We start from the raw sequence: 64,435 nt of genomic DNA, 5'->3' as shown, positions 1-64,435 counted from the left end.
CGTAATTCACAGAGTGCAGCGAACCATAGCTGAAGTACTTACTAACAGTTTAGCAGCCCAAGTCCTAATCCTGGGCCTTTGTATTGATACAAGATCTGTAATGTGTTTCACCTTTGTCAGTCCAACTTTAATGACAGAAAGCTGGGCGCCTTTTCACAAACTGGTTGACTATATGATACAGGTGTGCCATGTGTTCCAATGGAAAACGATATACATTTCCTCACAAATGCAGTGGCGATCAAGACTCGGGTAGCAAGAGTAAGAACTGAAACATGCTGAAAACTATGCTAAAATCAATGATTCATGTCAATTTATGAAGTCGTACAAAGACATGTGGTTACTGCAAGCTTCATAACCTGATAGAAAAACTGCAATTCATTGAATCTGCTCACCACTAAGTCAAACAGTTGGACAAAATAATTATTTGATCCATTACACAAAGAAATTTTATACATCGAATAAAACAATACTATTGATAAAGCATTTATTTTTCTTGCAAGAGGTGTACCTTTCATGATGCACAATCTGTAATTCTGTATGCATGACATGCACATTCATGACTTCTTTTCCTTGACCCTTTTTCTTTGGACAATTGCGACTATCATGAAACCCTACTTGGTTGCACGTCTTGCACGAGCGTGCGACCTTGGCCTTGGCTTCTTCGTTCTTCTCTTTCAGTTCTTCCCCATTCATCTCCTTTCCTCTCCTTATTCTTTTACTTCTCCCTGCCGAACGAACATCATTTGGCGGGTGTATGTTAACTTGAGTAGGGATGTTGCAACCAATAAATGCCTCATATTCCTCTTGCCTAGTGTGCTTCACTGCAGGAACCCTCGCTGACTTGGAGAAGCCTGTATGTCTGACAGGTGTCTATGCTTGCTTTGTTACATGTGTAGAATGCATTCTTTGCACGCTCAATAACTCAGACGATTTGATCTGATCAAGTGACCATGATTGTAGTGCTCAACCCATGATTCTATCTTGTAGGTATCATTACCACACAACTTCATGTCCATAAAACTTATAGAACTTCTCAACAGCCTCTAATCCTTCAAATGTCATGCCTAAATTAGGCTTCAAATTCTCTTCACATTCCGGTGTAAAAGACGAACACTTAAACATAAACAATGAATTAGTAAGCACCATTGTGTATAAATTACTGAAGTGAATACAACCAGGAAGCAATTGACTCACGGGGAGAGGAACACTTGCTTTCTTTACAGGTGTGGTAAATCTTTCCTCCTCCAACTGCATTTGCAAGCTATTGGTAGATTGCATTGCTGCACAAGCCACAAACAGATACAGAATTAGCCTCTGAAACGAGAATCACTCATGTACAGTATATGAAATCCATATTTTGGCCACATCTCATACGCCACCAGCCAATCAAAATCTGGCTGCTCACCTTTTAATAAATTAATAATTTTCTATACTAGTTAGGCAAAGCTATAAGAGAATACGGTCTATTGATCTGGTCAACTCTGCACATGGCCATCCACACCAATTCTATTTCTGCATGTGTGTGTTTGCGTGTTGTGAGTTGTGGCGAGCTAGCTACCTGGTAGTCCCTAGGTGAGGCACCTTAGCTCCAGATCGCTCGGGCATCGGGAGAAAATCAAGTCACCCTGACATGCGTACCTCGCACCAAGAAGTACACGGCGGCCGCGTCAGGAGATCGAGATGAACCCAACTGCAATCGATCAGTATCCTGTGTCGTCGGTGTTTAGGGCGGACGGCGAGGTCTCCGTCTTTGGCCGCGGGTCGCCGCCGTAGTGATCGGATCTGCGACGTGGGGTGGGACAGGGGTGCCCGTGCAAATTCGCAGGCCTGACTTACAGAGGTTGCGGGCTTATTTTTGAAAAAATACACCGGAATCAGCTCTAACGCGACGATTTAGATCGGACGACTGAAACGATCCGGATGCAGGGATACATGAAACTTGAGGATACGACGCCCATCTAGATGCGTCTTAGACAGACCCTTTTTATATCACCATAGCCCTTTGGTTTTTTTTTCTTTGACTAGTTTCTTTAGTTGAAGATCGTCATGGGTAGCTTTATTAAACTCAAATCACAACCATATCCTCTGTAACAAACTTAGCGATAAACTTTGGGTAGCCCAAACACGCCCTAGATTCCCTATTACAAAACTCGACACAAGCCTTCCCGAACTCACTTAAATCTCATCCACGTTTTTCTTTTTTCTTTGACTAGTTAATTGTCTATGGATTGCAATAGGGACATAAATATTTCACTCGTTTAACAATAATAACATGTAGTATGTTTTTAAATATACGATTAGGATCCTTATGCACATCAAAAAGCATCATTGACTTATTTTTTACCTTAGAAACACTCTTTTTCTTCTTTCATCTATTATTTTTGTCTCTCGGATACATGCACCCCATCGTCATTGATAGTACATCCAAACTCACAATCCTACGACTCTCCCTCAAAACCAATGTATGTTAAGCAACAAATTAAGATGTTGTATTAAAAATTGGTATCGGAAAAAGTGTTAAAAAGACTTTTGGTGCATAGTTAGTATAAACACTAATGAAGAAATGATTACACACAATCATATTAATCACGCGCCACATTCAATCCATGCTACATGTATTTTTCGATATACCGATGGTGTGCAATATTTCGCACGTCACCAGTACAATGTTGTCAGTGGCGTGCGAGCATGCGACTACGCCAATGATGTGTAGGCCCAATAGTATGACCCCCTGCAAATGTTATTGGTGGCGTGCCCCAAACAGGAGGCGTGCCAAAGACATGACAAGCCACTAATTCTGTGGTTAGCTGTGGCCTGTGGCGTGGGTTTTCTCACGCTACTAGTTTGTTCTCGGGCCTAGTTTTTAAGTCATGTTTTCGGGCTCGAATTACTTGTGGCGTGGGTTGCGAATTACACGCCACAACTGGGTTGTTTTTACCTAGGTAGAAACCTAGCTGTCGCACACTTCCATCTATCTCCACTCATCCCCTCCCTCTCACGACTAGTCGCCGCACCAGATCTTGCCAAAGGCCGCCCCCTCGTCGCTACCGCCGGAGGTCGCCGCTCGTCACCGCGAAAGGTTTGATCCCAACATTTCCTTCCCCAAAAATGAACGCTTCGTTCGCTCTCTTGAAACTGCTCCAGAGAGGCGATCGGAGGCGACTTTCTGCCGTTCCTCTTGACAGCAGCGCCGTCGTGGGTCCTCGCCCTGTCCGTCTGCCGCTTCAGCGGCGGGAGCGGGCGGGGACCCTGGCAGTTTCTCTTCAGTAGGGGATAGGATAGGCTTAGTTTTGTGAGAGGTGCTACAACAATGATGGAGACGATGTTGCGTCAAAATAATCTGCTTATGCTCTTCCTCCATCTTGGTGACATTCTAATGGACAGCATAGAGGAGTAGGTGGCTCGGTCTTCTTGTTGGTCTTCATATCTCGGTGAGGTTGCAGTTGTATTTGGTGTCTTGCAGTGGGTGGCGTGGATGACAGCAAGCAGCAACGTTCCTCTTCTTCGACCACATCAGATGAAGTTGATGGCGCTGGGATCTAGCGGACATGGGGAAGAACCCCGGCCGACGTGCCACAAAGCCTCGGTCTCGTTGCTTGCAGCAGTCCGGTTCATCGGCTCAAAAAGCATCCTTGTATGTGAAGGTGCTCCTCCAGATGTGGGTATGACGGCAACTCTCCTATTTCTCCCATGTTGCCTCGGCGACTACGGAAGATGATGGTGGATGACGTTTCGGCATGGCACAAGATTCTCCTGAAGTGAAATTCTAGTTTTACTTCTTGTGGAGTCTTTGATGCAATATTGCAAGACATCTATGTATGCCTCTTGTGGTGACATAGTGTGTACTCTTTGTAATCCGTTTTCTAATGAAATATATGTGGTTACTTAAAAAAACATCTCCTTCCCCTCGCGCGTCACGCCATTGCATCCGGCCTCCCATTCGCGCCCATTTATTGCGTTCTTGGAATGGATGTATTGATATATAACTCTATGAATGCTAAGTTTTAGGATGAGCAATCCATGGATTGATATGCTTAGTGTGGATTGGTAATTTTGTAAATTTAGTTCTAGGATGTATGATATATAGTGGTATGCATGTCAGGTACTTGGTTCCCTCCCCCACCCCAATTGCTAGAAATTTAATTAGAAAATGTCAAGTGCTTTGGTACCTCTCAATTGCTTGTAAATATAGTTCTAGGATGATATATAGTGGCAGTATACACGTCTAAAATGGCAAGTGTTTGGTGCCCGCCAATTGCTAGTAAATATAGTTCTAGGATGCTATACAATGGTAGTATGCATGTCTAGTATATTGCTATTCTAGAATGTCAAGTGCTTGCCGCCTGAATGCCAATTTGTGAATGCAAATGTGTAGTCTATTTGTCTTATTAATATTTAGACATTGTACTTTCTTCTCTAGCAGGATATGGCATGCAAGTATGCATATCTAAGTGCGCAAGCAGCCTTTCAAGTGGCCCATTGTTCGATGTCTATCTTGTAGAGTGTTTCTTCCGTTTAGCGGTAACGAACTATTCATTTCATACAATATTAAGCATTTTTTCAGTGCTTTTATCATTAATGTAATATGTGTTTCTTTTGTTTTTGTTGTACATGTTGTCCCATGTAATGTAAAGGTTGCAATTTAATGAAAAACTTACAGGAGAGAGAGTGCTTTTTGAGGATCTTGAGGGCACTTGAGTTCGAGAAAGGACAATCAATGACCCGCGTAGAAGGCGAACTATGTGACCATTTCATCATTCATAATAGTCTCACCGGCAGTGGCGGAGCTTAGTGGAGAGCAACCTGGGCCATTGCCCCCCCCCCCCCCCCCCCCCCGCCCATGAGAAAGCTAGCATATATCCCCTAGTATTTAGCCCATATGCCCAGTTAAAATCAGCCTAAAGTCATGTTTCTTGCCCCTCCACAAAATCAGCCCAAGCTCCGCCACTGCTCACCGGGTAAGAAATGAACTATTTTTTCTTACGAGGACGAATGCCAGGATGTCTATTCTCTATGTTATGATGGCGATGATGACCCATTTGATGATACTGTCTTTGCCCAAAGAATGAAGCTCGGCAAAGATGATACTGGCAACCTCGTGGACATCCTATCGCCACGTGAGGACTACTTAAAGGTGTCATTTGTGACCCATTTCATAAGGACCAATCTTACCAAACATGTGATGGCATGTTATTTAAAGTCATTTATCTACTTTCCTTTTCTGTCCATCACGTGAGGTGGTCTGACATCGTTGCTCTTTTGTTTTTTCAGAAATTTCCTAAGAAGGTTGCTTTACTACTACACATTGGAACAAGGGACATCGTACACACCGCGGACACAGACGACCACATTGTCTTCCGCAAGGAGGGGTGAAAGGGGTTCTTCACTCGGAAGAATCTCCAGGTTCGACGGATCGTGCTACCCGCTATCAGGAACACCATGCACCCCATCTTGAGGATGATGATTGTTGGTAAGTTTTATCTTGTATATGTGTCGCTGCTATGTAGGATGTGCTGCCATGGTGCCATATTTTTCCCGCTGAGAACACATTGGTAGTGTGCCTAATATCGTAACATCACTAGTTCAGAAACTATATTGGTGGCGCTTTGACATTTGACGCGCCACCAGTATATATGTTACTAGTGGCGTGATGCCCCACACGCCATCAATATAGTTTATCAGTGGTGCCATATTGGTGTTGTGGAGGCACCACACAATCAAGGTGGCTTTTGGCATGTCCCCACTAATGTTTCCTGCAGTAGTGAAATGGGGGAAAAGATAGATCTTTGGAAATGTGATGTATGTGGTTTCCTTGTGGATACTATGACATGTCTAAATTTGTCAACGTAATGTGAGATCCATTATTGCATTACATGTAGCAAAATAAAGTTAAACGTATGACTAAATAGAAGCAAGGAGGTTAATTACGCGGTAGGATTGGTCGAGGGGTGCGTGAGAGCCTTTGTGTTTGCCCTATTGATGAGTGCCATGGCAGGGTGGCCTTCCTCATCCTTCATATTTATGATACAATGTCTTTTTCTGTGATTCATCTGCGATATGTGTGTAGTCCACTGGGGTTACAAATTGAAGTATAGCCTTGTAGGCCCATGCACTTGTGCACGGGGTTGTTGCTATTGACTTCAAGGCCAAACATATTTGTGTATCAAAGTGAATTTATCTATTATCTCTTTCTCGTTCTTAGGCCCCGTAGGTATCCAAGATCCTGAAGTTCGACCAAGGAGGAGGTTAAGTGCATGGATGAGTGCAAAGTTATGTTGAAAACCGGTGACATTGCATAAGCTGGCTGGGTAGCCTAAAAATTGACATTGCATAAGCTGGAATTGCTTGGACGGCTGGTTTTCGAGTCAAGCCTACACATGTGTAAAGCAGAAAGCAACATTTGGACCGAGCTTTCGGGCTTTGAGCTCGTTTCCCGACCGGCTCGAGGAAAGGATCATTTTCAGACTTCATGTTGGGCTTAAGTTTGCGATTTAGGGTTCATGCTTTTCAAACCCGCCCGACATATGATAAGGTCTACAGTGAACCAAAACAAAAATAAGTTCAAGTGTGTAACGTGAAATTTATAACAACGGATAAATCTGGCATCAGATTTTTAGGGCTAAAAATCTGACGCCCTCATCTACATCGGATCGTGATTGAATGCATGGCATTATTCGATACAACATGTTATTTATTTTTACTCTACATGACTAAGAACATGGCAAATCCTATACATAAATATGGCAATTTTATCTGTTTTTTGCATGGAAGTCTGGTCGTCGGACATCATATTTTTAACATTTCCCATAACAGAATTGTAAAATGAACTTGTCTATAGAAAAAACTAGGCGAGGCAGCAAATGATCCAAAACATCGCCTTCCTGCCGACAAACCTCCCCGGCCCCCCAAACCCCCAACCGCTCCAATCCGGACTCACCCCCGCCTCTCGAACTCGAAACCCCGATCACCTCCAAAGCATCCTCCGCTCTGCGCTTCCTCATCCATGGAGTCCCGGGTCTAAACCATCCCCGGATGGGTCTCGCCGACGCGGCGCGCTCGCGGCTGCTGGCCGCGCTCCGGCCGTGGCTGGCGGCTGACCCGGCGGAGCTGCGGGTGGAGCTAGGCCCGCTCCGCTCCCGCGTCGTCGCGCGTGGGCTCCAGCTCGGCGCCGCGGCGCTCTCCGCGCCGGACTCCTTCCCCGCCAGGGTCGACCGCGCGGCCGTCGCCGAGGTCGAGCTCGCCGTCTCGCCCTGGGGCGCCCCCGCGCTCGCCGCCGTCCTGCGCGGCGTCGACGTCTCGCTCACCCTCAGGTATCCCGCAGCTCCCGCGTGCAATCGTGGCAATGAATTAGCAGTGGCTGTAGTATCGGGGAGACAGTGGGTTCATATGGTGTCATTGTGTTCACTGCATATGGCATTGTGTTCGTCTGACGCCATTTTTTTTAATCCTGAAGGGAGCCTGCGCCGCGGAAGCAGCGGCCAGGCATGAAGGAATGGGTATCCAAGGAGAAGAAGAGAGTGATTGCATCAATTGACCCTCAGGTACAAAATTCATGCTTGCATTATGCCCGGCCATAAGTATTTTCGAGTCCTAATCTCTGTAGAATGTGAAACAACTGTTGATCACAAAGCACCTGCGTTTTGATCAGTATGCCAACCCCCGCATTTGCTTGAGACTCTTTGATCCTCTTCTTCTAGCGGTTGTATGCCAGCGCTTCTGTATTTCCTGTCAAGTCTCTGCAGTGGAGGTGATAATTCGACATGCCAAGGCTCTGTTTGGATGCAATCTTTTTAAAAACCTTAGTATTCCAATACTGCAGTTTTTTGTGCTGAGGACATCGAATACCTGGTTTATGAAAACATCAGTCTTTTAGCGCATCGTGAAAACAGTGATGTGTTTGACAATCAAAGTATTAAGGCGTACTATTTGGTTGTGTCCTTCTTTTCTCTTTCTCAGTTTTTAAAAAAGAGGTCCAGACCTCTTTTTTTAATACTGCAAAAATACCATGGTTTATAATACCACAGTTTTAACTAGCGCCAAACACCTCATAATATTTGAAACTACAGTTTCCTAAGATACTGTGGTATTATTGAAATACTTTAAAAATACTTTGCAACCAAACGGAGCCTAAAAATACTTTGCAACCAATCGGAGCCTTAGTGACAAGGACATGTTCCACACCTGCATTATGCTGGAACAAAAATGTAACTGCTGAAGCAAGAAGTTATAACACGTGTAGTACTTTCTGCCGATGGTACCCTGCTCGATGTATCTGTGCAATGCTAATACATATATGTTAAGTATATTATAGTTAGGTTACGTAACTGTGGGATTTCAAAAATGCTTTCTGTACTTGTAGGTTACACTAATCAGTCATTTAGATATACTGCTTCTGTACGCAAAGTTCCTTCTGTGTTCATCATCACTAGCACTCATATTTTTACTTACAAATTTGATCGAAAGCTGTGCCTTGTACTATTTGTTAGGGTGAAATATTGCATGAGATGATTGAAGGTCTAGTTAGCTCCCTGGAAGATAAGTTTACCTCTGGATTTGCCAGTGTACTTCTAAACTGTAGTCAGGTGCGGATTGATGATATCACAATACAAGTTCGGTATCTTGATGACTCCCATGTTGTGGTATTGAGGGCAACTGACTTACAGTTAGGTCCTGAGCTTGTTTCTCGCAGTTCTCTGTTCAGAGGATTAGTTGGCTCTTCTATATCATCAATAAAGAAGAATCACCTTCTTGTTAAATGTAATGATTTTGAGTTTGTGATGAAGGAGAATGATTGTACAGATTGCACTGCATCTTTTACAGGCTTATCTGCTTGTGCTAGACTGGATAATCTCCAACTTGCTGCTTTTAGCATCCATGTTCCCAGTGCATGCTGCAAAATTTCACCAAAAGCTATTCCTTCGTTGATGGTGATTTTGGATATTACAAGTCAAAAGGAACACTACAGGACTAGGAGTGGTAGGGAGCTCTGGCAAATTGCTATGCAAAAGCTTGACAGCCCAATAGTAGGCCGCAGATTTTCTTTAAGCAAGGCCTTAAGCTGTGCTACTTTTTGGCAGCACTATGTTCATGCTTATGTGTTGCTGTTATCATTAGTTGGATATCCCTCTGACAAGGTGATAAAGAAGAATTGTGGTAGGGTGTCAAGGAACAGGAAAATGTTGGGAGCTATCAGAGATCATTGGGTAATTGTTCTTGAGCTGGAGGAGAAAGTTCCTGTAGAAGCTATTGCTAGAGCACGACGTGCTGCCCGTTCAAAACTTGCCATATCACAGCAACAGAACAAGCAAGAATCATCAAAAACGTTTCTGGTTTCTTCCATAATGAAAATTCTCTCCCCTTTTTTATATTTATGGAGGCTTGTTGTATTCGCATTCTGGTCAGTGTTGAGAGCTAGGGATTCTGGAAACAAAACATGTAGATCCCGTGCACACATTTTTCCTGGTTTTTCTCATGATTCAGACATGGAGTTTCAGCTCGGAATTCACCTTGGAGAACTCTCTGTAATCCTGTTACCTATTGCTGATCACTCCATCGGCATGAAAAAGTTAAACAATGGAAGCAAGAGTTATCACAGCGGTTTACCTTCGATACATTTGGTGATAAAATCATCATGCTTACTTTACTCAGCTGGTTGCATCACACAATCGCTGTTTTTCGTAGCTGGAGAACTGAAGGTTTTTCTCGCTGGTGTCCCGAAGTTGTCACGAGCGGATAATAGCAACACACTTGCGAGGAATTCATCTTTTAAAACTGCAGAGTTTGCCGAAGACACTGATTCAAAGATGATCCTCTGGAGTGATTCTGCCAGTATGCACCCATTTTCCGAAAAACAATCTGATGAATTTCCCCACAGTGATGGTTCGTCCACTGCTGTTCTATGGAGTGGTATGGAGAAACTATGGAGGGAATGGATGTTAATCAGCAATTTATACAATGAATCAGGTGTGATACATCATGAAAAGCCTTCTGTTATTTTTGAAGTCAAATCATATGTTGTTGATCCTTACCAAAATATAAGTGGGTTTCAGCAATGCAGATTTACAGTCGGTAAACTAAACCTTGATTTGGATTATCAGTGTGCTTCATCGACCTATATGCTGCATAGACAGTTCATGCATTACAAACATCTGAAAGAGCTAAACAGAAATATACCAGACCTTCATATTCCTGCTGCCTCTATAACACCTGCAAGTGGAGTTCTTGATAAACTGAGATCATTCACTCAGATAATGAATATTGTGATGTCAGATGCTATTCCAGAAAATACCCTCCAGATTGAAGCACTGATTGCTGGTCCCAGTATCCGGTTATCCTTTGATAAAAACAATTTGTTGCAAAATTGCAAAAATAAGTATGTGCCCCTATTTTCTCGGATGAATAGCAGGACGTCCTGCATAGTTCTCAGTCTGGCATATGTTGAATGTGCCATGTGGCCAGCATCTCTATCTACTCCACCCAGATCTAATTCACATGTCAAAGAATCACATAGTACATTTTGCATGAAGGAGGTGCAAGAACCTGCTTATCCTGCAACGGAAAGTAGTGCAAGACATGTTTATCCAGAGAATGTTGTGTTGGATGCTTACTTCAAATTGGCTAATCTAACTCTTCTGATAGATAATTTAGAGACCAATCATCAGTGTCATGTATTTGGACCAATGTCGGCCAATTTCCAACTGTCAACAGGCAGGTATAATTTAATCTTCATTTTCATGGACTTATGAATCTGAAAATATTTTGATTTAGTACATTATCTGAACTGTTACTTTTGGGGTCTAGTATGAGGCATTGGGTTTAAATAGTTTTCTTAAGAGCTGTTTGAAATAGCGTCTATTCCAAGAAATTGCAATGAATATACTGTTAATTTCTTTTATATATTTTAAAATTGTTCCTCAAACACTTGAAGCTCAGCATTTTTACAATTAACTCTTAAATAAAAAAATTAGCTGCCATGGCCTGAATTATCATGAGTTGAGTGTGTTTCGTCAAAGATTTTTCTGTTGACAATCCTTTTATATGTACACCTTCCAGGAAGTATGTGCATTCCTTCTTCGCAGACAGAAACGTTCTGTCAATGAACTTAGGAGGAGGAATTGTTGGTTGCATAGCTTTGTTCTACATGGATGAATTGTTTACTGTTTGCCAGGTTTGTGCGTGCACAAGTTATAAGTTTTTCAACGTTATTGAATCTAAGGACATTTTGTAGAATTTTTTCAGTAAACATAGTGACCTATGATATTTTGTTACTTGTGGCAATTGTTAGATGTGTAGTCATACAAGAGCTGAATTGTGCATGACTTGGATGCAGAATCATGTCAGATTCCAGATTATAAACGACAAATAAATATCTTGTTCTATTCCCATTGCTGTTAATTTTTCTGTGCTTGGTATTCTATCCTATGCCCGTTGTTGTGGTCAGTAACAGTATGCCATCGTTACAGCTTATTGAAAGTATGCATCTGGTGGCATTGAATTCTGACTTGGTTAATGTTAAGTATTCCCAAGATTTTATTGGAAGGCTAGCATCGTTCTGCAATAAAAATGTGGTGGGGAGCACAAGAGATCTTGGCATTGATCGTATTGCCCAGGAAGAATCAATTGACTCTCATACAGAACTCATGGTTGAAGTGGAACTTGAATTGGAACCAACATACATCATCTTTAGTACTTCACGTGGTGGACTTTTTCCGAATCCTGCCGTCTTTGTCAACAACACCATAAACTACATCAGCAGCTCTCCTATATTTGAGGGGATAACAACACAGGAATTGCATGATATGTTAGCTTTGGGTGTTGGGTTCTGCATCAGAAGTTCTTCTTTGAAACTTCTGCTTGGTGGACAATGTACGGACATCCTTGTTAGTTTATCCGGAATTCAGTCTGTGGTATTCGAGAACCAAGTTGAATACACAACTATGCTTAGTAGTTTACCGTATAACAAGAACCAGTTCATTATAACAGAATGCACCTTCCATCTGCGTGCTGGGCCCACTAAAGGTAGCTTGACCATTGAGAAAATGGAAGATGAATCTAGTAGTGGTCGCGTTTCTGATTCTTTGGGAATTTGCTATTCTACTGAAATTGAATTCACAGAGGTTTATATTGGAGACTACAGGGTTCACAACTATTTAACCGAAGTCAATCAACCCAGTAGACAGAAAATCTCTCTGTTGATCGATGATAATCTTCAGATTTTCAAATGCAAAATCCAGGTTAGAGAAATCAATATTCTCTCTCAATTGTTCCCAAGTAACACCTTTTCTGTTTGGTTTAATACTAAAACATTCTCAATAACTTTGATTTGCAGGGTGGCTTGATCTTTCTTGAAACAATTTTCTTAGCTAAGCTTGTTTTCTGTTGCAAAATTTATTTTTGGTTGCTTATGGATCTCCCAGTGTGGGCAACTCCAAATTTAGCCAAAGATTCAGTAACTTCAGTCTCTGCAAAAAGTGACCCTAATGTGATCAACAGTTATACACAGGGGGAAGTATCACCGGTGTCTTTAGGTGTTCGTTCACAAAGTGAGGAATCCCATTTGAATGCTATCAAATGTGTAGATATTGATTTATCTCGGATTTCTATAACACTTTCTGTTGCGGATGAATCTGGTAACTGAGCTTATAAACTCATTCACTTTAGTGCACTGCCAAGGAGAGAACTTAACCTGTTTTTCAGATAATTTAATGTTCTTTCCATGCACTTAGGTACATATCAGGGATTAACTCTCGAAGTTGACGCAAGCTTTCAACTATTGAATTTTGGCATGAAGATTTTGTTTGAGGTGAAGTGTCTTTCAGTCTCAACTATTAGTAGTATGCCCAAGAGTGCCCATGAACAATTGAGAGATGTGCCAGCACCCCGTTTTCGGTCCAGAAAGTCTACTGTTCTTACATCTCAGTCTGAAATTCAAGAATATCCTCCATTTATAGAAGCAGATAATGGTGTTACCCATGATCGTGATGCTCCTGCAAGTTCAACTTCTACATTAGAAAGTTCAACAGGCAATACACTTGAATTTTCTTCACATAAGAGTTATATCCTCAGCCATTTCTCTACTTCTCTTAAGATAGAGAAAAAACAATTGGATAAAGATTCTAATTTGATGTGTTTAAGTGGTGATTGGTGTGGAAACGGTTTTGTTTCTGGTTTGGAGGTGACAATGTCATTATCAAGCATTGAGGTGATTTCTCAATCTTACCTGCCATCTTTTGGACAGTGGTTGGTAGTTTTTTTTATTACCAATACTAGCTAGATGTTCCTGCTCTTCTGTGCTTTCTCTACAATTTATAGGAATTGCTAGTGCTAAATTATGAGATAGCCCTTCAGCATCCTGTTTTAGATCCTAAAATGAATTTGGAAGTTCTGGTCAAATTTGTGTTTAACGCTGGAGCTCCATGCTTATACCTGCATATTGCCACTGTAGCTATCCTGTTGTTCCTTGAAGCATGTCATATGATAAGCTAGCACCTTATTTACAGCTATGCGCAGTTTGCTCCACTTAACCATGGTTACTTTTTTAATGGTTATTCTCATCAAATTTACTTCTTTTGCCAACATACACCATTTGTATCCACTTCTTTGACAAATACACTTTTGGATATAATATGTCCTGCCAGGAACATAAAAATTCATCCATTGCAGTACGAAATCTATGATCATCCTATCATTATATACTGGGATTTAAGGTTGTCTAGGGGTTTAACTTTCATACAATATACAACACATTTTCTTCTATGAATTAACTATCTGGATCTATGCAGATGATCTCATCATTACTTGCTCCTTTTCATGGAATGTTGAGTTCTACTGCAACTCAGAAGGAAATACAGATTGGTGACACCACTCAGCAAGAACAGCTGGATAATATAGATTGTACTATACCTGATGGTAGTTATGCTTAATGACATCAACTAGATTCTTGTCACTTAAATTCACTGTGCTAACCCATGTACTACTGTCACAACAGGAGCAATTGTGGCCATACGAGATCTTGATCAACAGATGTATGTATCAGTCAAAAATATTGGAATGAAGTATCAAGTGGTCGGTGCATACCATTATTCTCTTGCTGGTGAACATGCATTATTTAAGGTATTAGCTTTCTACCTATAATACAGTGATGAATTTCTCACCAATAATATTCAGCTGACCGGATGATGTAGGAAATGTGCATGGGTGTAAAATCATTTTGACCTATTTTCAGGTGAAACACCATAAGAGATGGAGGTCAGACACACCATATATTTCTCTTTTATCTTTATGTGCAAAAACTGATGAAGGCAAAGAGCTGGCCCTTAGTTTCTCCCAAGGATCAGATTTGGTTGAAATTTCTTCATTTGTTGACAAGCCTTGTTCACTGTGGAGCATGTTTCCTCTCGGGTTTGATAGTTTTGAGGATGACGAAGATGATGGTAATTCTTGCAAGGTTATTTCAAGTAGTTCTTACCATCTTGTGAACAAGAAAAACAATTATGGCATTGCATTTGTGGATGGTCTACTGGAGTTTGTGAAAAAGCCAGGAAATCCATTTAAGTTGAAGATTTTGGATGAATCTCTATTCTCTGATGTTGCAAGGCTCATTGTTCCCAATATGAACTTGGATGGTAACTCTTATTTGGATGTGGAAGATGAGTTGCCTTCTGCTGCAATGGATAGGTTGGAAACTGTTGCAAGTTCACAACATATAACCATCAGTATTGATAAGATTGTTTTTACCATTACGCATGAAGTGTTTGATACTGGTGATGTTTTTCCACTTGTCCAAAACTGCATAAATGATATCCGTGTTGTCACACAAATATACCCATCCAAGATCAGGATTCTAAGTTCATTCAAAGTTTCAGGGCAGTACTTCGATGCCCGCAAAAATATGTGGTATGTGTTGTGCTAAATTCTCAATAGTCATTGCTATGTTGACTAATGCTGTTTTCAGTTGTTTTTTCAATGTTGACTTGGAGATTGGAATCTGAGTTATTTGTATCTTACATACAGGGAGGACCTTATCTCACCTATCACTTCCTATGTGTTCTTACGATTTAGATTTTTCAACCAAGATCCAGTTACTAGACGTAGTGGGACCCCACTGCGTTTCTTCTTTCATTTAAAGCAGGTGCAATTCTTTATTAATATGCCTATTTTGAACTAGTCAAAATTATTTTTCTGTAACATGATTTTGCATCTCCTTCATTCTTGCAGGTGGATATTTTCATAAATGAGCTTTCAGTTGACACGCTGCTTTATTTGGTCGGGAAGTTAGGTTTGATGGGTCCATATGCTGTGAGAAACTCAGCTATTTTTCCTAACTGCTGCAAGGTTTGAACTTGAACTGTTCTATATAAATATTGTTACTGTCTTGGAAATGATATGTTTGATTGATGATTTTTGGGGCTTACCATATGCTAGACTTTGTTTCAGAGGTTATGTGTTGCATCATGCATCAATGCTTCTGATTTTAGTTTCATAGTGGATTCTAGTTTACTGTTGTATGAGCATATACCCATTACTTGTGCAGATAGAGAATAACTCAAGGCTGGCACTTGTATGTCATTTTCAAAATAATGGGGACGCAATAGTTCCTGGACAACAGTCAACTTCAGTTTTCTTGAGGTCTGTTCATTTTGTTGGTTATCTAAACAATATATTTTCTCAGCATCTTAGCAAGGTATACATTCTGTACATGTCACCAACAAATGGTGTATGACTAAAATAGTCCTGCAGGTGTTTAATCATAAAATGTGGTGTAGGTTTAGGAAGCCAGATGGAGTAACATTTATAGAGCATGCTTGCGATTTTAGTCTTTCGATTGTTAGAACCTCGTTTGTGCTAATTCTCAGAGTAGACATTCAGCTCTTGACCGAAGTGTTTGGTGCCTTTTAAATTGTCCTTCACTGTTTCCGCACTGATGAGTCTGGCTTTCACGCCCTTTTAAAGTATTGTAACAGTTTGATTCTTTTTCTATTATTGCAATGATCGTTTGTTATTTTCTCACGTTCTTCTTGTGTTGCCTCCTACTACAGGAATTTTGTATTTGATGATAATCGCACACATGATCAGAGCTTAGTTTCTATTTCTTTATTCAAGGAAGGGGCATTTTCAACTGCTCCAATCAATATTCCTCTCCATGAGTCTGGCATCTTCGCATGGAGAACCGTAGCATCGTCTCTCAAAGGTACTTCTTTCCACATATATTCATCAAAGTTCAACACCACAGGGTTGGATTTTAGATTTCTGTTCTGTAAGTCGTCTAGTTTCAAGGCGTATGTTGCTTGATTCAAAGACTCTTATCTTTGAACTCTTCTTGTAGAGGATTATGGTTATTTATTTCAGATAAGCAGTGTTAAAATTAACTATGTCTTGTTTACACACAACGTTATATTCCTGGTATAATCTTGTGGTATACCTCAGCTTAAAGAGTTAATACATGTATTTCCAAGGAAAGTTGCTCATGGACTTGTACACAAGGACACTCTTGTACCCTGATATACTCGTTCTGTTTGACAAAATCTGATATACATGATACCAATCCATTTTGAAGGCAATGGGTTCTCCATTTAAGAACTGGGAATGTATATGTTCTATTGTCTTGTCTTGTTAGACTCGGAAGTCTGACTGGCATGACATGTTCTAGGCTTCTAACAGTTACTTTCAGTTTTATTTGTGGAGTGATGACTGTATTTTACTGTGATGTTTTTGCTCCTCTGAGCACTGTAGATTCAAGACGCTTCTCTGGACCATTTGTTGTGGTCAAGGTGTCCCAGAATTCTGTGGTAGGAAAGCAAATGCTTCTGTATTTTATGTTAGCCACTGAATATTTCATGATCGTGTTTTCTCATTGTTAATTGTTGACTAATTGCAGGAAGGTTTATCGCTTTCAGTCCAACCTTTGTTGAGGATATATAATAAGAGTGACTTTCCCCTCGAACTTCGGTTTCAGAGGCCACAAAATGAGAATGAAGAAGCAGCGGTTGTCACAGTTCGAAGCGGTGACATGGTTGATGAATCTACTGGAGTACTTGATGCTATGAATTTATCTGGAGGATCCAAAAAGGCGCTGATGTCTCTAGCCCTTGGCAAGTAACTGTACCCTTCCTTGGCATAACATTATCATCTGCTATGCGTGATCTAATATCTCATGATTTACTGCATTGGTGTGTAAGAAAATATGTAGGAATGAGGTGATAAAATGTTCTTAATATCTATATAATTTGGTAAATTTCCTTTGTCCATACTATAACTACCGGGTCTGTTTCAGACATTAACTTCCTTTTTGTGCGAGTCTCCGTCTGCTTTCTTAATATGACTTGTGCAATGGTTTCTGTTGTGCATTCTAACAATAATACTGCCCTGGACAGTGGTCGTAACTTTCATTTATGACTTACATAGTAGTGTGATATGGATAATGCATGCCATTCGTAGTGAACTTCATACTTATCCCCACGAAATATGCCATCTTGTGTTACATGTAGTTCAATTCCTTACGGTTGCAACCTTTTATCGAACAACCAAATATGTTTTTTCTTTATTTCTGTAGCTCCGAGGGGCACTTCTCTAATGATTGTTCAATCGATTGTTCTCGAATTTCAGGAAATTTTATGCTGTCAATTAGACCTGAGATGTCCGAACACTCAAATCTGAGCCATGCAACTTTATTCCAATGGTCAGAAGACATAACCGGTGAAAAAGCAGTTCGCATATCTGGTGTTATAGAAAAACTTAATTACAACATAAGAAAAGCCTTCAGTATTGATTCCATGAAGTCTTCTTTCAGCTCTTTGAGTTGCCCTGTTTCCGTTGATGGTCAACATGTGACGGATCTTTATTTTTTGATTCATACTCTGGGTAGAGATGTGCCTTTGCAGCCTACGAATGGTACTCGTGTGTCTGGCAGGAGTGCATCAGTGGCATTACAGCTGCAAAGAGAAATTTTTATATACCCGACTGTTCAAGTGTACAATTTCTTGCAGACAGACATACATGTGCTTCTGACTGACTCCAAACCGGGTAAAGTCTTATTCTATTAGCATTTAACTGTTGAAGAAAGCAAACAAAAGAACTGCTATGTTAACTTAGTGTTTTGTACTATGATATTGTAGAGAATACCAGAGACGATAATTTTGGCCTCATTGGAAAGGAGGCAACAATTACAAGTGGTTCAAGCGCTTATTTCTATGTGAATCCTGCCATGTTTAATTTTTCAGTCACACTAATTTCATATGGTTCAAAGTCCAAGGCAGCTAATAGTGGTGATTGGGCCAAGAGAATGCAAAAGCAGACAGCTCGAGCTCAATTCCTTGATCTAGAATTAGAGTTTGTTCCTGGGAAGTTTCATTCTTCTTTAAGATTGTTGCGTCAGGAGAAAGGCTTGCTGGAGGTAGAATGAGGCGACGTTATGTTTTTTCACTTTCCGGTGATATCTGCTGATACTGCATGCTTTACAAAATTTGAAGATATCAAAATGATGTACCTGATGACTGATCTTTTGATCGTTCAGGTTGCTCTTTTCACAAGATATACACTACAAAATACAAGTGACTACCCCTTGCTGTGCACAGCTTCTGGTCAAAAACCACTACCCGCGTATGTGATGTTGAATGTAATGCTAAATAATTGGTAAGCATTCTTGCAGAGTTGCTCATATGGTGCTGATTTATTGCAGGTTTGAAATTGGAAAAGACAATATTAATCTTCCTCCACAGAATGGTTGTATTTTGCCCTCAATGTCAATGAGCTCCTGGTTTACAAAGTAAGCAAGCAATCACCCTGAGTTTTGTTCATTTGTTTGTTAATCGTTGATGTAATCCAGTAGCTCAGGCACAAAAGGCAATCCATTAGAGCTGGTATAACATTCATTAGTTCCGGGTTTATATTCATAGTGTTTATCCAAATTGTCAATAATTTCCGTACTGGATTGCTACCTGTTGTGCTGTCATAATGCTTGTTGAAGTGTATATGTGGATTGCCTAGCCCTTTCCATCAGTTTGGACTTTTGGTTGCGTTGGCTAGTGCATGAAGCTTAACATGATATCAGGGCCTAAGGTCTTGAGTTCAAGTCCTAGTTTTCACAATTTATCCAAAAAATGCTGTTGCCCCCTTTGTGTCCACGTAGCCCTCTTGAGCCATACCTCTGAGTCTATTCACGTGTTGACTTCCCGCCTCACACATGAGGGGCTGTTGAAGTGTATATGTGGATTGCCTAGCCCTTTCCATCAGTCTGGACTTTTGGTTGCATTGGCTAGTGCATGAAGCTTAACAATGGTAACTCAAGCAGTACTATTTTTGCAATAATTTCTTGGGATTGGTAAAACATCAGGGATATATATAGGAGCACTAAACTGTGCGTGAGCGCATTATAGCTTATCGTGCGCGCCGGTCTAACCACGGATCCCCACCCAGCCAACCAACCGACGCACGCATCCTCCACATTCTTAATTTGGTAGTAATATACATCTACTTTTGTAGTAAAAGCCCCTTGCTCTTTACTATGTGTTACTCGTACTAGTTATGATCGTAAATCACATGGAAAAAACAGTAAGCTAGTGTTCATCTTGTAAACACTTACGAGTTGTGGACATTATTAGGTGTGCATTTAGATAGTAAATTTTCCTATAGTTTTACTAGGAGATCCATCATATTTTTTTTGCGGGTAGAGATCCATCATAATTAGCAAAGGGTATGTGGTAATAGGAAGATATACTTTTACTAGGACAAAGTCATGCAGTTAGCCTAACCCAACCAGTACATTATAATCTGAAAATGACATCTGGTAATCAAAGTATGTATTAGTACGACGACGCACAACAGTACTAATTTAAGATTACATAGTAGTAACACTGGCATGCAGCCAGTAACCATCTTAATGTTGTTGCTATGTTTAGTAAGAATTTTACTAGCAGAACTGGATGGAGCAGGGAAGGGTGCAGCCACTTGGTAACCATTTTAATATTATTACCATGTTTATCCAAGTATTTTACTCGTAGAATCAGGCGAGGCAGGGCATAGGTGCATAATGATGGTAACCATTTTCATTTTGTTACTATGTTTAGTTCAAACAACCTGTGCATTCTATGTAAAACAGTAAAGAATAATTACTGTAGTTCCTGCAACTGACAGAGAAAATCGGAACCAGCTGGTTCCAGCCATAGGACTTCATAACAGCTTTAGTGGACCTATGCAGATGTGTCAATTCAAATGAATATTTTCTTCATTTTGTATTTTTTTTATTTAGAAAGATCGCCACATTGCTCTATGTCTTGATGATATTTGGTTATGTAAATGCAAGTATGGGAAAGCCAGGATTGTGTTCATTTCGTTTATCTGTAGTGCCTATATAGAGCAGTTTGTGATTATCTATGCCTTCTCTGGCACCAAGTCTGCAAACATGTTTAACTATGTAAATTGACAATCTGACACATGACAGGTCAAATAAACTGCGAATAAGCCTGCATGACGAGAAAGGATCAGAAGCATTTATTGATTTAGAAGCATTATCTGGTTTCACTGAATTTTTTCTTGAGATCCACGATGATATATTTCCCCATCGGATGGCAGCTTTCGGCATGTCTTTACAACCTGTTATTTATGGCTTGCATGTGTCATCACAAGTTGTATTAATTGTGCCAAGATATGTGATCTCAAATGAGTCTGCTACTGCAGTTGCTGTTCGCCAATGTCTTGTCCAGGTGTTTCATTTTTGCTCTGACAAATATTTACTGGTTTGTGATTGCAGTCTCATTTGGTACTCATGATTTTGGTTATCATTTGACTAGGATGACATAGATGGATTGACAATTGAAGCTAAACAGAGGGGTACCTTACAGACATGGAAACCTGGAAAAAAGCGAGAAGGAAACTACTTTGATTTGTTTCTTAAGAAGCACAAAAATGTATCCGAGGATTCACTCATTTTTATCCAGTTTTGTCCAAAAGAAACAGGATATGGTTGGTCTGGACCAATTTGTGTTTCATCAATCGGCCGTTTTTTCATGAAGTTTAGAAGATCAGAAGATATGGTAATAGATGGGATTAACAAAGACACTTTACAAGATGGGAAGCTGAAACAGTTTGCTTCTGTTGATGTTGTTCAAGAGAATACATCTTTTGTTCTACACTTCACCAAGCCACCAAAGGTTGCACTACCATATCGGGTAGAGAATTGCTTGAATAAAGCATCTATCATGTATTTCCAGAAGGTATGAGTATATTTCTAAATTCTATGATATAATCTTATCAGCAGAACTACAATGTATTGTGATATTATTGATAAAATTTTGAATTTCGCTGGACTTTCTAGGATTCAGACGAATCAGATATGTTAGGCCCTCAAGAATCAGAACAGTATGCATGGGATGACTCGAGTTTACCCCGGAAGTTGGTTGTCCGCATTGTTGGCAAGTTCTTATATCCTAATTCCCAAGAGTTACCTCTATTGATAAATGTGTTATGTTGCCGGTTATAGTAATTATGAAACCGATTACCGTCCCCAAAGGGCTGCACTACTCCACCACTGAAATATTGCATACCTCTGCAAAGCACGAATTCGAAATATCAATGTTCTATAGAGCACCGAGCTAGCAGTTACTCCACCAGTTAGTGTTTGAATGGTAAACAGATGTTTGTAAACCTTACTTTATGGAAAGTGAATATTATATCTATAAGAGTGGAAAACGTTAGCAATCTATCGTATCGCATTGTGTGCGAATATATCACAATTTACAATATTGATGCCTACCAAGTAATCTATGCTTTGGTTTACTTAAGCTAGTACTGGAGACAAATGAACCCCATATGTAAGAATGGTGTGCAACACAATTATTCATTGTTAAGAAAACATTGTTGGTGATATGTGTCTGGTTATTCTCATGAATTCTCGTCTTAAGAGGCCTTTCACTATTTGGTGAGATATTTCTCTTAACTCTAGTACATACTAGTGCTTAGGTTTTTGCACGTGCTTGGCTCAGCTCATCTAGTCTAGAGTTTATCCATGCCCATTTTTCGTTTTCTCAAGGGGAAAATTGTATATAAGGCCCTGGCAGTATATTTACGAGAAGGGGACTATACAGAGAATAATCGCAGAAGAGCACAAGTGATCGAACAACAGACTAGGGAGCCTTAGTTTACCCATGCGGGCATCAACTTTTTTTCAGTAATAGAACTTCTCCCTTCTTGAGTTCATCATTGTACCGGAGCATGGGTGAAAACCCGATACACTGTTGGAGGCCCTATCAACTTTCATACACTGTTTTTTAGTGCTCACAATGTTCTTTAATTGTATTTCTAACCTGCTGATTGATTTTCCACAGATACACCAGCACTCCGTGAAATTAAAATTGATAAGATCAGTCCATGGAAGCCATTCTTGAAGATGCGAAGCAGGCTCAATCTGGATTTCTCATTTAGTAATGGACTCAGTTCAGAAAAACAAGGATTTGATGATTCATTTGAACTGAGGGTGTTTAAGATTGGCTATGAAGTATATGCCGATGGTTTAACCAGAGTTCTACGGATTTGTGAACAGGCAGAGAATCCCAAAGCTGAGAAAATTCAACGGCCTATAGCACATGCACAGTTCAGAATATCTTATATGTGTATTCATCTTCTTGATAAGGGCCAGGTTTGTTCTCTTCTAAGTTCACTCAGCCTGAGCATGATGATATCATTTCTAACGTTTGCAGTTCTATTTTGATTTATTTTATCTTGTAATTTTCTCCTTGTTGAAGAGCGACGAAATGCTTCAGTCACCCTCTACAATCTTAATGGCAACATTTCAGCGTGTATCTGCTGATTCAGTTATCACAGATAGACACAAGAATATGGATGTTGCAGTTTATGTAAGTATAGATCCTTTGCATATGGATGTTGCATGATGATATCATTTCTGGATGCTGATCGCCACATTTGACTTGATTGTATATGGGTGGAAACAAAACTTAGTCTATTTTCTGAAAACATGAAATCCTTGCAGTCGGTAAATGTGGATGAAAAGTGGGATGGAGCTTCCTTTGGATCAGTTTTCAGGATGAACAAGCTTCAGGGTGATGCTCTCAATGAAAATATTCTTCGTATAGTTTGTGTACTCAATTCATCGAATTCCAGTGTCAAACAAGTCCACTACTGTTCCATAATTCTGCAGGTATGAAAGCGGTGTGCTTACATCTTGTTAATACCTGGAAGATTCTAGTCTTAGAGTACTTCTTTTGTTTCTATAGTCGGTTCCTTTGTTGTTCACTACAAAATGCCATAATCATAAGCCGTCTAACGAAAAAAAGGATGTCACAGCCGATTGATCTGAAGGTTGATGAGGAAACGCTAATGAAGCTTGTACCATTCTGGAGAACATCCCTTGCTCCTGCTGGTACACCGAGCACACAATTTTATTTTAGACAATTCGAAGTACATCCAATTAAGGTGCCCGGCTTTTCCTTTTGTTTATCTTCTTTGACTGTGACATTATAGTTTTAATATTGAGTTACTTATTTGGTTTTGTTTATGAATGTGATGTCTAAAGATCATCGCAAGCTTTCGTCCTGGAAGATCACAGACATCTTACAGCTCTTCTCAAGAGGCTCTGAGAGCGCTATTGCACAGTGTTATAAAGGTACTTCTAAAGCAGCTCTCAAGTTACTATTCCTTGGTGCTCAATTCATATTTAGTAATTTAAAATCGTCTTGTTCTACCTATTCCTTTTCCCAGGTTCCCGAGATAAGTAATTCAGTGGTGGAGCTCAATGGTGTTCTCCTAAATCATGCTTTGGTTACATTCCGTGAGCTATTTTTAAAATGTGCCCAGCATTATTCATGGTACATCAAGATTATTTGTTCAAAAGTTATGGCTGTACTGTTTTTTCCCATTTCTTATGGGTTATCTGTTCAGTTTTGGTTATCCAAACACAAGACTAATCTGGAGTGATTGATAATAGGTATGTCCTGAGGGCAATCTATGTAACAAAGGGAAGCTCGTTGCTTCCTCCATCTTTCGCCTCGATGTTTGACGACTCGGCCTCATCTGTTCTTGATGTTTTCTTTGACCCTTCTGATGGCTCACTCAACCTCCCTGGGCTTACCATAGGTAAAATGTGTTATGTGTTCTTTGGAGAAAGATTCGTGATAATTGTATTATCATCGGATTATTCTTTCAAACTAGATCAACGTTCTTTTTAAGAAGATACTTTTACTGATCTATAGGGTCCTGTCCTATTTTGAATGATGTCTGCTGCCAAAACTTTAACTGTGATGTTTATTTGAGGTTCTTTCCGTCGTGACTTTGCATGTTCTTCTGAGGCATGAACTATGTTGGAACATTGACCATCTTAGGCAACCACCATCATAATATCTGTCTTTTTCATCTAAAAATTAGACTATTTTATACTTCGATATAGACATAAATTTATGGCTTTATTTTCTGATTCTTCTAGAATACTCTGTGACTTTCCTCATTTGTGGCTTGTGCAGGCATGTTTAAGTTTATAAGCAAAAATATGAAATCAGGTGGAACAAAGCGGTACCTTGGTGATCTTGGGAAAACTGTGAGCTTCTGAAACTTGCTGGATCCACAATGACCTCCAATGGATTAATCTAATGTTGGGTCTTCTGTAGGTTAAAACTGCAAGTTCAAATGCTCTCTTTGCTGCTATCACGGAAGTTTCAGATAGCGTTGTGAAAGGAGCAGAAACAAATGGTTTAAATGGAATGGTACAGGCGTACATCCCTCCTCTCTCCTGCCAAGTCCACCTTTTTCTGAAAAGAATCATGTGACTACACAGGACATTGGACTTCTGCCTTGCAGTCATAAAAAGTATAAAGCAATTTTCCTGTTTCGTAGGTTACCGGCTTCCATAGAGGTATGTTGAGGTTGGCAATGGAGCCATCTGTGTTAGGGCAGGCTATAATGGAGGGTGGTCCAGACAGAAAGATCAAACTTGATCATAGCCCTGGACTTGATGAGGTTCTGCCTAATTAGTATTATTATTACTTTCGAAGCTTATTATGGCTTATGTTCACAACTTACTGCGACATGACACTATTTTTTCTAAACATGCCCTCTGTCGCTGCTCAGCTATACATCGAAGGGTACCTACAAGCTATGCTGGATGTCATGTATAAACAAGAGTACCTTCGTGTGAGGGTGATTGATGACCTGGTAACTTCCTTGTGTCTGTTTGCCTTTGCTCTCTATACACTGCATCTTCTCATCATCGTCCGGGGACTTTGCCTTTCCAGGTTTTCCTAAAGAATCTACCACCGAATAGCGCTCTCATAAATGAAATTGTGGAAAACGTGAAGGGATTTCTCGTGAGCAAGGCATTGTTGAAAGGAGACGCCTCTACGGTTCGGTCTTGGCGCCGTCTGCGAAATGAGCCTGTAAGTTTCTTCTCTTGACACTAAACCGCTAATGTCGAGGCAGAGAGGGCTCTCTTATTCTATATCTCAGATAAGGAACATGACATGAAAACAAATCTGTACCTGTTACTGCCTGCAGGAGTGGAAGATTGCGCCGACGGTGCTCACCCTGTGCGAGCACCTGTTTGTGAGCTTCGCGGTGCGCCTGCTGCACCGTGAGGCCACCAAGGCCATAGCGGAGGTCACGACCAAAGTGAAGGGACAACTCACTGGAGGCGAAGACGAAGGTAAATCGTCGTCCGGCGGAGGAGCCCTGGTTAAGCGAAGCAGGCTGTGGACGGTTGGCAGGTTCGCGGCTTCAGGCGTCGTCGCCTACGTGGACGGTCGGCTGTGCCGCCACATACCGAACCCAATCGCCAGGAGAATAGTGAGTGGGTTCCTGCTGAGCTTCATCGACAGGAGGGACGACGAATAGGCAGAGGCAGGCTGGTGATCACCGCCTGCAATGCGATGCGATCGCTGGCCGCCATGTGTAGTCAGCTTTGTACATCAATTTTGGCCCCGGCCCCGGCATGTGCATACTTTGCGCACGGAACATTTTATCCGGGTTTTCTCGTCGAGCTTTAAGTTTGGCCTGAAATTTGGAATTTTCCTTCTTTCTATACTCGATCACAGGTAGAACGCATACACTCACATCTACTACATGTATAAAGTACTACACCGGAATTGACGGGGATAAATGGTAAATCCTCCAACCTATATACTTTTGAAAGCATGAGTTGAGTTTCTATCTTGAACTCGAGAAGAAAGAGAAGAAGCGTCAGAGCTGCTCTGTTCAACAACGCCTGGATAAACGACCTTGCCCATGGAGACACTACTGTTCTCCTGGCAGAATTTCTTGCCCTGCGAAGATGGCTCAACGAGCAGAACATCGACCTGCAGACTGACGGAGAGGAAGAAATCAAGTGGCGCCTCAGCGCTGACGGAAACTACTCCACCTCATCGGCATACCAGATGCAGTTTCAAGGCACGACCATGACAAGCAACAACGCGATCATCTGAAGCCTGGGCGCTGGGTCAGCTGATTTTTTTTTACCTGGCTCCTCTTCCAAAAGAGACTTTGGTGCAACGATCATCTGCAGCGTAGGGGATGGCCGAACGGATACTTCTGCCAGTTTTGCTTAAGGAACTTAGAATCCTCCATGCATTTGTTTTGGAAGTGTGGCTCGACCCAGACTGCGTGGAACAAGAACAGCCGTCTGGCAAACACATGGGATCAGTGGTGGAGCTTAGTAGAAATTGTTGGGTCCCAAGGTAAAAACATGAGTATTTAGAGGTGTAAACTGCTAAAAATAATCTCATCTAAGCCCTCCCCAAAAAATTTCCTTCAGAGTTTGGTCCAAGGGTGCAGCGGCCCCCCTCAGCCTCAACATAGCTCCGCCGGTGCATGGGACTCAAAGTCAAAATCAGAAGACATTGTCGCCACAATCATCAGCAAAGCCCGACCAGTTTCAGGAAGGCAACCTGATCGCTCACCATGATCATCCTATGGAGAATTTGGATGGAAAGAAACGAGTGCTCCTTCAGAGCCAAGGTGGCGTCAACTAAGGATATCATCGAAGCCGTAAGAAGAGACATTGAGCTCTGGCGACGCCAGGGCCAAGGATCTAGCAAACCCTTTTGGGAAACCTCCTTTCTGTCTTCTTCTTATTTTATCCTTGATCCTAGGATCACACTCCAACTTTGTTGTTTTTCTGCCTGCTCCCTGCTTATGATCAATATATGCCGGCCATCAGTTGGATCTTTCAAACAAAAAAAGTTTCTATCTTGGACTTCGTCGCCGCCCTTTGTTGGATTTCATCGACCGCACGGTCGGTGGATTTTCCCTTGCATCCTCTAAAACAAAATGGAATGGAAGGGAGGGTGATAAATCACATGCCCGCGGCGCCCCTATCACTTTCACAGAAATTACGTACGGCCGTTTGGATTGCTTCTGCGGTCGTCCTGCCAATCAATGGCACACCAACATTTGACGGAGGAAATGGCCGCCCACGCCTTGCCAAATAATTGGCCGTATAATAGAAGGGAAGGGCAGACCGGACTGGGGCGAGCCAATTTATCAGATCTCAACCAAACGCACACCGTCACTTTGGTCAACGACCAAATATTTGGTCGGGCGCATCTAGGGCTGCAAACGAGTCGAGTTTGAGCGAGTTGGCCTAGGCTCAACTCAACTCATACTAAAATTTGAGCGAGCTCAAAATGTGTGAAGCTCAAGGTCGAGCTGTAGAAAGTGGCTCATGCTCAGCTTGTAACGATCTCGAGTTGATCTCGAGCTAGTTTCGAGCTACATAAGATGATTTTTGAAATCATTTTAAGGCAAATTTTAGAGCTAGATAGGCCACAACAGAACATAAAAATTACTATAAATTCGACTTATTCTTTCTCAAATGAAGATTAGTATTTAATAACAAGCGATCATGGATAGAAGGCGACGAAGGTGCTCTAGCTCTCAAGCTTTGGCCAAAATAACAAGATATTGAACACACGGTTGGCCACGTGATGAAAATAAATTTTCTCCATTCTTAATTTCCATGTTTGCTAGTAGGTAAAGTGAAGAAAAAAATCACATATAACATATATGGAAATGAATGATCCTAATTCTTGGAGATTGGTATGAAGGTTATTTAATATACTTATACGATATCGAGCTATCGAGCTAAAATCGAGCGAGCCAATGCTGGATCAAGATTGGCTCGTTTCTCGATCGAGCTACATAAAGTGTTCATACTCAGCTTATTTTTTTGAGTCGATCTCGAGTCAAGCTAAAATACGAGTCAGTCTCGAGCGGCTCACGAGCCTCGAGCTTTTCTTGCCATAGCTGTGATCCAAACAGACCGTAAACCTGCGTGACGTTGGTTTTCTCTCTCTTGAAGAATAGTGTCACATAGGCATATATATCACCTCGGGAGGATACGTGCATCAAGTCAGCAGCGACGTCCGCTCATTCCCGGCGGCCATCTCTGATATGACATTCGAGACGCGGGTTTATACACCTGCTTAGTGCGACTAATAGGCGTACATCGATTTTCTACTTTCGCATATAGTGATTACTTCATGTTTAGTTATATGTGCGTACCAAGATCATTCTAGATCAGCAAATATGAGAAACTGAAAAAACAAAATCAGTACAGCTGGAGTGGAAGTGTGGAACGGCACATGCGGCACGCGAGATCGACGTGTTCCGACTTCAGTGTCACCTGTCTCCGCTGGTTTGGTCGGCAGGAGATCTAGCAGAGATTTGAAAATGCCAGGTCAAAAGGAAGGAGGACGGAGGCCGCACATGCCACTCTGCCGGCCATGGCAGAATTGACAAATTTGATCTCAAAGCGAAAGTATTTCACAGACTAAACTGTTTTTAAAAATATTTCACACCGCTGACCCTTTTGTGCAGCTCTCAACAGTAAGGCGCTGCACTCTACCGTGCAACTCCTTACAGCTAGGCGCTGCACAGTGTAGTGCAACTCCTTACAGCTAGGCGCTGCACAGTGTAGTGCAACTCCTTACAGTTAGGCGCTGCACAGTGTGGCGCCTATGTGTTAGGCGCTGCACAATAGAGTGTAGCGCCTTGCTGTTAGGCGCTGCACATTAGGGGTCAGCTGGATGAAATACTTTCAAATATAATTTAGTTTGTGAAATAGTTTCGCCCTGAGATCAAATTTATGTCTTTTGCCGCCGGCCATGGCCTCGTGCCACTGTTGCTGCCATGGGACTTTTCGCTTATCCCAAAGGTATGGGCATTTTCAACACCGAACTCAAACTAGACACCGCATCTGTCGGTGGACTATTGAGGCCGGTCCGCGGACACTATGCCTAAACGGACTATTCAAAAGTAGGCGCCTACATTTCAAAACGAATTTCATTAAACCGGATAAATTTCATTAAACACAAGGTTTTCACTAAAGATTGGGCATAATTTACATAAACAACCGATATTTTGACCATTTAGCTAAAAACTAGAAAAAATATCCTAAAGCTTGTAGCGGACGACGACCTCGTTCACGTGGCCGCCCTACCCGGTCGCACCGACGTCGCTGTTCGTGCCGTCGTCCTTGTCCCTCTAGCGGCGGAAGGGCGCGGGGTCGGCGCCGCCTGGCGCTCGTGAAGGGCCGCCCTGTTTCCTCCTGCACGGTGCAGAGGGCCGCCGCGGCCAATGCTGATGGCGCACACGGAGCCCTGGCGATGGCCTTGCCCTTCCCAGCATTGGCAGAGGTGCCGCTAAACAACCACTCCTCACTAATCTTGGCGAGCTCGCCGTCAAGGCGGTGGCGGCGCCTCGCTGCCGTCTCCGCGGTGGTGACGGAGCGGCCGAGGGCCCAGGCGGCCGCCAGGTCGGGGTCATTGAGGACCCAGTCCGATGCCACACCCGACTTGGCGAGCGTGAAGCGGCGGGCTGCGTTGCGCCGCTCATACCGCGCTGCCTGCCTCGCCGTCCTTTCCTCGGCGGACATGACGGCCCGCGAGCTCGAGGGACCACCACCGCCGCCGCCACCGAGGTAGTGGAGGATGCGGCTGCGTGCCTTGGCGATCGCAGCCGACAGTTCCTCCTTGACGAACTGGCCGCACCAGTTGCGGCGGGCCGGCGATGACGACCCGTCAATCCGGGCATATGTGTTGTGCGGCGGCGGCGACGCCGACTCCTCCTTCATGTGGCGGCCCTTGATTTGGACATCGTAGTTGTGCGCAGGTGACGCCCGCTCCTGCTTGATGTAGTGTCCGAATTGGACGCTACAATGGTTGCATGGGGGACTCAGGCTCCTCCTTCATGCGGCGAAGAGGTGATGTCGGCTCCTCCTTGACACGGTAGTGCAACGGGGAGTGCATCTCCTCCTTGATGGGATGCGGTGGCATGGGCGGCGCCGGGCCATGCTCCCATACACTAGTAGAAAACTGGGCTTTGGTCACAGGGCAATATTCACATTAGTCCCGGTTCAGTCACGAACCGGGACTAATGCGAGCATTGGTCCCGGTTCGTGCGGCCAGGGGCCTGCCGAGCCTCGTGGGGGCATTGGTCCCTGTTCGTCTGGCCCCTTTGGTCCCGGTTGGTGGGACAAACCGGGACCAATGGGCCACGCTCCTGGCCTACCACCCTTTAGTCCCGGTTCATACCACAAACCGGGACTAAAGGGCTGGTCCTAGTTGCGGCCAGTGTTTAGTCCCACCTTGCCAACCGATGGGCGCTCACACCAGTTTATAAGCCCGTCCCTCTCTGCCTTGTTGAGCTCCTCTCAAAGTGAAAATAGATGCCCTTATACAGGGAATTTGACCTAAATTCACAGTAAATTTCTTTGAATTTCATAGAAATTTATTATCAATTTAGGTTGAATTTTCTCTATAGGCGCATCTATGTTCATTTTTTTATAGTAAATAAAATAAATAAACCTTAATAAAATAAATAAAAATAAATAAACCTTAATAAAATAAAATAAACTATAGTAACTAAAATAAATAAACCTTAATAAATTAAATAAAAATAGCAGCAGTAAAATAAATAAAAATAGCAGCAGTAAAATAAATAAAAATAAAATAATTAAAGTAAAATACATAAGTAATTAGAAATAAAATAAATAAGTTTTTTGTTGTAAGTAGAAACAAAACAAAACAAATAAAGCAAAAGAGAAAACAAAAAATAGAGAAAAAAAATTATGCCACCTACTGGGCCACCACGGCCTGAATACGACTTGAAACCCATCCGTGGGCCAGGATTCAGGCCCGCTGAAGGCCCAGTAGGCCCCACAGGCAAAGAGAACGGTTAGGCCCGAAAGCCTGCAGTTGAGAGGAGCTCGAGAGGGTGGGCGCAGCAGCGCTTATAAACCACTCTCGAGCCCTCTCAACTAGCGAGGTGGGACTAAACTTTTGACGCAGGGCAGCACAAGGCCTTTGGTCCCGGTTGGTGCCACCAACCGGGACTAAAGGGGGCATTGGTCCCGGTTCATGGCACCAACCGGGACCAAAGGTCTTTAGTCCTGGTTGGTGCCACGAACCGGGACCAATGAGTTCCCTATATATACCCCATCGCCACAGCAGAGCACTCCATAGTGCTCTGTTTTTTCTGGCCGGCGAGGGGAGGGCATTTGGGTGCTCTAGCTCACCACCTATGCACATGAGGTGTTCGATGAAATGTCTGAGCCACACTAGTTAATGTTTCTCCTCTCGAAACTCGACCTCCGAGCTCCATTTCCCCCGAGATTTGTCTAGGTTTAGCGGTCCGTCACGTCCCGTCCCCGTCTTCACCGCCGTCGATCGCCCGCGCCGATCTCGTCGCCAGCACCACCGTGGTGAGCCTCTTGTTCTTATCTTCTTTCTGAAAGGAAAAAATTCTTACTTTAGATAGTTACTTGTCTAATTTTGTTACTTTTATTATTCCTTCTTATTACATAGTGCGATGGTTTTGGTATCCGCCCCCGTCGGCCCTCGTCCTGTCTATGATTCGAATGTGGTATATATTATCTTTTTATAACTATTTGGTTCATTTATTGTTTATGACAAATATACCGACCAACGTGACATAGATTTTATTTATCTAGGAGGTGGTTGAACCGGAAATTCTAACCGACCCTATTGTCGAGAGGTTAAATTTAGTTGAAGAAGAAAACAATTACTTGAAGGAAAAAATAAAAAAAATTGAGGAGGAGAAGATGATATTGGAGTTGCATGTTGCGGATGTCGTCGATGATCACAAGATCAAGATGGATGCAATGCGCTTGAAGATTAGAAAGATTAGAAAATATGCCATTCATACCGAGGCTTGGTATCATTATGCCGTTGGATCAATTGTTACCTTGGTTGCGATTATGATCGCATTTGTTTTCGCATTGAAATGTTTTACGTAGTTTCAATGTATGGTTTAATTAATTAGATGCTCTGGAGAGCTATATATATGTTGTTAGATGAGAACTATGTATGTACTTTGGTTTTAATGTGATGATGAACTTCTATTAATTTGGTCACTTAATTATCTATTCATGATGTTCTGTAATGGTTTTTGACACACTTAATTATATATAATGCACGCAGATGAACCGGCAATGGATGTACGGTGACAGACACACCTCCGAGTACATTAAGGGCGTGCATGATTTTCTCGAAGTGGCTGAGGCAAACAAGCATAATGGTTTTATGTGTTGTCCATGCCCTATATGTGGGAATACGAAGTCTTACTCTGACCGGAAAATCCTTCACACCCACCTGCTTTACAAGGGTTTCATGCCACACTATAATGTTTGGACGAGGCACGGAGAAATAGGGGTTATGATGGAAGACGGCAAAGAAGAAGAGGACGATGACAACTATGTGCCCCCTAAATACGGTGATGCTGCAACCGGGAAGCTGCTAAAGATCAAGAGGAACCAGACGATGTGCCCAATGATGCTGCAAGGGGGGAAGCTGCTGAAGATCAAGAGGAACCAGTGCCCGATGATGATGATCTCCGCCGGGTCATTGTCGATGCAAGGACGCAATGCGAAAGTCAAAAGGAGAAGCTGAAGTTCGATCGCATGTTAGAGGATCACAAAAAAGGGTTGTACCCCAATTGCAAAGATGGCAACACAAAGCTCGGTACCGTACTGGAATTGCTGCAGTGGAAGGCAGAGAATGCTGTGCCTGACAAAGGATTTGAGAAGCTATTGAAAATATTGAAGAAGAAGCTTCCAAAGGATAACGAATTGCCCGACAGTACATACGCAGCAAAGAAGGTCGTATGCCCTCTAGGATTGGAGGTGCAGAAGATACATGCATGCCCTAATGACTGCATCCTCTACCGCGGTGCGTACAAGGATTTGAACGCATGCCCGGTATATGGTGCATTGCGGTATAAGATCAGACGAGATGACCCTGGTGATGTTGACGGCCAGCCCCCCAGGAAGAGGGTTCCTGCGAAGGTGATGTGGTATGCTCCTATAATACCACGGTTGAAACGTCTGTTCAGAAACGAAGAGCATGCCAAGTTGATGCGATGGCACAGTGAGGACCGTAAGAAAGACGGGAAGTTGAGAGCACCCGCTGACGGGTCGCAGTGGAGAAAAATCGAGAGAAAGTACTGGGCTGAGTTTGCAGCTGACCCAAGGAACGTATGGTTTGGTTTAAGCGCGGATGGCATTAATCTTTCGGGGAGCAGAGCAGCAATCACAGCACCTGGCCTGTGACTCTATGTATGTATAACCTTCCTCCTTGGATGTGCATGAAGCGGAAGTTCATTATGATGCCAATTCCCATCCAAGGCCCTAAGCAACCCGGCAACGACATTGATGTGTACCTAAGGCCATTAGTTGAAGAATTTTTACAGCTGTGGAATGGAAACGGTGTACGTACGTGGGATGAGCACATACAGGAGGAATTTAACCTGCACGCGTTGCTGTTTGTAACCATCAACGATTGGCCCACTCTCAGTAACCTTTCAGGACAGACAAACAAGGGATACCACGCATGCACGCACTGTTTAGATGACACTGAAAGTATATACCTGGACAAATGCAGGAAGAATGTGTACCTGGGCCATCGTCGATTTCTTCCGACCAACCATCAATGTCGAAAGAAAGGCAAGCATTTCAAAGGCGAGGCAGATCACCGGAAGAAGCCCGCCATGCGTACCGGTGATCACGTACTTGCTATGGTCAATGATTTACACGTAATCTTTGGAAAGGGTCCCGGCGGACTAGCTGTTCCGAATGACGCTGAGGGACACGCACCCATGTGGAAGAAGAAATCTATATTTTGGGACCTACCCTACTGGAAAGAGCTAGAGGTCCGCTCTTCAGTCGACGTGATGCACGTGACGAAGAACCTTTGCGTGAACCTGCTAGGCTTCTTGGGCATGTATGGGAAGACAAAAGATACACCTGAGGCACGGGAGGACCTGCAACGTTTGCACGAAAAAGACGGCATGCCTCCGAAGCAGTATGAAGGTCCTGCCAGCTACGCTCTTACGAAAGAAGAGAAAGAAATCTTCTTTGAATGCCTGCTCAGTATGAAGGTCCTGATTGGCTTCTCGTCGAATATAAAGGGAATAATAATATGCCAGAGAAAAAGTTCCAGAACCTAAAGTCTCATGACTGCCACGTGATTATGACGCAACTGCTTCCGGTTGCATTGAGGGGGCTTCTACCGGAAAATGTCCGATTAGCCATTGTGAAGCTATGTGCATTCCTCAATGCAATCTCTCAGAAGGTGATCGATCCATAAATCATACCAAGGCTAAGGAGTGATGTGGCGCAATGTCTTGTCAGTTTCGAGCCGGTGTTCTCACCATCCTTCTTCAATATCATGACGCACGTCCTAGTTCATCTAGTCGACGAGATTGTCATTCTAGGGACCGTATTTCTACACAATATGTTCCCCTTTGAGAGGTTCATGGGAGTCCTAAAGAAATATGTCCGTAACCGCGCTAGGCCAGAAGGAAGCATCTCCATGGGCCATCAAACAGAGGATGTCATTGGGTTTTGTGTTGACTTCATTCCTGGCCTTAAGAAGATAGGCCTCCCTAAATCGCGGTATGAGGGGAGACTGACTGGAAAAGGCACGCTTGGAGGGGACTCAATAATATGCAGGGACGGATATTCTTGGTCTCAAGCACACTACACAGTTCTACAGAACTCTACCTTGGTGACCCCGTATGTCGATGAACACAAGAACAGTCTGCGCTCCAAACACCCGGAGCAGTGTGACGACTGGATTACATGTGAACACATCAGGACTTTCAGCAGTTGGTTGGAAACACGTCTCAGAGGTGACACCACTATTTGTGATGAGTTGTACTCGTTGTCCAGGGGACCATCTTCGACTGTATTGACTTACAAAGGATACGAGATAAATGGGAATACATTTTACACGATCGCCCAAGATCAAAAGAGCACCAACCAAAACAGCGGTGTCCGCTTTGATGCAGCAACCGAGAGGGGAAAGGACACATATTATGGTTACTGTCGTGGAATTGTCACGGCAGATGTCCTCGAACTAGGACTTAGTCGTGGAGCCATCGCAACTAGGAAGCTTGAAGGGGTTAAGTGGGACAAGGAACACGAGGGTTTATACTGGTTCGGCCCCTTACGGTGAAGGTAAAAGCCTACGTCCAGTTTGAGGTGGTATTGATTAGGGTTTCAATGACCAGGGAGCTAAACTGCTATGCCTGGCTCTCGATGAGATCTTGCTTCTCGTCCTCAAACCGCTGCCGGGTCGTCCCTTTATATAGGGAGGCTGACGCCCTGCAGCTCTCAGAGTCCCGGCCGGCTCATAAGAGTGTCCGGCTCGGACTCTCAACTATTCTTGCCTTACACTACAAGTTCTACCAGGATAATGATTGTAACTACGGGCCTTAAGCCATATCCGGGTCTTAAGCCCATCTTTGGCCCACCATCTTCAAGCTTGGCGCCGGGCTTCTGGCAATGACCATATGAGTAACCCGGCCCCTCCTGGCGGGTGACTCTAAGGTCTATATCCTCAACATTAGGCCCCAGATTGATTTTAGCCGGCTCATGTCAATCTTCAATCCTTTCGACAGAAAATCTCCGGCTTACAATTGTGTGAAGGCCATAACCCGGCGTGACGTCATCCTCTGGACTCCGGGTAATCCGCCGTGACGTCATCTTCCATTAAGCCCGTTTTTTACTCCGCCAGATCCGCAATGGATCTTATTTTTACTGTCATCCCGGAAATCGAGGCGTTTCGTGGGGAGATAACCACGCCGTGGTCTCCTTGATTCTCGCGCCCATGAGCTCGCCCTTATAAATAGGCCGGCCCGACGGGCCTTCAGCCACTCTTCTTCCTCCTCGCGCCACTGTTCCTCTGCTCGAGCTCGAACTCCACCGCCGCCGCCGCGCCCCCGGTCTTCGTCAACCTTGGCTGCTGCATCACCCTGACTCGGTCCAGACAAACGGCGGCGACCCCCGCACCTCTTCAGCACCGGTAAGTCCTCACTACCCCGTAGAACAGATCTGCAGTAGGGTTCATCCGTGTTTGTCCGTGTTCGTCGCCGTCGCCCACAAGCTCCGGTAGTTCTCATAGTTACTGCCCCTGTTTGATCTTAGCCTTGTATAGAACTAGTGCGGCGGTTGTTTAGTACTCATTTCAAATGCCAGTAGGTCTCTTTTCACTGCATAAAGGCCTCGTTCGATTTTTTAGAACATCCGCGCGTCTGTTTCTAGGTCTAGAAACTTTTCTTTTACCCGACCATTTTGATCCAAAATTTTTACTGCGATGTGTGAAACCTGTTTTACCACACTTAGTAAAAAACTGCAATCATTGAATCTCGGCGGTTTACAGTTCCGGTTTAAAGAAACCACGCGCCGTAGAACCTTCCGGCTTAAAGAAAACCATGCGCCATAAAATTGCCGGCTTAGCTGTGATAAGGCCTGTAGACAATCAAATTATTCTCAATCCCTCGGCGGCTTAAATAGCCCGATGCACTTAAATGTATACCATTAGTCCCCTTCATAAGCCGCCACCTTGACATTGAACTGTAGATTTCTTCTGGCTCATAATTAACCCGGACGTTTTTCCTTTTATCATAGACTGCCGACTGTCACCATGCCTCCCAAAGCTCCCAAAGCCTCCATTACTTGCAACTGGATGAGGTCCAATGTCACCAATGAGACCCTAGCAGATTTTTTCAAGTCTGCATATCTGCCCAAGAAGGACGTCATGTCCTACTGTGCCCCTGACCCGTCAGAAGAGAGACCACAGCCAAAGGACGGGGAGGTAGTGATTTTTGCGGATCATATGAGCCGGGGATTCGCTCCGCCCGGTTCAAAGTTTTTCAGAGACGTTCTGAATTTCTTCGATCTGCGGCCCCAGGACATAGGACCCAACTCAGTGTCCAATATCTGCAACTTCCAAGTGTTCTGCGAGGTTTACCTTGGAGAAGAACCTAGTCTGCTGCTCTTCAGAGAGCTTTTTTACTTGAACCGTCAGAATGAGTGCGCCAATGGGCCAAGTCTAGAGCTAGGTGGCATCTCCATTCAGCGGCGAAGGGACTGCCTTTTCCCTTACGCAGAGCCGCCGAGTCACCCAAAGGACTGGAACATGACTTGGTTCTATTGCCAAGACACGTCACCGGCTGATGAAAGTCCGCTGCCCGGCTTTCGCCCATCGCGTCTGGAGTCAACACACCCACTGTCAGACAAACTGACTCCGGCGGAGCGCCAGCCTCTGCTCCCCACTATCAACAAGATCAAGGCTCTCCTGGGCAATGGTTTGAATGGAATCGATATGGTCCGGGTCTGGATCTCGTGGCGGGTGATCCCATTGAGCCGCCGCCCTGGCTTAATGTGTGAGTACACGGGCCAAAAGGACGACCCTCAGAGACACAGCCGCAATGATCTTCCTGAAGACGTTGCAGAGGAGATGACCAAGGCTCTTTTAAACGAGAGCCTGGCAGACTGCGGAAGGACCGGGTTAGCCCCCTTCTGCAAGACCAACCCAGCCCCAGCGGTAAGCCGCCAATCTGATCATCCTATCTTCTTCTGTATATAACTTTCATCTGAATTGTTTGAAGAAATCATCATTGCATGTTTCAGGCTGACGACAAGTTCTGGCGGGTCAAATATGACCATGAGGCGGCCAAGAAGGCCAGAAAGGTGAAGAAAGCCGCCAAAAAAGCCGCTCCCCGTAAGAAGGGAAGTAGGCCAACTGCTTCGGAGCTGATGCAACTAAGCGACAGCTTCGAGTAAGAGGTAACCCCTGAACCTGTAAGCTCTTTGCTATGTTTAATTATGTATCTCTGTCCGCCTTACCAACACTTGTTCATCAACAGGATGACACCGGAGCCAGTAACCCGGTGGTTGAAGAGGTAATGTCACTTTCCTCCGACTCGGAGCCCTTGCCAAGGCTGAAAGTCCGAAGGGTAACCTAGAAAGTAAGCTTTTCACATCCTTTAGCTTATCAAGATCCTCAATTTATTTTGAAGCGACAGGTTCATGAGAGCCGGCGTCACACCCGGACCAACAAGGACACCGACCTCTCCTCCGGGTTACCTGACGCATCAAGGAAGCGCCGAACCGAGGTTATTTCCCACTTGTACCCTTTTCATCCGTTGGAGGGTGTTATACGTCAGCCACTCAATTCTTCTGACTCAAATTATCAGGAGACCTCCCCCTCTTCCGGCGACTCTATGCAGTCAAGTCTGCCGGCTTTCAAGACCGTGCCCGGGTAATGATAACCATCTCATGTTGTACTTTTGCCTTCACTTACCATATTGTGTTTAATCTTTTTGTCCTTTCAGTGCCCAGGCCAAGATCACCAAGAGGGCGAAGAAGTCCAAGCCGGTCGATGAGCCGGACTTGCCTGAGCCAGAGGCAGCCGCTCAAGAGCCGCCAGCCGCCTCTGCACCTGAGACCGCTGCCCCAACTACCAAGGCAACTACAGAAGCTTCTGTTAACCCGGAGGCCTCCAGCTCAGCTCCACCAGCAGACGACCCGGAAGTGGTAATCACCCAGACGGAGTTCGTTGAGCCGGGGAGACCTACCGTGCTGGCCAAGTGCTCCGCTAAGGGGGAGTTGCTGCAGCCCCACCGGGTGAACCTGGACCTCTCCGACTACACCAACCTGAGCATTGGAGAGCTCGTCTCTGGCTACATCAGCCAAGTGCACAAGAGCCGGGACGCAGAGGTTGCCATGGTGAACCAAATCCAACAGAAATCTGAGGTATCATTCTGCTGTCCTCTTACTTACCGCATAGTTACCTTTACCATGCTAGCCCCCAAGTCGACGACTTATGATTGAATATGTTGTAGACTTAGGTTCCGGCTTACTCAATTGAGCCGGCAGTTTGTAGATAGATACGTTCAATATGCATTAGCCCCCAAGTGCCAAGTGTCTTTGCTTGGAAAACGCTTGGGACTTATATAGTAACTGTTCATGTCATAACCCGGAAATGTATGCAGGCTGCTGGCAAGAAACTAGAGGCCGACATGGCTGATCTCAAGAACCGGCTGAAGATGCAAGAGATGGAGACCCGGAAGGCAAACGCCAAGTTTGTATCCAGCATCGCCGCGCACAAGAAGCTGAAGACAGAGTTTGACGCTGAGCGGAAGGCGTGGGCCGAAGAAAAGGCCGCATTGGTGAACCGGGCTGAACAGGCGGAGAAGACTCTCTCCGAGAAGACCGCCGAGCTCTCCGGCCTAAAGCGCCAAGTGTCCCAGATGGTGGCCGCCATCTTCGGTAAGTCGCCTCACCGGCTTTCATCAAGTTTAGAATTTTTATATCTCATAATTCATCCTTGTCGGCGGCTTATCTGATTCTGTTAAACAGGTCCCAGAAGTGCCAACCTCAACCAGAGCGTGGTAACCAAGCTGAAGGCCGTGTATACCCTGGTGGAGCAGCTCTACACCGGGTCACAGCGTGCCTTAGCTGTGGTGGCCCTATCCAACGAGGTACCGACTCACCTGGCAGAAGTCCTTCGCCGGCTCGCTGTACTGCCTCAACGGATCCAAGAGCTGCGACGGGCCTCTGCAAGAGCCGGAGCAATCGCCACGCTGAGCCGGGCCAAGGCGTTCCTGCCGGAGTTAGACCCGGCGGACATCGCCCTTGGCTATCCAAGCCTGAAGGAAGACGGCTCCGCTTTCGACCAGAAGGACTTCGCAGCTTGCGTGAAGGCCGTACGCCCGGTGGCCACTCTGATTGGCAATGATACAGATCTGACTAAGTATCAGCCGGGTTACGATGCAGAAAATCAGAGGATCCCTACTCCACGCTATGAAGCCCTCAACTTGATCCCGCCGGCTCGTCAGCACACCTTCGCCCCGGAAATTGACCCGGCCGGGTTAATTGACGAGGAAGCCAATTCGAAGCTCTCAGCGGCATCGACTGGAAGTCATCAACTTTCCAGGTCTTGGGATCAGCCGGAGGAGAAGATAGGAACGAGCCGGAGACTTCAACTCAGCAAGCGTCGTAACTCGGCTGGCGGTTTACCAAACAATGCCTCACCCTTTTGGACTTAATGAGTCTTGTAATAGAGTAGGATCAATACTTTATCTTTGTCATGCCATCGTGCACGCCTTGAATTCTGAAGTCTGTTGAAATTGTCTCCTTTATGTTTCTCCGGGTCATAATTAATCATTTGCTTTCCTTACTCTCAAAATAGTTGCCTGTAACTATCCTGGAGAGAAAGACAAATCACAAGCCTCGAGGAGGCTGACCGCCCTGAGAATCATAGGTTTTAGATAACCCGGAATATAAATCAAAAAGGACTGGTCTTCAATAATATTCTGAATACAGCCGTAATAACATACTTAGCGGCTTGCAAGCATACTTCCGGCTTAGATAACCCGGAAAGGAAGGTTGGTACCGAAATTCCGGCTTACCTGTCTTAATAACACCCATTGTGTTCAGCTAATACTATAAACCAAAGTTAAGCCGGCAAAGTGAGACCCGGCCGTATACACTTGGAAAGAAACAGACGGAACTTGCTATAAACCAGAGGAACTTAGGGGCTTCCGGTTCGAATATGACCAGAGACCCGGCCCAAAGGGGTTATGCTAAGATTCGAATGCGATCATATAGCCCCCAGTGGGTGTGGCGATGCCAATCAAGAGGGTATCGATAGCTATGTTCTCTTTGGTTCGAATACGACCCATGTTTGAACAGGAAGCCCCCAAGTGATTTTAAGAATTGTTTAACGACGCTGATTCGAATACGATCCACGTCGGTTCTCAAAGGGGTTAAACTAAGATTCAAATATGATCAAAGAAAACTCCCTAATGAGCTCGGCACTTTGCCAATCAAATGGGTATCGACAGCTGTGTTCTCTTTGGTTCGAATACGACCTATGTTTGAACAGGAAGCCCCCAAGTGACTTTATCGCCTACGGCTAGATTCGAATACGATCATAAGCCGGGTCCTCCTCCAAGCTATCATGTAATCTGGTAATGAAAACAACACGTGCACATTTGGAGGAGAAAAAAGGACAGAGGTCCTGCTTTATTACTTATCATAATATATACACGGTTTAGAGAAGTATGTACATCATGAGAGCCGGTAGCTCAAGTGTAGTAAGGCCGAAGCGAGCTATGTTCCACGGCCTTCGGGTCTCTTCCTCCGACTTACGCGAATCTTTGTGCTCCCGAATGTCAATGAGGTAATATGATTCGGTCCTTCTCTGAAGACTCCAGAGAAGTTACCATACGAGAGGACCGAGGAGGAAACCAGGAAGATCGTGCGAGCCGAAGTGACAAACTTCTTTGAAGGGGTGAAAGCAAAGAAACATCCACCTCCGGAGGAGAAGGTAGATCCGGTGAAAGCAAAGCGCACTCTGGCTGCCCTGACAAAACCACCAAAGTCTCCGCCGAGAGGCAACTATGAGCGCATTCTTGCAAAGACATATGCCGAAGCAGAGCGGTCGGGAAGTACTGTCAGTGATCAAAGGTTAAAAGAACGACGAGCTGGGAAAAAATTGCCCAGCTCGGCGAACAAGCGAACCAATCGTGCCCCCCGCTCAAGGTGTCAAAAGACATCGTCGCTAATGATCCGAGGATGGTGGCCGGTTATAGCAATCTTGGAGATTACCTGCCCGACGATGTACATTATGAAATCATGGAGGTGGACGAACACAATTACCATTACGGGAAGCCTATTATCAAAGATGAAAGATCTCTAACAACGATGATGCGAAGATTACATGATTGGTACATGAAAACCTGCAGAGAGTCTGATGGGATGAGTACTTTGACGCTGAGAGTTAAACCGGAGCATGACCTCGTTGGAATTGAACTGCTGAATGTTCCATTTGAGGATTTCTTCCAGTTTTACAATCAAAAGGCCCTCGATAAAACAACGATCACTTGCTACTGTCTGTAAGTAGTACTACTTCTGTCATTAAGTCTCTCTATATAGGTCAGCTCTTTCATTGCATGTATTTATAATTATCCTCACTATATTATGCAGATTGAAGATCGCCGAATTGAAGAAAAGACAAATCGGTGATATTGGGTTCATTAACACAAATCTCACAGATGCATATACGGTTGAAAAACATGCCAAAGAAGCCGAGGCCAACTTGCTACGATCGTTGGTATTAAATCAAAACAAAGATATAATACTCTTTCCTTACAACTTCAAGTGAGTGTTACTGTCTTGTGCATATTCGGTTTCCCTTATTAGTCCAGGTTATGGTAATGTAATTGATGACTTATGCATGCATGCGCAGCTTCCATTATATTCTCCTAGAGATTAAGCTTGAGCAGGGAGTAGTAACTATCTTAGACTCGAGATGAAAAGATCCCCAGGACTATGCGAACATGACTCAAATGCTCGAGAAGTAAGTTAAATCGATCATTATCCACCATATCAGCAACTTTGTTCATTTCCTGATATCAAGTAATTGTTTTCTTTGTCTGGCAGGGTTTGGAGATAATTCACCACAAAAGCTCCGGGACTGCCGAAGAAGCTGCAATTTAAACACCCGAAAGTAAGTACTATAGTAGCATGTTCCGCGCATCTCCTAGTGATTCAAGCGCTAGTTTCATCAATACCATTTAGCATGCTTGCTTATCAGTTTGATTGACCTCTATTTCTTGTAAAGTGGTTGTGGCAGGAACCCGGGAATAATTACTGTGGATACTACGTTTGCGAGTCCATCCGCTACATGACCTGTGAGCGGGGCTACTCTGACGAACAATATGAAGTGCGTAAGCAATAATATTCACAATTTTATTTTATTACCATCATTTGTGTTGAGTTTCATTTATTAATATATATATATGTATTGACCCCCTTCTTCAAATTAGATGTTTCGGAAGCGGGATGAACTCCTAGCACCAGATCGTATGCGAGCAATTCAAAAGGAATTGGCGGCATTCTTCCTTGACCACGTGATTGCTGAAAACGGAGAATACTATGTGGACCTTGTGTTCTTACAATTTAATTAGGAGATTGTATTGTAAGAGATAATTATTGTATATATGTAGCCGGTAGTGTCGGATAGATATACGAGAACTTGTTGTTCGACCAATCTCTCGGAGAAGGAGAGGTGGTCGATATCACTTCTCTCTGTATGCATATGTTCATGACGATCTTCTGTTTCCTTCATTTGATTACTAGCTAGCGTGTCTAGTCCTCTCCATACGTATATAGTACGTAGCGTCGACCAAGCACGGAGATAAGAGAGGACACTTCTCTCTATTAATTAGCTAGCTAACACAATATATGAAACACCTAAATTAACCCCCCACCCCACCCCTTTCAAAAAAAAAACCCCAGCCCCTGAAATGCTGACGCGTGGATGCCTATTGGTCCCGGTTGGTGACACCAACCGGGACAAAAGGCCCTGCCTATTGGTCCCGGTTGGTGGCACCAACCGGGACAAAAGGCCCTGCCTATTGGTCCCGGTTGGTGGCACCAACCGGGACCAAAGGCCCCCCTGACTGGGCTGGCAGCAGCGGCCACGTGGAGGACCTTCTGTCCCGGTTCGTGTAAGAACCGGGACTAAAGGGTTAGGGCTTTAGTAACGACCCTTTAGTCCCGGTTCGAAAACCGGGACAAAAGACCCTTACAAACCGGGGTAAAAGCCCCTTTTCCTACTAGTGATAGCGATCTCTCTGTCATCAACTCCCTTTGATGGACGAACTCCTCATCCGTCAAAGCGGCCTCCATGAGGAGGCGTGGCTGCTTAGGTGGCGGTGCCCGATCCTCTCCGCCGACGGAGGAGATGACGATATCCTCCTTGACGGAGGAGCCAGCAACGTGGATCTAGAGCGCCCTATAGAGCGAGGGCGGCGACGCTAAGAGACGGACGAATATCAGCTTGCGCCGCCGCCTACCGGCACGGAGAACCATGACTTCGTCATCGCCGGAGGAGGAGGAGGGGTACGAAGAGGAAGAGAGGCTCAGAGAGGAGGAGGAGATCCGAAGGTGTGGATGTGCATTGTCAGAGCATGGTTTAAATAGCCGTGACTAGTCTAAGAGAACGGATTGTCAGCCCGCTTCAACAGCGCAGCGGCCGAAGTAGGTTTCTCGGGACGCGACGTCCACATTGAAGTGGCGTTTCCCAAGAGGTCGCGTCGTTCAGTGCCGCCCTTCCATCCAGTCACAATCAATGCCGGCCGCTGCATGCTCTGGGCCGGCATGAATGTGGTGCAGGAAGCGACGTGCACATTGGATGGAAAGCGCTAGAGAAGTCAGAGGGTTTTTTGGGTGGGACAAGATTGTCGGATGCATGCGTGCCAGTAGTCCGGACGCCCATGGACAAATAGCAGGATAAGAATGTCTTTTTTTCAAAAGGGCCTAGGACCATGTATTAAGAATCACGCGACCTTACAAACACACTCACACAAAAAAGTCTATCGTCTATTAAAAAACCATCAAATTAAAACATTGTTGAACTTAGGATCATATTGATAGTCCACATGCAATAAAGATAGTTCACATTCCACATAACATAAACATACTAAGCACATAGTTCAATATCTACAAACATACTACTAAAATGATATTAACGACTAAACATAAGACAAACATAGCACTATTCTAGTCCATATTTGATGATGAGTGCATATTTTGCATCATTTTTAGCTTGTATTTTTGCATCTTGGTCGTAGGATTTTTCTTATTTTACCATGTCCATGTGCCTTTTTTTGCTTGATTTCGCTAGGATTCCAAAGATGCAGAAGATGTTGAGCATTGATTGAAAACACCTATATTTTTGTGTAAAATGTGCTAGTTGGACATCATAAAAGCCTTCCAAATAAAGAGAAGATACCAGGTTGCGGTTGACTATACAGAAGAGAAGATGGTGCATTGTTCAATCACACCCACTCATACCAGCAGTCGTACAGTACGGTGACACCCCCTCCCCCTGGTTGAATATTTCAACCCTGTGTGGTTGGATCTCGGATGTGACGAACAGAGATTCCCAAGACACAAAATAGAAGTAGAAAGCCTTACCTCCAGAAGGTATACGGAGGGGAATCAGCACAAAGAAACCGCCACACCAAAGCCCCTATCACATAGACTACACCATTAACCATCATCATCGTTGTCATCATCCACATCCTCGACATCGACTTACCCATCCATCTCATGTAATCCCAAACTCTAGTGTGAATTCACATGTTTGTTACATTATTCATTCATCTTCCATTGCCATGAATACCTCAATGATGTCTTGTGTCTCCATGTTCGGGTAGTTCCCTAGTTCTAGGAGATATGCTCGATCCCTAGTATTTACATGAATGGCACACCGATAAGATATTCGATCCATGTTATATGATTGTGTTAATGTGCTTCATGTTGGAAATATGACCTAGAGGCAATAATATTGTACTATTATATTTCCATGTTCATAATTAAAAGTTTATATTTCGTGCTATAACTGCTATGATCCTGGAATATGCGATTTAATATTCCATTGCCATGAATACCTCAATGATGTCTTGCGTCTCCATGTTCGAGTAGTTCCCTAGTTATAGGAGATATGCGGGAACCCTAGTATTTACATGAATGGAACACCGATAAGATATTCGATCCATGTTATATGATTGTGTTAATGTTCTTCATGTTGGAAATATGACCTAGATGCAATAATATTATATTATTATATTTCCGTGTTCATAATTAAGAGTTTATATTTCATGTTATAACTGATGGGAAACATAGTATTTCAAAATTTTTGCCTACGATCACGCAAGATCTATCTAGGAGAAGCATAGCAACGAGCGGGAAGAGTGTGTCTACGTACCCTCGTAGACCAAAAGCGGAAGCGTTTAGTAACGCGGTTGATGTAGTCGAACTTCTTCGCGATCCAACGGATCCAAGTACCGAACATACGGCACCTCCGCGTTCAGCACACGTTCAGCTCGATGACGTCCCTCGTACTCTTGATCCAGTTGAGGCCGAGGGAGAGTTCCGTCAGCACGACGGCGTGGCGACGATGTTGATGATGTTACCGGCGCAGGGCTTCGCTTAAGCACTACGGCGATATGATCGAGGTGTGTAACTGTGGAGGGGGGCACCGCACATGGCTAAAAGATCAACTTGTGTGTTCTAGGGTGCCCCCTGCCCCCGTATATAAAGGAGGGAGAGGGAGAGGCAGCCGGCCCTAGGGGGGGCGCGCCAAGGTGTGGAGTCCTACTAGGACTCCCTAGTCCTAGTAGGATTCCACCTCCCATACGGAGTAGGAAAGGGGGGAGGGAGAAGGAGAAGGAAAGGGGGGAGGGAGAAGGAGAAGGAAAGGGGGGAGGGGGCGGCCCCCTTCTCCTAGTCCTAATCGGCCTCCTTCCCAAGGGGGGCGCACCAGCCCCTTGTGGGCTGGTGTGCTTCCCTCTTATGGACCATAAGGCCCATAACTTCTCCCGGGGGGTTCTGGTAACCTCCCGGTACTCCGGAAAAATGCCCGGACCATTCGGAACCATTCAGATGTCCAAATGCAACCTTCGAATATATGAATCTTTACCTCTCAACCATTTCGAGACTCCTCGTCATGTACGTGATCTCATCCGGGACTCCGAACAAGCTTCGGTCATCAAATCACATAACTCATAATACAAATCGTCATCGAACGTTAAGCGTGCGGACCCTACGGGTTCGAGAACTATGTAGACATGACCGAGACACATCTCCGGTCAATAACCAATAGCGGAACCTGGATGCTCATATTGGCTCCTACATATTCTACGAAGACCTTTATTGGTCAAACCGCATAACAACATACGTTGTTCCCTTTGTCATCGGTATGTTACTTGCCCGAGATTCGATCGTCGGTATCATCATACCTAGTTCAATCTCGTTACCGGCAAGTCTCTTTACTCGTTCCGTAATACTTCATCCTGCAACTAACTCATTAGTCACATTGCTTGCAAGGCTTATAGTGATGAGCATTACCGAGAGGGCCCAGAGATCTATGCCAACCCAACAAATACCTTCGGAGACACCTGTAGAGCATCTTCATAATCACCCATTTACGTTGTGACGTTTGATAGCACACAAAGTGTTCCTCCGGTATTCGGGAGTTGCATAATCTCATAGTCTGAGGAACATGTATAAGTCATGAAGAAAGCAGTAGCAATGAAATTGTAACGATCATAATGCTAAGCTAACGAATGGGTCTTGTCCATTACATCATTCTCCTAATGATGTGATCCCGTTCATCAAATGACAACACATGTCTATGGTTAGGAAACATAACCATCTTTGACAAACGATCTAGTCAAATAGAGGCATACCAGGGACACTTTGTTTTGTCTATGTATTCACACATGTATCTAAGTTTCCGGTTAATACAATTCTAGCATGAATAATAAACATTTATCATGATATAAGGAAATATAAATAACAACTTTATTATTGCCTCTAGGGCATATTTCCTTCAGTCTCCCACTTGCACTAGAGTCAATAAGCTAGTTCACATCGTCATGTGATTTAACATCAATAGTTCATATCTTTATGTGATTAGTTCACATCTCCATGTGACTAACACCTAAAAGGTTTACTAGAGTCAATAATATAGTTCACATTGCTATGCGATTTAATACCCAAAAAGTACTAAGGTGTGATCATGTTTTGCTTGTGAGAGAAGTTTAGTCAACGGGTCTGCCACATTAAGATCTGTATGTATTTTGCAAATTTTCTATGTCTACAATGCTCTGCACGGAGCTACTTTAGCTAATTGCTCCCACTTTCAATATGTATCCAGATTGAGACTTAGAGTCATCCGGATCAGTGTCAAAGCTTGCATTGACGTAACCCGTTACGACGAACTTTTTGTCACCTCCATAACCGAGAAATATGTCCTTACTCCACTAAGGATAATTTTGACCGCTATCCAGTGATCCACTCCTGGATCACTATTGTACCCTCTTGCCAAACTCATGGTGACTAGGTCTGGTACACAGCATAGCGTACTTTATAGAACCTATGACTGAGGCATAGGGAATGACTTTTCATTCTCTTTCTATTTTCCGCCGTGGTCGGGTTTTGAGTCTTTACTCAACTTCACACCTTGCAACACAGGCAAGAACTCCTTCTTTGACTGTTCCATTTTGAACTACTTCAAAAACTTGTCAAGGTATGTACTCATTGAAAAAACTTATCAAGCGTCTTGATCTATATCTATAGATCTTGATGCTCAATATGTAAGTAGCTTCACCGATGTCTTTCTTTGAAAAACTCTTTTCAAATACTCCATTATGCTTTCCAGAAAATTCTACATCATTTCCGATCAACAATATGTCATTCACATATACTTATCAGAAAGGCTGTAGTGCTCCCACTCACTTTCTTGTAAATACAAGCTTCACCGCAAGTCTGTATAAAACTATATACTTTGATCAACTCATCAAAGCGTATATTCCAACTCCGAGATGCTTGCACCAGTCCATAGATGGATCGCTGGAGCTTGCACATTTTGTTAACACTTTTAGGATCGACAAAACCTTCTAGTTGCATCATATACAACTCTTCTTTAATAAGTCCATTAAGGAAGGCAGTTTTGACATCCATTTGCCAGATATCTTAAAATGTGGCAATTGCTAACATGATTCGGACAGACTTAAGCATCGCTACGAGTGAGAAAATCTCATCGTAGTCAACACTTTGAACTTGTCGAAAACCTTTTTGTGTCAAGTCGAGCTTTGTAGATAGTAACTCTACCATCAGCGTCTGTCTTCCTCTTGAAGATCCATTTATTCTCTATGGCTTGCCGATCATCGGGCAAGTCAACCAAAGTCCATACTCTGTTCTCATATATGGATCCCATCTCAGATTTCATGGCCTTAAGCCATTTCGCGGAATCTGGGCTCATCATCGCTTCCTCATAGTTCATAGGTTTGTCATGGTCAAGTAACATGACCTCCAGAATAGGATTGCCGTACCACTCTGGCGCAGACCTTACTCCGGTTGACCTACGAGGTTCGGTAGCAACTTGATCTGAAGTTTCATGATCATCATCATTAGCTTCCTCACTAATTGGTGTAGGCATCATCGGAACTGATTTCTGTGATGAACTACTTTCCAACTCGAGAGAAGGTACAATTACCTCATCAAGTTCTACTTTCCTCCCACTCACTTGTTTCGAGAGAAACTCCTTCTCTAGAAAGGATCTATTCTAAGCAACGAATATCTTGCTTTCGGATCTGTGATAGAAGGTGTACCCAACAGTCTCCTTTGGGTATCCTATGAAGACGCATTTCTCCGATTTGGGTTCGAGCTTATCAGGTTGAAGCTTTTTCACATAAGCATCGCAGCCCCAAACTTTAAGAAACGACAACTTAGGTTTCTTGCCAAACCACAGTTCATATGGTGTCATCTCAATGGATTTAGATGGTGCCCTATTTAACGTGAATGCAGCTATCTCTAATGCATAACCCCAAAACGATAGTGATAAATCAGTAAGATACATCATAGATCGCACCATATCTAATAAAGTACAGTTATGACGTTCGAACACACCATTATGCTATGGTGTTCCAGGTGGCGTGAGTTGCGAAACTATTCCACATTGTTTCAAATGAAGACCAAACTCGTAACTCAAATATTCGTCTCCGCGATCAGATCGTAGAAACTTTATTTTTCTTGTTACGATGATTTCCCACTTCACTCTGAAATTCTTTGAACTTTTTCAAATGTTCCAGACTTATGTTTCATCAAGTAGATATACCCATATCTTCTCAAATCATCTGTGAAGGTCAGAAAATAACGATACCCGCCGCGAGCCTCAAAACTCATTGGATCGCATACATTAGTATGTATTATTTCCAATAAGTTAGTTGCTCGCTCCATTGTTCCGGAAAACGGAGTCTTAGTCATCTTGACCATGAGGCATGGTTCATAAGCATCAAGTGATTCCAAAAGCCCATCAGCATGGAGTTTCTTCATGCGCTTTACACCAATATGACCTAAACAGTAGTGCCACAAATAAGTTGCACTATCATTATTAACTTTGCATCTTTTGGCTTCAATATTATGAATATGTGTATCACTACGATCGAGATTCAGTAAACCATTTATATTGAGTGTATGACCATAGAAGGTTTTATTCATGTAAATAAAACAACAATTATTCTTTGACTTAAATGAATAATCGTATTGCAATAAACATGATGCAATCATATTCATGCTCAACGCAAATACCAAATAACTTTTACTTTAGGTTCAACACTAATCCCGAAGGTAAAGGGAGTGTGCGATGGTGATCTTATCAACCTTGGAATCACTTCCAACACACATCATCACCTCGCCCTTAACTAGTCTCTGTTTATTTTGCAGCTCCCGTTTTGAGTTACTACTCTTAGCAACTGAACCAGTATCAAATACCGAGGGGTTGCTTATAAACACTAGTAAAATACACATAAATAACATGTATATCAAATATACCTTTGTTCACTTTGACATCCTTCTTATCCGCCAAGTATCTAGGGTAGTTCCACTTCCAGTGATCATTTCCTTTGCAGCTAGAAGCACTCAGTTTCAGGCTTGGGTCTAGCTTTGGGCTTTTTTATGGGAGTGGCAACTTGCTTTCCATTCGTCTTGAAGTTCCCCTTCTTTCCCTTGCCCTTTTACTTGAAACTAGTGGTCTTGTCAACCATCAACACTTGATGCTTTTCTTGATTTCTACCTTCACCGATTTCAGCATCGCGAAGAGCTTGGGAATCGTTTCCGTCATCCCTCGCATATTATAGTTCATCACGAAGTTCCAGTAACTTGGTGATAGTGACTAGAGAACTTTATCAATCACTATCTTATCTGGAAGATGAACTCCCACTTGATTCAAGCGATTGTAGTACTCAGACATTCTGAGCACATGCTCACTGGTTGAGCTATTCTCCTCCATCTTGTAGGCAAAGTACTGTCAGAGGTCTCATACCTCTCGACACAGGCATGAGTCTGAAATACTAATTTCAACTCTTGGAACATCTCATATGCTCCATGGTGTTCAAAACATTTTTGAAGTCCCGGTTCTAAGCCGTAAAGCATGGTGCACTAAACTATCAAGTAGTCATCATACCGAGCTTGTCAAACATTCATAACGTCTGCATCTGCTCCTGCAATAGTTTTTTCACCCAGCGGTGCATCAAGGATATAATTCTTCTGTGCAGCAATGAGGATAATTCCCAGATCACGAACTTAGTCCGCATCATTGCTACTATCATCTTTCAACTTAGTTTTCTCTAGGAACATATCAAAATTAAACGGGGAGCTACAACGCGAGCTATTGATCTACAACATAGTTATGCAAATACTATCAGGACTAAGTTCATGGTAAATTAAAGTTCAATTAATCATATTACTTAAGAACTCCCACTTAGATAGACATCCCTCTAGTCATCTAAATGATCGCGTGATCCATATCAACTAAACCATGTCCGATCATCACGTGAGATGGAGTAGCTTTCAATGGTGAACATCACTATGTTGATCATATCTACTATATGATTCACACTCGACCTTTCGGTCTCAGTGTTCCGAGGCCATATCTGCATATGCTAGGCTCGTCAGGTTTAACCCGAGTATTCTGTGTGTGCAAAACTGGCTTGCACCCGTTGTATGTGAATGTAGAGCTTATCACACCCGATCATCAAGTGGTGTCTCGGCACGACGAACTGTAGCAATGGTGCATACTCAGGGAGAACACTTATACCTTAACATTTAGTGAAGGATCATCTTATAATGCTACCGCCATACTAAGCAAAATAAGATGCATAAAAGATAAACATCACATGCAATCAAAATATGTGACATGATATAGCCATCATCATCTTGTGCCTTTGATCTCCATCTTCAAAGCACCGTCATGATCTCCATCGTCACCGGCTTGACACCTTGATCTCCATCGAAGCATCGCTGTCGTCTCGCCAACTATTGCTTCTACGACTATCACTACCACTTAGTGATAAAGTAAAGCAATTACATGGCGATTGCATTTCATACAATAAAGCAACAACCATAAGGCTCCTGCCAGTTGCCGATAACGGTTACAAAACATGATCATCTCATACAACAATTTATATCTCATCATGTCTTGACCATATCACTTCACAACAAGCCCTGCAAAAACAAGTTTGACGTCCTCTATTTTGTTGTTGCAAGTTTTACGTGGCTGCTACGGGCTTCTAGCAAGAACCGTTCTTACCTACGCATCAAAACCACAACGATTTTTCGTCATGTGTGCTGTTTTAATCTTCAACAAGGACCGGGCGTAGTCAAACTCGATTCAAATAAAGTTGGAGAAACTAACACCCACTAGCCACCTGTGTGCGAAGCACATCGGTAGAACCAGTCTCATGAACGCGGTCATGTAATGTCGGTCCGGGCCGCTTCATCCAACAATACCGCCAAATCAAAGTAAGACGTTGCTGGTAAGCAGTATGACTATTATCGCCCACAACTTGTTGTGTTCTACTTGTGCATATAACATCTACGCATAGACCTGGCTCGGATGCCACTGATGGGGAACGCAGTATTTCAAATTTTTTGCCTACGATCACGCAAGATCTATCTAGGAGAAGCATAGCAACGAGGGGGAAGAGTGTGTCTACGTACCCTCGTAGACCGAAAGCGGAAGCGTTTAGTAACGTGGTTGATGTAGTCGAACTTCTTGGCGATCCAACCGATCCAAGTGCCGAACGTACGGCACCTCCGCGTTCAGTACACGTTCAGCTCGATGACGTCCCTCGTACTCTTGATCCAGTTGAGGCCGAGGGAGAGTTCCATCAGCACGACGGTGTGTCGACGGTGTTGATGATGTTACCGGCGCAGGGCTCCGCTTAAGCACTACGGTGATTTGATCAAGGTGTGTACCTGTGGAGGGGGGCACCGCACACGGCTAAAAGATCAACTTGTGTGCTCTAGGGTGCCCCTGCCCCCGTATATAAAGGAGGGAGAGGGAGAGGCAGCCGACCCTAGGGGGGCGCGCCAAGATGTGGAGTCCTACTAGGACTCCCTAGTCCTAGTAGGATTCCACCTCCCATACGGAGTAGGAAAGGGGGAAGGGAGAAGGAGAAGGAAAGGGGGGGGCGCACCCCTTCTCCTAGTCCTAATCGGCCTCCTGCCCAAGGGGGGGTGCACCAGCCCCTTGTGGGCTGACGTGCTTCCCTCTTATGGCCCATAAGGCCCATAACCTCTCCCGGGGGGTTCCGGTAACCTCCCGGTACTCCGTAAAAATGCCCGAACCACTCGGAACCATTCCGGTGTCCAAATGCAACCTTTGAATATATGAATCTTTACCTTTCAACCATTTCGAGACTCCTCGTCATGTCCGTGATCTCATCCGGGACTCCGAACAAGCTTCGGTCATCAAATCACATAACTCATAATACAAATCGTCATCGAACGTTAAGCGTGCGGACCCTACGGGTTCGAGAACTATGTAGACATGACCGAGACACATCTCCGGTCAATAACCAATAGCAGAACCTGGATGCTCATATTGTCTCCTACATATTCTACGAAGATATTTATCGGTCAAACCGCATAACAACATACGTTGTTCCCTTTGTCATCGGTATGTTACTTGCCAGAGATTCGCTCGTCGGTATCATCATACCTAGTTCAATCTCATTACCGGCAAGTCTTTTTACTCGTTCCGTAATACTTCATCCCGCAACTAAATCATTAGTCACATTGCTTGCAAGGCTTATAATGATGAGCATTACCGAGAGGGCCCAGAGATACCTCTCCGAAACACGGAGTGACAAATCCTAATCTCGATCTATGCCAACCCAACAAATACCTTCGGAGACACCTGTAGATCATCTTTATAATCGCCCATTTACGTTGTGACGTTTGATAGCACACAAAGTGTTCCTCCGGTATTCGGGAGTTGCATAATCTCATAGTCTGTGGAACATGTATATGTCATGAAGAAAGCAGTAGCAATGAAACAGTAATGATCATAATGCTAAGCTAACGAATGGGTCTTGTCCATCACATCGTTCTCCTAATGATTTGATCCCGTTCATCAAATGACAACAGATGTCTATGGTTAGGAAACATAACCATCTTTGATAAACGAGCTAGTCAAGTAGAGGCATACTAGGGACACTTTGTTTTGTCTATGTATTCACACAAGTACTAAGTTTCCGGTTAATACAATTCTAGCATGAATAATAAACATTTATCATGATATAAGGAAATATAAATAACAACTTTATTATTGCCTCTAGGGCATATTTGGGGCTGCTCGACATGGTGATCATAGCGACAACTTATAGGTTCATTGGAAAATTTGACAAGGTACTAGATAGCTCGAGAGTGGGATTTGCTCCTCCGACGATGGAGAGATATTATTAGGGCCCTCTCGGTGTGACGACATCCATCATCGTCTGGCCAGACACATGTGATTATGTCACGGGGATGCCAGAACATATCAACGAGAAAGAAGAACAAAACCAGTAACGAGGATGACGGTATAGTGAGCATGTGTATGACTTAGGAGGATACCATCTCGGGTTTTGTAAAGTATCGTGAAGCAAAGAAAACATCACATGATAACCAAAGGTTCACTCGAATATTATTTGTGTAATCATAGGGATCGATATGGACGTCCACGATAAAGAGTTTCATTTATGTCTATGATTTACGGAATCTATGGGGTCATAAGCTAAAGCTAATCACGATCTGCTGAGTGTTAGTAGGATGAGAGTATCAAGCATTTATTTGTGGAATTGTTTCATTAATATTCAGAATAGTTCCAAGAGGAACCGGAAGCATTTCACGATCACCAGAAGGGTTTCCGAGTTTATCGGCTACCGGGTATTACCGATAAATAATATATATGTGGAAAATGTTTCCGATGATGTTAAATTAATAATAAAAGGCTCTATTATCTGTTAGGAGGCTTTTATATTTAATTTAATATCAGCGGGCCTTAAAAAGCCAAGTAGTGAAAAGATAATTGGGCCACAAGGGCCCAATAGGGGTGGCGCCTCCCTCTCCATGGAAAGGATGTAGGGGAGGCCGAATTGGATGGGGAATCCTTCCCCCTTGTGGCGCCCCTCCTTCTCCCCTCCAACCTATATATACTAGAGGTTTTGGCCACAATTGACACAAGTTTTGGAGCCTCCTCTAGTTCCTCTAGTTCTAGGTCTAGTTGGCCCTAGTTGATCAATTAGAGCTTGACCTAGATCCTCTAATCCTCATAATTAGAAGCCCAGTGTGGTTCTAATCTCCTCCCTCTAACTCTTAGGCGACGATTAGCTCTAGATGGCAAAGCGCTGCCGAATCGTGAAGACCGTACGCTTGCAACCAAGTGGAGAGGCCGTGCTTTCGGTCTTCCGTATGAGGGACCATTCATGGGAAGTTCGCAGGATTGTTCATCTATAGTTCAAGGGACTCCAAGTATGATCTACACCGACTCGTCTACTTCCGCTGCACTGCGGAGTCGGTAACAATCATGATCCAAACCTTATATGCATCTTCATATTGTTCCTGGATGATCGTAGTGTTGGTAATATGCCCTAGAGGCAATAATATTGTATTATTGTATTTCCATATTCATAATTAAGTGTTTATATTTCATGCCATAACTGTTATGATCCTGGAATATGTGATTCAGTGGAAAACTCATATGCACGTGTGAAATGATAAACGGATAAAATAAAGGTTCCTAGTCTTGCCTCTAAGACTAGCTCAAGTGTTGTTGATGATCACATTTTCTGGATCTTAGGATATCTTTAAGTGTAACGATAATCCTAAAACAACATTGAGATTATGACGTTGGAAGAACGATCATATTGAATCGACCCAAACTTGTTTGTTATGAATTGAGATAATATCGTCTGTAATCAATTGTAATAACATAGAGTGTTAACGTGTGATTTTTCTCCTTATACTATGAAAGTATCGTAGTCACTTCTTATCGTACGATGGGCTTTGGGGTTGCTCAAACGTCACCTATAACATGGTAATCATAACGACAACTTACAGGTTCATCACAAAGTTTGACAAGGGACTGGATAGCTCGAGAGTGGGATTTGCTCCTCCGACAATGGAGAGATATTCTTAGGTCCCTCTCGGTGTGACGACATCAATCATTGTTTGGGCAGACACAGGTGACTATGTCACAGGGATGCCGGAACACAATAACGAGAAAGAAGAACAAAACCGACAACGAGGATTTCAGTATAGTGAGCATGGCGATGACCCAGGAGGATACCGATGCATCCCAGTTTTGTGAAGTGTCGCAAAGCAAAGGGAACATCACATGATAACCAAAGGTTCACTAGAATATCATTCATGTGCTCATAGGGATCGATATGTACGTCCACGGTTCCGCCGTCGGTCATTGAATGAACGATTTCATTCATGTCTATGAGGTACCAAACCTATGGGGTCACAAGCTTAATGCAGTCAAGATTTTCTGGGTGTTATTAGGATGGGGTTAATGATAAAATATTTGTGGAATTGTTTCATTAATATACGAAATAGTTCCGAGAGGATCCGGAAGCGTTTCGGGGTTACCAAAAGGGTTTCGGAGAGTATCGGGTAATGCCGTGTATTGCCAATATATATATATGTGTGTGTGTGTGTGTGTGTGGAAAATGTTTCCGGGGATGTTAAATTATATATATAATGATTTTAAAGTATTTAGAACAAATTTTATATTTAGTTTAATATCAACGGGTCTTAAAAGGCCAAGAGGTGGAAGGCAACTTGGGCCACAAAGGCCCAAGTGGGGAGGCGCCTCCTTCCCTAACGAAGGAGGCCGAATTGGGGATGGGGAGGAGTCAGACTCCTCCTCCCCTTAGATGGCACACTAAGGAGGACTCCTTCCCCTTGGTGGCAGCCCTCCCTCTCCCCTCCAACCTATATATACTAGGGGATATGTGCTCTTTTGAACATACAAGTTTTGGAGCCTCCTCTAGTTCTTCTAGTTCTAGTTGGTCCCAGTTGACTAATTAGAGCTAGGCTAATACTCTCGTCATCATAATTAGAAGCCCAATGTGGCTCTAATCACCTCTCTCTAATTCTTCAGCGACGATTAGCCCTGGACGGCAAAGCGCTACTGGATCATGAAGGTCGCACACTTGCAACCAAGTAAAGAGGTCGTGCTTCCGGTCTTCGATTTGAGGGACTGTTCATGGGCGGTTCACGGGATTGTTCATCGACGGTTCGAGGGACTCCAAGTACGATCTACACCAACACATTCATCTTTCGCTGCAACTCGGTGACGCTAACGATCGTGATCACAACCCGTTATACATCTTCGTATTGATCTTGGGTGTGCATAGGCGCGATTTTTTTGTTTTCTACTACATTTCCCAATAGTGGTATCAGAGCGGTTTGTCAGTAGGTGCAGGTTGCGATCTAGATCACATGTGATTGTGAGGGTTCATGTTCTTGCTATGCTTCCCTCGAGTGTTGCTTTGGTTCCATTCATCGACGGCATGGTGTCGCTTTTCACAAGGTTCTGACAATCGATCGACTCTGGCTATCGACGATCTGCTAACCGTTCCTTGGGCTTCACCATAGTTAATAATAGTGAACCATCGCGTACACAAGAGGGTGCCGAAGATGGATGATTTTCTAGGGGGCCATGCATATTTGACGAAGTTTAGTGTGGGGGACGAGACTTTTAATTAATTCTCTTCTTTCACACACCCCGAAACTTAATCTATCATCAAGAATCATCGCCTATATTGTGGATGTAGGTAGCTAGTATTATTTGTTAAAATTGGTTAACCACGTAACTAAATTTTGCTAAAACCAATTATAGGACGTCTAACTTGGTTTGCAGAGTATGCATATGATGTGGTATAGCCTTCGTCATGATAATGAGTTTATGTATGAGATGGTTATATGTTGTGATGTTAAGTGGCCTGCGTGTCATGACATGATGGCTGGAGCCACGAGATTGCCACATTAATGTAAATATCATAGAGATAGCCTACAGGTTAGAGGTGACGATGGCAAACGTATACGGAGGACCTCGACGAGGAGAAGGTGTACTAGGCGCGGTACGAGGAGCTATAATTTCATGCCATGGCAGAATTTCTGAATTGGTGCAATGACAACGTTTTCTGAAACGGTTGCCACCACAGCATTTTCTGAAATTGCCGCCATGGCTAAATTTTTGAAAATGTTGCCACGACAACGAAATATTGCCTGCCACGATGCTTCAACAGAAGATTGAAGATGGTCACGAAGGATTCTCGGTGCCCAGGGCTATACCATATCTTGCTTTTATAAATTACCTGAGATGTTTATCCCTTTGTTGATTGCATAGTAGTCAATTATTAGGGTGATCTCTCATTGTAAATATTAAGTTAAAAAGGTGCTCTTCTAGTGTTGCAACCGTCTACGACATTCTAGCATCACGGAGTGCGTCATGTCCACATGAGTACAAACGAGATGAGAGGTGTAAGACATAGATGGTCAGAGCATGTATGCAGATAGCACTCGGTTATCCTAAAGTTTTGGCAGAATTGTTGTGAGCTTGGAGCGCGAAGCCTCGAAAGATGAACAAGAGTCATACGATGATATGATCGGCAATAGTTTGCCCACCGGTCAAAATTCTCGTCACCAGTGATGTCCACATCAATGAGTGTGAATCAGATCAGGGTCTTGAATCACTTAAAATCCATTATGAGAGATATTGATTTGAGGGGGAGCACAATTATGTATTAATTAAGTTTAAACTCTAGTGCAAATTACTTATGAACAATGTCTTTGTGTAGTTTGTATTATAGTTGTAGAATTACGACTCACGGTTCCACGTTTGTTGCTGAAATTGATTAGGTGTTATTTATCTGGTTAAATCTTTATGATTGAGAGGATCGTCCTCTAAAAGTGCCAAGAAAGATTTTGTCCTGTTGCATGCTTGCAATACTCTCTTGCTGATGCTATGGATGACGAGACTCACGTCCTTCGATCCAAAAGGCTAGAATTACATTATAGTCTGCTTGCTTTCGAGAAACTCGAACTTTAGAATGTTTGGGATAGTTATGTGATATTCTTGGAACTAGAAATTGTTTTCAGGAACAAACAAAGGTTAAAAGATATGTGATATCTAAAGAAGTGTTTTGTTTGCAAGTTCTAGTGAAGTGTTCAACTAAGTTTAAGACTAAAATGCGTAAGATCCGGAAGAACGCCAATCATGAGGTGATGGTGAGAAACTTAAAGAGAAAAGAACAAAACCAAAGGATGTAATTAGACTTACATGCCTAGGGAAGTTTGGGGCTCGCACCACTCTTCAAGCTGGATGCTTCTTCTGTGAGTAGGAGAAATATTGGAAGTTAAACTATAAGAAGTAAAAGGTAGAAAAGAAAAGAAGACTGGAATGTCCACTTTAGCTATGAATGTCATACAAGTTATAAGAAGTAGAAAAGGTTGGTCAAGTAAAGTGTATTTCTTGGTAATTATGAATAATTTGTTGATCATTAATTCTTTGATATTGTGATTAAATGTTGATCACAAGGATATCCACTCGATTGCATGTTGATGCGGATCATTGCAAGAAACTGCAACGGCCTAAATGACCAACAAACAATGAGGTTAAAATATGTGTTGAAAACTTTATAAAAGTTATGATACTTTTCATCAACATATTACCTTTGTATTTATTGTCATAATAAATTTTAGAGTTTTGTACACTCTATCCCATTGCATAGAAGTTGCAAGGCGGTTGCTCACGAGAGAACAATAGTTGTTTGATAATATGAACAAAAGGCCATACTCCTATTATGAATAGGATGTATGATATGAATATTGATAATAAAATTGAACATCCATAACACAGACGCTAACTGTCGCAAGACTAAAAGAATACTACATATGTGTGGCACTTCATTTAGTCACATTGGAGAAACCAGCATGGAGAAATTCCATAGTGATGGATATTGAAATCATCTAACACTTGTAATTTTCTCCCAAATAGTGAAGTAAACTAAAATACCGTTCACATGCCATAAAGAATGAGCAACAAAATAACTGGAACATGCATGTTGATGTGTGTAGTTCAATAAGTGTTGTTGCAAGCAGTGGATTATCTATCTTCAAGATTGACTCAAGTAGATATTTATATTTACTGAGACATAAATATGGATCTTTTGAAATGTTTCGAAATATTTTTCAGAATGAAGTAGAACTGATTGTAACAAAAATTATGTTTGTACAATTGGATTGCAGAAAGAATTTGAGTTACAAATTTAGCGAATGTCTGATGAGCTATGAAAAGAATTTTATAGCTTGCACTTCTGAGAACATTACTAAAAGTAGAATGTTTTGAGTAGATGTAATCCAGCTATGTAGGACATGGTGAGATCAAAGTTGACATTGATTATCTCGCCAATATACTTTTTAATGTGACACTTTAGAGATTGTAGCTTTTACACTGAAAAGAGCGCCATCAAATTTGTTGAAATAAGTGCTACTTTGTAGGTTATCCCAAAGGATTGGGTATTCCTCTATCACTACACTGAGGCAAAGTGTTTTGCCATAGAGTGTGGAAATTTTGGAAAAAATGTTTTCGGCAAAAGAGTGAGTGGGGAGGATAGTGCAACTCAACAAGATTGCAGAATCTTTGTGATCAAGTCAAAGAAAATAAACGCTGGAAGTAATTCTAGAATTTTCTATTGTGATTGATACGAAAGCCTCTACATGAGATATAGAGACTTCGGTCGAATTTGCAACTAAACCATATAGGTTGAGCAAATTTGTGTCAACTCTTGTGGTGTGCGGACAAAATATTGTTGAGCAAACAATGAACCTACAATACACGAAGAAGCATTGAAGGGCCCTGACTCCGGAAATTGGCTATATGCCACCATAATCCGATATAGTATCCATTCACATAATTCAAGCTTAGAACTTGATGAATCCTTCGAATGAATTAGAGTCTAAAAAATAGTAATGGATCTATAAACTGACAAAGATAAAAAATATTTTATGATGCTTGACTTGTAACAAATAGTTTATGACAAGATCAAGGAGTTGACTATGACGAGATTGTCTCGTCGTAGCAATACTTAAAGTCAGTTCGTGTTAAACTAGCAATTACTAAATATATATTTCAATTATGAGATATAATAGATGGATGTCAAAGTGATTCCCATGAGATGGAAATAGAACTAAGGTTGTATATTTGATACTGTCCAAGGTGGTTTCGTCGATCCAAAGGATGATAGTAAGTGTGAAACTTCAAGAGAGCCTATAATGATCTAAAGCAAGCATAGTGTAGTTGGAATCTTCGTACTGATGAAATGGTCAAATAATTTGATTTCACCGAGGAAAGCAAAGATGCTTGTATTTACAAGAAAGTAAGTGGGAGCATGATAATATTTCTAAACACTATATGTGCATGCCACATTGTTGACTGGAAATTATATAAATTTCTTGACACGGATTAGGACTTTCGTGAAACTAGTTTTTCAGTAAACTACTCAAGCAATATATAGTCCTCGTATTAGGCATAATGATCTATGGAGATAGTAGTGTCTAATCGGGCTTAGCCAAAATACATATTGACATAATACTAAAGCAGTTTAGTATGAAATACGCAAGAAGAGTTTCTTGTCAAAGTCAGATGGAAGGAGGTTTAAGCAAGAATCAGTATCCTGAAATACTGATGAGTGAAATACATGATTTCAATCACACTTATGTTAAATATGTTCCATGGTATGTAAACAACCAGATATGTCCAGTACTCCAAGTAAGTTGAGAGTGAAGTTACCAGAATGACCAAATTGTTGATCATAGGACAACAGTGAAAATGTTATCATGGTCATCATGGCATATTGATCATAGGTTTATTAGGAAGTTTTGTCCACGACGTTTTGACAATTTTTCGTATGTGCCTTCGGTGGGTGCCTCGGCTGGCATGGTCATCATTTGGAATTCCTCTTTCTTTGAGGGTAAATTAATTGAGGCACGACAGTATGGTATTATTCTGGAATTCCGCTCTAAGCATACTTCTGAAGTTTGGACCCTTGTGTCAGTTTACGGCCCTTGCCAGGGTCCTGCCCGCGATGATTTTGTGCATTGGTTATACAATCTTGACATCAATTGTGATGATAATTGGCTGCTTTTGGGCGATTTCAATTTTATGCGGTCGTTGGAAAATCGTAACCTACCTGGGTGTAATGTTAGCGATATCTTTCTGTTTAATGAAGTGATTGGCCACTTGGGTCTTGTTGAGCTACCAATTAAGGGACGACAATTCACTTGGTCCAATATGCAATCTGAACCTTTACTTGAACAGATTGACTGGTTTTTTTACTTCAGTTGCATGGACTTCGGATCATCCCAACAGGCGAGTACTGCCACTTGCACGCACGGCCTCTGATCATGTCCCGTGCGTGGTCTCGATTGCTACTACTATTCCTAAGGCTAAAGTCTTTTGCTTTGAAAATTATTGGATTGAGTTGCCTGGCTTTTACGATTGTGTTGCCCAAGTTTGGAACAAGTCTGTGGCCAGATCCTCGGCTGCCTTAACTATTTCCTCTAAATTCAAGGCTCTTCGATATGCCCTCAAGCAATGGCACCTCAATCTGTCCACAGTTAAGGCGCTCGTTTCTGACTGCAACAAAGTGATTCTTTACTTTGATGGACTGGAGTAGATTAGGCCTTTGACTAGGCCGGAGTTTAATTTCAGGCGAGTTGTGAAATTGCATCTGGAGGATATCTTACATTGGCAATTTGTATATTGGAAGCAACGTTGTACTATACGCAGCATTAAAGTTGGTGAGGAAAATTCGAAATTTTTCCATGCCATGGCCACCGAAAGGTTTTGGAGAAACACAATTTCTTCAATTAAGAATGCAGAAGGTAATGTGGTCTCGGATCATCAACAACTAGCTGGCATGTTTTGGTCTGATTTTAATCAGAGAATGGGCAAGGCAAAAGGAATCCGCATGGGTTTTGATTTGGACACCTTAATTTCACGTGTTGATGGCCTTCAGGATTTATCCCAGCCTTTCTCTGATTCCGAGGTTGAATATGTCATTAAGAACATGCCACCGGATCGTGCTCCTAGCCCCGATGGTTTTTCTGGTTTGTTCTTAAAGAAGTGTTGGCCAATCCTAAAGGAGGATTTCATGCAACTTGTGAAGGAGTTCTATGAGGGAAGATGCAATCTGGAATGTCTTAATACTTCATTAATTACTCTGATACCCAAAAAGCTGAGCCCTGAAGTTGTCGGAGACTTTAGGCCCATCTCGTTGACCAACACGTGCTTGAAGTTTTTAACTAAACTGCTTGCTAACCGCCTTCAGAAAGTGATACTAAGATGCATCCACCGCAATCAATATGGTTTTCTTCGCTGTCGTTCTATTCAAGATTGCCTGGCCTGGTGTTTTGAGTATATACACCAATGCAAAGCTTCGAAGCGACCAATCGTCCTTCTTAAGCTGGATTTCACGAAGGCCTTCGACACAATTGAGCATGAACTTATTCTCAGAATTTTACAAAGCAAGGGTTTTGACTCCCGGTGGACTGGATGGATCAATAGCATATTGTCTACGGGATCTTCTTCTGTGCTTCTCAACGGCGTGCTTGGCAATCACTTTGTTTGCAGAACGGGCGTGCGTCAGGGGGATCCTCTCTCACCGTTGCTCTTTGTGATTGCGGTTGACTTATTGCAATCTGTAGTCAACGAGATGTGCTCCAGGAACATCCTCTCACTGCCAATCCCAACCAACTCCAGCGACTACCCGATTGTACAATATGCCGACGACACTTTAATTGTTCTGCCTGCGATCGATGATCAGCTTATTGCTTTCAAGGAGATGCTTGACACATTTGCGGCGTCAACAGGACTACGTTTAAACTTTAGTAAGTCCTCACTCATTCCAATAAACATGACTGATGCAGAAGGTGCTAGGGTGGCTTCTTTGCTCGGATGCGATGTTGGGTCAATGCCATTCACGTATTTAGGCTTGCCAATGGGAACTTCTAGGCCTACAATATATGATCTGCTGCCTCTGGTTGATCGTGTTGAGCGACGCTTATCTGCTTCCTCATGCCTGCTAAATCAAGGAAGCCGACTGCAACTTCTACAGTCAGTGTTGTGCTCCATGCCAATATACTTCTTGTGTACCTTATCTCTTCCCAAGGGCATTTTGCAGCAGTTAGAGCGAATCATGAGGCAATGTCTGTGGAGAGGCAACA

The 64,435-nt window shown here is 43.2% G+C and overlaps 1 protein-coding gene across 1 annotated transcript; it reads left to right on the top strand.

Moving 5' to 3' along the window:
* Positions 1–6,930: 6,930 nt before the first annotated feature.
* On the top strand, positions 6,931–26,143 carry LOC109743191 (uncharacterized). Its single transcript, XM_020302266.4, has 36 exons — positions 6,931–7,310; positions 7,454–7,541; positions 8,487–10,711; positions 11,053–11,167; positions 11,463–12,233; positions 12,329–12,629; positions 12,726–13,201; positions 13,782–13,908; positions 13,988–14,112; positions 14,225–14,895; positions 15,013–15,130; positions 15,217–15,333; positions 15,533–15,627; positions 16,038–16,189; positions 16,732–16,787; positions 16,877–17,090; positions 17,605–18,021; positions 18,114–18,391; positions 18,512–18,597; positions 18,677–18,763; positions 20,438–20,699; positions 20,787–21,209; positions 21,311–21,407; positions 22,320–22,630; positions 22,737–22,847; positions 22,982–23,149; positions 23,296–23,424; positions 23,525–23,614; positions 23,710–23,816; positions 23,936–24,084; positions 24,468–24,541; positions 24,612–24,707; positions 24,838–24,960; positions 25,072–25,155; positions 25,236–25,376; positions 25,495–26,143. The coding sequence occupies exons 1-36, from the start codon at positions 7,033–7,035 to the stop codon at positions 25,828–25,830; spliced, it is 9,498 nt and encodes a 3,165-aa protein (XP_020157855.1). The 5' UTR covers positions 6,931–7,032; the 3' UTR covers positions 25,831–26,143.
* Positions 26,144–64,435: the final 38,292 nt, after the last annotated feature.

Source organism: Aegilops tauschii, chromosome 5 (genome assembly GCF_002575655.3).
Source record: "Aegilops tauschii subsp. strangulata cultivar AL8/78 chromosome 5, Aet v6.0, whole genome shotgun sequence".
Classification (NCBI taxonomy): Eukaryota; Viridiplantae; Streptophyta; class Magnoliopsida; order Poales; family Poaceae; genus Aegilops; species Aegilops tauschii.
The sequence above is the reverse complement of the archived record's forward strand: the minus strand, read 5'-3'. Positions and strand labels throughout refer to the sequence as shown.

Bases quoted from the DNA above. Each gene is read 5' to 3' on its own strand.
- LOC109743191 (XM_020302266.4), top strand. From the start codon at position 7,033: ATGGGTCTCGCCGACGCGGCGCGCTCGCGGCTGCTGGCCGCGCTCCGG. The intron at 18,598-18,676 runs GTATGTGATGTT...GATTTATTGCAG, and splicing joins GGTCAAAAACCACTACCCGC to GTTTGAAATTGGAAAAGACA. The intron at 23,425-23,524 runs GTGCCCGGCTTT...TGATGTCTAAAG, and splicing joins TCGAAGTACATCCAATTAAG to ATCATCGCAAGCTTTCGTCC.